Source organism: Dermacentor silvarum, chromosome 2 (genome assembly GCF_013339745.2).
Source record: "Dermacentor silvarum isolate Dsil-2018 chromosome 2, BIME_Dsil_1.4, whole genome shotgun sequence".
In the NCBI taxonomy this organism is placed as follows: domain Eukaryota; kingdom Metazoa; phylum Arthropoda; class Arachnida; order Ixodida; family Ixodidae; genus Dermacentor; species Dermacentor silvarum.
Genome location: NC_051155.1, coordinates 99197514 through 99258871, shown reverse-complemented (window position 1 = coordinate 99258871; position 61358 = coordinate 99197514). Strand labels below are relative to the sequence as shown.

The 61358-nt window shown below is 47.5% G+C and overlaps 1 protein-coding gene across 1 annotated transcript; it reads left to right on the top strand.

The window, feature by feature from the left end:
- Positions 1-760: 760 nt before the first annotated feature.
- On the top strand, positions 761-42807 carry LOC125943490 (uncharacterized). The gene is made up of 11 exons (XM_049662833.1): positions 761-771; positions 1434-1525; positions 5595-5738; positions 13504-13764; positions 17487-17618; positions 18922-19157; positions 21485-21606; positions 22397-22517; positions 23638-23805; positions 28758-28877; positions 42563-42807. The coding sequence occupies exons 1-11, from the start codon at positions 761-763 to the stop codon at positions 42761-42763; spliced, it is 1608 nt and encodes a 535-aa protein (XP_049518790.1). The 3' UTR covers positions 42764-42807.
- Positions 42808-61358: the final 18551 nt, after the last annotated feature.

Here is a 61358-nt window from a genome sequence, read left to right as displayed (position 1 = left end):
AGGCAAAACATGGAGGAAAAGCTCCAGAAAAAGCAAGCTACCTGAAACGAAAACCATCTCGCGATGGAATGAAAAAAAAATAATGTAACGCTCCGGTTCAGTTCCGATTACCACAATAACAACTTTTTAATGCGAGACCATTACTTGGACTCATTGTCCGACCCCACCATCATCAGAAATCTGTGGCAGAAAATCCGTGGCAGCAAAATGTGCCCACTGTGAGGACTCAATCCTCTGCTGCACAGCCACTGCTACCGCTACGTAGCCGAGCGCGCTAAACACTCCGCCACCGTAGTATTGCGCCACCGTTGCAACAGGTGACAGTGATGAATGTCGTCAAGGCTGTGCGCGTGGTTCAGCTCCGCCTGGCGGGCGATTCACTAGATCGCGCACGGCGCAGGGCAAGCTAGCGCATGGCGGATCGGGCAGCATGCCTCGTCGCCTGCCTCAGCGTGTGTTTCCTGCTGAAACACGTGGACGACGTGGCGCGCGATGGTAGACACGGATGAGGCCGGATGACAAGAGAGAGGTCATGGGATAGTCGATCGTGTGCCCCGCTCAGCGACCCGACAACGTTGCCGCCGACGTCGCCACATACGCCAAGCCAGGGCTTCATCCCGTCCGGCTCGGAGGCTGCTTCGTTGCAGACGCAGAGTTGTGCGCTTTGCAGTTATTCGAAACGGAACTCGTGGGGTTATTCGAAACGGAACTCGGGGCTGTGTGCGTCTACGTGGCGCCAAATTGGTCTCAAACGGACGCGATGGCGTTCGTGTACAGGAATCTGCCTTCGGCTCTACGCAGCAGCACGTCCATGCTCGTCGTAGGAGACTTCAATCAGGACGCGAGTTCAACACAGCAGCATTGAACTCGGCGGCATGTCGCCTCAACGCTAAACTCGGCGACATAACTCAGCGACACACTCAGCGACAAGTAATGCTCTCGTCACACATCATAAGAGCTGCTTAGGTGCCCACATAGTTTTTTCCGGTGTTCGGTCTTCAGTTAAGTTCCGGTTCGATAATCTGGCCGTAAGATAATGACTAAACACCTCATTACTAAAAAAATGTTAATTAGTGAAATATGTGTTTCGATTTACTGTGCAAGTAATGCTAGCTTCTTCGAGCAATTCAGTGCAAGGATTGGAATTTTGGTATCCGTCAGGGACAGGCAACATGTAAAAATGATAATTGCAATATAGACACCGTAGAGCTATAACAAACACAGCACTAGAACACGAATATGGACGAGGAAGCACTGCCTCGTTGCTGTTTGGGTTCTAGCTGTGTGCCTATTACAGGTCTGCTGCGCTGTATCCCAATTATGCTGTTCCAACTAGCCCCAACGCAAGCCTTTATCAACATTTAATATTCTGTATTGTCTAAAAGAGAAACAAGCTACCTGTTATATAATCTTTAACCTTTCGTCATCGGCAGGAACCCTGACGTGGCACAGGCCATCTGCATCGCGGCGGTGGGGCTGGCGGCTCTGCTGGGCATCGTCATGTTCTTCCACTCCAGGGCAGCGCGTAAGCTTTTCACGTTGCAGCTCAAACACTTACATTTTGGTGCTTATGCTCAACAAACCCGAAGAAATTTTCAAGACGCGCATCAAGTCAATGGCGGACAGCGCCCAACTAACTTTTGTGGCACGTGAGTTGCTTTAAAATGTAAATGTAGTCCACGCAACAGGTTTGCGTAAGGAGTGAGCTCGAAAGTGAGCGCGAGCAGAACGTTCTTGTCGCGTGCACTTCAAACCTCTTGACAAGTGGATTCGTTCGTAACCTAAATTGTACGTAAGCCTATGCGTACTGCATATTTTAAACAAAATTTAACAATTTGAGGCCTTTTTATGTCGCCAACCAATTGTCCCCATCAATCTTGCGTGCTGGCATTTCCTCTGTTTAGCATTCTGCGCTCGCGACTTTCCTGTCAGGAACGCGAGGTCGTGATGAGCCGCGATATTGTAGCGATGTCTGCCGCTCGATTCTATGTCACTCTTATCATCCACCATTGACGGCCGGCTTATCCCATTGATAACATGGGCAGAGCGCCGCTTTGACCACTGACGATGAAAAGCGTGAACAGGAATAGCATTGAAAAAGGCATCGCTACAAAATCGCAGCCATGACGGTGGATGTCATTCGTCACCTGAAAGTTTAGGCAGCGCAACACTAAAGACAGGAAATGCACGCCACATAGATGACGAATATTGCTTCGGAACGAGGTAATTCTCCAAGGGCGAACATTTTGCTTTAGGTGTATACAAATGCTTTGGTTTCAGATTAGCTGGTTGTCCCTGTTGACCTATACCTTTTGTACGGAGCTTTCATTGGATACTACTTTTTGCGGTGCTATATGCCAGGTATCTGCCGCTGAATACCACTTTAGGTGTTACTCTTCATGCTTAATGCACTAGTATTAGTGCTGTTTGGTTTCGCATGAGGGCCAACACCCCCTATCGATAATAGTCTTTGACTACACAATGAGCTTTTACTTAATCGCTGGTATTTGACGTGGCTTGTGAGATCGCGGACAATTTTTTACAAATAAAAAAATATTGGTGAGGTTGAATGACGCAAACGATCTAGCGCGCCGGCTATAAGAGACGCCGCATAGTGATCGCTCACGAATTATTTCGACCAAGCGGGGTTCTCTGTATAATGTACGCCCAAACCTAAGTACTCCATCATTCCTCGGTTCTGCCCCTAATTAATTGTGCGGCTGTCGTGGCGGGGAACCGTACCGCGACTTCATGCTAATCAGCCGAACAAATACAGCCACTCAGCCACTGCCCGAAGACAGAAAAGAACTGAACACATCAACTGTATGGAGAACCAATGCAGGCCACAAGAAACTATGTCAGTTTGAGTGTGTAACTAAAAAATGTCACAGTTTCGCCCTAAGGGCGAAGCAATGAATGCGATAGCAACAGAGCAATGTCATACGAAGTAAGGTGAGCGGCTTTGGTAGCAACAACACGCAGAACTGTTGTCGACGCCATCGGCGTTTTGCCCGCGTTAGCTCAAAAGACTGTTGCTGGACTGAGCCACTTGGTGCCGCAGCTAAACGTCGGCTCCCTTCCCTCCCCCTGACTCTCGCGCGTCTGAAGAAGGCGCGTTTGCTCTACATATATGGTCACGCCTACTTCTGCAGCCCTTAAGCGAGCACGGCGCAGAAAGTGAAAGCGCGCGTCCCTCGCGCCCTTTCAACATACAGCGTTCGGCGGCGCGCGGCGACGTGACGTCATACGGAACCTCACGGCGACGGCGACGGCGACGGCGACGGCGACGCCGACGGCGACGGCGACGCCGACGGCAGAAAGCTTTTGAGTGTCCATATAATTGCTATCGCAATAAAATGACCGCCACGTTCAGCGGGAGGCCGCGCAAATGGCGCACGCCTTTATAACAACATGTTTTGTTCTGATGTGCGTTTAATCATGCTCGGGCCATGGTACTGCGCGTTGCGATGAGCGCGGACGGTCTTACTGGAGTGTACTAGATATGGGCAGTGCATCCAGCGCGGGCTTCCCGCAGAGGTGTTTTGAATGCGTAAACATATCGACGCTTACCCAACGAGAAAAACCGTCCGTCCGTCCGTCCGTCCGTCCCGCATAACGATCGCTTTCAAGATAACTCCCGCAGCAGCGAGCGAATTCACTTTCGTGCTGCCTCTCGCTTGCCAACTAAGTGGCGAGAACACAGCGCTCACGAAGCTATCAGCATTCGCCGCACTCTCTGCCCCCATCGCAGAACGCTTTCAAGACAGTGGCCCACGCGTCTCGCTTCAACGCGAGAAAAACCGTCCGTCCGTCCCGCATAACGATCGCTTTCAAGATAACGCCCGCAGCAGCGAGCGAATTCACTTTCGTGCTGCCTCTCGCTTGCCAACTAAGTGGCGAGAACACAGCGCTCACGAAGCTATCAGCATTCGCCGCACTCCCTGCCCCCATCGCAGACCGCTTTCAAGACAGTGGCCCACGCGTCTCGCTTCAACGCGAACTAAAAGCCAGACTAAGCGGTGACAACACAGCGCGTAAAGGAGCTTTCAGCACGCGCCGCACTGCGCCTCTTCGATCATTCAGTCCCGGACTGTCCGTAAACCGTCTGCGGCTTCAGGTCTGACTAGCCCTGACAGAAGAGCGTGTCACAGTCACGTTATCCAGCTGTCGGAGACTGTCCGAGGTAAAGCCCCTCCATCAGCTTACGCTTTTTTTTAACAGCGAAGCTGTTTAGGCCAGCCGTGATTTGTGGTGCGTGCCAAACAACTGCCGCGCCGTAGCCATGGCAACCGGAGGAGGAGGACGAGGAGACCGCGTGCATGTGCATGCGGTCTCCTCCTAGCCAGCTCCTTGCCTTCCCGACCCCCGCCTCTCTTCTCTCCGTGGCGCGCTGAGCCAGGAGAGAAAAAAGGGGGAAGCTTGCACTAGGCCGCGCAAAGCTCAAGACAAACCGAAGCTGGCCGATTGATATCGAGCGGCTAGCCTCCAACGCGTTCGGCGTCGCCACGAAGCAGCGTGCTTGGCACTGTGCCAACCTTGGTTATCGTGCCTGTGTTTGTGGCATGCCAGGAACGCTGTCGCTCATACGCGCCGACGCGTCCAGCGCTAGTCACGCGAAATATCGCCAACGCGTTCAGCGTCGGCAAGCGACAGCATTCTTGGCACTGTACCAAACTTGGTTAGCCTGCCTGCGGTTGTTGCATGCCAGGAGCGCTGTCGCTCCAGCGCTAGTCACGCGAAATGTCGCGAAAGAGAAGGCACCTCCTAAAATGATCGCTCGAGAATACCTTCCTTCATGCGTAGTTAAGTTCAACCAAGCCAAGACCCAGCAGCAACCAAGTTAATATCTAGCAGTAGCAGCCAGTAAGTTTCGCTGTGATTAAGCTTTGCGCGACCGAGTGTAAACTTGCCTGATTTTTTTTTTAAGTAGAGCCGCCGCCACCTATTTCCGGTTCCGCCGCTTCTGGTAGGAAGTTCTGGCGCTGCTTACTTCCATCGTGGCATTCCATGTTGTTTCCGCGGTCGCCGAGAACACGCACGATCAAGCCGCGGCGGTGGAAAGGTTGGCTGAAAGATCATGGCGGCACTTCCGCTTCCGTCGGTTGGAGATGAGGGGAAATAGAAGAGGGCGAGAGCAGGTTGGCGCTACTTAACTGACAGCGGTAGTACTATGGAGGGGCTTTAGTCCGAGGTTTCGTTGCACCGTGACCGGAAGTCACTCTCGGGGCTGCCGTCGTCTGCCTTTAGCTACTCGTAGCTACCCGAAATAATGCAGTCTCAGAGGCCACGTCGCCGACACAACCGTGAAGCTAATTGCATTGTGGAAACCACAGCTTGAGTACATAGGGCGTGTTCGCAAAGTGCAGGTTACGTTTTTTTACAGGCATAGTGAAGATGATGAGAGTATACTGCTACTATGCAACGCGTGTGAGAATGGGCCTAGGCTATTGGATCGTAGCCAGGCAACCTTTGGTTAGCCTGCCTGCGTTTGTCGCAGGCGTTTGTGGAGCGCTTTTGCATAGACTGAGAAGTCTATGCAGGTTGACATATTGGCGCATACGGCGACAAACACAACAGGTCGTCTCCACTCGCAGCTCCCAGGCGAGTGGCGGTGCGCAAGATCCATGCCGAGGTGTCGGACGACCGGGATGAACCACGGGTCAGGAGTGGCGGTGGCCACGGCCGAGCCTCGGGCGAACGATTTGACCGGCGAGAGGACTCTCACGATGAACCGGAAGGTGAGTTGCTTACCTTCATGTGTGACGTCTGTCCGTTTGACCGTTCGTCCGTCCGTCCGTCCGTGCGTGAGTCTGTCGGTCGGCTGAAATTCCCATCGATCAAGAAATGATCAACTTTGCCCAAATATGTCATCGTCATTATCATTATTATATATCACACATATAAAGCCCAGATGAAGTATTGCATAATGGGGCAGCAGTGAGTAAAACATGAAACATTACACGAACCAACAAATTGAACAAAATGAGCATCATTATAAATGCAGAGCAATAAATAACCGAGTACCAACAATAGCTTTTAGCCAGTCATTTTAGGTAGTAGTAGAGTACAAAATAACGGAACCATAAAAAAGTAGGCTTACAGAAAGACTTTTAGATTGACATAGTAAAAAGAGTGTAGTTATCAGTTTTCTAAAATTTCGCGTGATTAGAATTCTTTGGGAGCTTCATCCATTTCGCGATGTCTTTGTCTATCTGATTGTCCGTATCAAACATCTTTGACGCCAGCTTGAGTGACAGAGCAGTCTATGGTCTAATGAATGGAACATGGCTGGGCTGTGATGAGCAATGCATGCTCATTATTCGAACGGAATGAACAATGCAGTGGGTTGTGATGATGAAATTGGGTTCAAAACCAACCATTCGGACAAATTTGGTTCACTGGACATGTTCCCCTAGGTTTAAGTGCCGCTCTTCGATGAACTTCTTTGATGCCAACATAGGTCACTGTATGTGTGCCACTCTGTTCGCGCCACTGGCAGTATGTGCTGCTGTTAAGCAACAAGAACTCCTTTAAAATTTTGGGGCGCTGGGCAGAATCGAGCCCTCGTCATATGCATTCAGATATTCTTGTCTGAATAAATTCAGACGCGAGCTACTCGCGGACATTGTGGCGGTGCCGCACGATGGCGTAGCATGCCCGGAGGGAAGTGAGAGAGAGAGAGAGAAGTGCAGCTGCAGTACACGCCTCATAGATGGCGCGTTTGGGTGGTGGTAAATCAATATCTCCATAGATTGGTTGAATGCTAATCTTAATAACGTTGATCAACTATGTAGGCCTACTGAGATAATTTCTGCACCTCACTCAACTACAATTGGTTATGGTACGCTTCAATTTGGTTAGGCAGGATTGTTTTGTGAAAGGCCTTAACTGTTTTTTGGGGATATCGATAACCAAGGACGATGTAGCACTAGAAAGTAACCAAGGACTCAACCTAGAAAATTTTCACAGCATTTACTGTGCTAGAACGGACGAATTACGAGAAAACGATTCGAAATTTATAATCTCCAATTAACGTGTTGGTGCTATGGTTCCGGGAAGAATTTCAGAATGGTTATCTTTGCGTAGATTTTAAAAGTGAGTCGTTTCTTTGTGAACCTCAACTGGTTTCGTGACCGTGAGTGCTGCAGCCTGGCTGTTCTCTTGCCGAATAGGCCAACCAATCACAGCAGAGCACGCGCGCCACGCGCGTAACGGTGTTCCTTGCACCACCACCAGACGCCGCTTGCCTCTGTGAATCTGGGACGGACGTGTTTCTCCGGGGCTCCGTGGCGGGGACGAAAAAAGTTTTTTTTTTTTTGCATGCTTTCATCTTGCTTCTGTTGTTAAACTTGCTGTTTTTGTAAACATTTAAATAGGTTGGAAGCGGCAGGGCTATAAGATATTGTTTTTTTTTCCTTCTTCGTGTGTGTATCGGGTGTATTTCGTTTTTGAGGACAGTCAGAACGTCGTTTCCTGACACATGTTTCAACACGTGTGACCGCGTGGTACGTTAAGTCCTTTAGTTTTGAAATAGGTGGGAAGTGTCAGAGATATTAGCCATTAGTGTTTTTAGCGTGTGTGTACTTGTATCGAGAATATCGCTTTTGTAGGACAATCAGTGTGGCCACGTTTGCGAACACGTGCGCACGTGTCATGGATTAAGTTTGCTTGACACTTTCTACTGATACCTTGTGATTAATTGTGGATAAATAAATTCTGGCATTTTAAGATTTTAGGCCCTGTGCGTATTGGCCTTTTGTAGGTACGTACTTCGGAAGGTTCGGTGATAGCATTTGAGAACGCCAAGTGCAACATATGGCGAAAAGAAAGGGAAGGCGAGCAGGGGGGGGGGGGGGGGATTCTCTAAAGGTAGACGAGGGGACTCATGAGAATAGCCTGGAAACTGCGCCAATCGACAGACACTGTGATGTCGATGCTAGGCTAAGGAAAATGGAGGATGTCCAGATTGAGCTTGTGAATCGGATCGCCGAGCTGTGAAATGAACTCAATATGGAACGTGATGCACGGAAGGCAGTGGAAGAAAGACTGCAAGCAGCCGAGGAAAAATTGAACAGGGCCGCCATTACGAACGAAAGTCGTAGTGACGATGAAACACCGGCTCCCAGCGAGACAGGACCGGAAGTACCCACAAAGCACATAGAATGCGTGGAACATGCTGGAAGGAGGGTCACCTACAGTGACTCTGCAGCTAAGGGAAAGCAGAAACGCAGGGGTCAATGCCCTGTGTCGAGTCTGAATCACGCGGACAAGGTGGACAAAGGAAAGCAGGGTGAGACCTTTTCAGGAGGGGAGAGTGAGGAGGTCATAATAACCGGTGACTCAAATCTGTCGAGGTGCTCAACGGCAATTGTGGAGCGTACAAAAGCGACAAAAGAGTGGCGGTAGGGACGTTTCCAGGGAGGACATTGGCCGATGTCATGGAGCGAGCTAGAGAAAAGCTCGCGGAGAATGCGCAGGCACGCAACCTTGTAATAGTAGCGGGCGGCCTAAATGACGGGCTGAACAGGAAATGGGCGGGAATAGCCCAGCGTTTGGCAAAGGGTGTAGACGACTTACGCGAGGTGTCACCACGGGTGCAGATTGTGGTATGCACTGTGCCAGAGGTACCTGTGCGTGACATTAACGTACAAAGAGCAGTTGCGGCCACTAATGAGGCGATTTGGCAAGTGATCCGAGAGAAAGGTTTCGAGGTTGTGGAAGTCAACAATGAAGTGAGAAGGTATGGTGGCTTTTCAAGAGGCGGAATCCACTTCGATCACAGGCTTGGGCGTGAAGTGGGCTGGCGACTCGCTGGTTGTGCAATTGCTTTTTTGGGGGCCCACGGGCGCTAACGAGGCCAGGGTTAGTAGTAATGAAGAAGGTCCCTTAGGGGAACCTCTGACTAACAGCACCGGTAGCAAGAGAAAAACGAGAAAGAAAAGAGCCCGCTTCGCAATAGGTTATATAAACATGCAGGGCGGTAGAAGAAAAGAAACGTGGTTAGAGACTGAGGAGCAGTTAAATAGAGAACAAATAGGTGTGTACGCGTTTACAGAAATCCACCTTAGAGACTTAGAAGAGCCACCAATGATTGAGAATTATGTTTGAGAAGGGCGCAACCAAACCAAAATGGAAAGAAAGGGAGGGGGAGCTGGAATGCTCGTACATCAGGGGGCCAAGTGGGAAAGACTAAATTCAAAGTGTCAAGAGCATCTTTGGCTATCAGGCACAGTCAGTGAAAAAAAAAAAAAACTTGGCTGGGGGTGACGTATTTATGGACAGGGAAAAATTACAAAGAATGCCGAGTTAGTGAAATGCCCAAGTGCGGATATTAATAGTTTCGGGATGGAGGGCAAAATTATCCTGTTGGGTTACATGAATGCCCACATACAGGATCTAGACGGTTATACCGACAGCAACGGGAGGTTAATGCTAGATCTCTGTGAGCAACATGCCGTTGTTATCGTGAACACGGGGCCAAAATGTGATGGCCAGATCACATGGGAAGGCAGAAATAGACAATCGGCCATCGATTACTGTCTGATGACAGAAGGAATTTATGATCACTTGAAAGAAATGGTCATAGACGAGGAAGAGGGTAGCAGCATAGGGAGTGACCATAAACGCAAAACGCATAATTTTGAAAATGGGATATGTAGTTGGGAAAGAGAGCAAGGGACGAAGAATGACCAGTCCAAATTTGAACGATGGACAAATAGCAAATATAGCCACAAGAGTCGAGAAAGAACTTGACAAATGTCCAAGCAAGGAGTGAGAATATGGTGAGCTTGTAAGTGTAATGACGAAAGAAATGAGGAAAGAAAAGCAACATGCTTGTTGGAAAGGAAAAGGCAAGCCGAAAAGCTGGTGGAACAGGGAGATACGGGAGGCGATCAATCAACGAAAGAAAGCATCACGAGAACACAGACAGGCAAAAAATTCACAGTTGCCGCAGGATGAAATAGACAGAAAATGGGAAATATACCGCGGGAAAAAGAAACATGGTTCAAATATTAGTTCAAGCAAAGACTAAAGGTGAAAGTGAAGGTTGGTTTTGAGAAATACGTGCGAAAAAGAAGGCCGCACCTAGCATATTTTGGAACCACATTAACGTATTAGGCAGGAAGTTGGGAACACTACAGCAACATATCCTTGACGACGATGGAAATAAACTGGAAGGAGACGCGGCATTAAAGAATGTTCGAAAAAATAACAGCCGAATCATTTCAGGGCAATGGCGAGGAGGTTTCTGAGGAAAAAGAGAGAATGAACGAAAACCAGACGGAAAAGGAGTTGGTGCTGAGTAATACTGGAAGAAAGCTGAAGAGAAATTCCTAAGTGCACAGCCACAGGTTTAGACTAGGTTCCCGTTAGACTGATTAAGGAGCTAGGACCAAAAAGTAAGGAAGCTCTGTTGAAAGCAGTAGCAAAATGCTTACAACATAGGTGAATACCAGACAGTTACTAGACAAAGTAGGATGAAATTAATTTAGAAAAATAAGGGGGAAAAGATAAAATTCACTCTTATCGACCGCTGACCATTACATCGATAATATACAGGTTAGCAATGCAGGCGATTAAATTGAAGCTGCAAGCACGGGGAGGGAATAATGGCATATTGGGAGAACTTCAGAATGGTTTGAGAATCGGTAGGCGGCTGGATGATAAGTTATTTGTCCTTACTCAGTGTATTGAAATATCCAGAAAAGAAAGGAGACCACTATATGTGGCTTTTCTAGACATTACCGGAGCGTATGACAACGTAGATCGCCGGATTTTGTGGAATATTCTAGAAGGGGAACGTATAGGCAACGACTGTATACAGCTATTGAGGAAGATTTACCGAGAAAATGCTGTTTGCATTGAATGAGAAGGGATGACGAGCGACGATAAAGTTGATATCAACAAGGGACAAGGTTGCCCTTTATCCCCGCTACTGTTTATGATGTACGTGGTAAGGATGGAGCTAGAAGGCATCAATATCGGGTTTAACCTCTCACACAAACAAGCCGGCACAATAGATGAGGAGCAGCTTCCAGCTTTATTTTATGCGGACGACATTGTGTTGCCTGCTAACAAGCAAAGTCATATGAAACGTATGGCTGATATCTGTGGAGAAGAATGTGAGAAGTAAGGATGAAAATTTAGCGTTAAAAAATCGGGTTTTATGGTATTCAATGAAAACAGTGAACAGACAGTGTTGATTCAGGGACAGGAAATACCTCGGGTAAAAGAATACAAATACCTTGGCATATGAATAAACGAAGGCGATAGATATCTGGAGAAACAGGAGAAAACAATAACAGCAAAAGGGAAGAGAAATGCGGCCATAATGAAACACAGGGCGCTATGTGGATACAATAGGTACGAGATGCTCCGGGGTATGTGGAAAAGTGTAATGGTTCCAGGGCTTACATTTGGAAATGCGCTTGTTTGCTTGAAGTCAGGGGTACAATCAGGACTCCATGGCAACCAATGGTCAGTGGGACGCCTCGCGTTGGGCGCCCACGGGAAGACTACTAATGAAGCTGTGCAGAATGATATGGGCTGGTGAAATATTGAAGGAAGGGAAGCTCAGAGTGAAATTGATTTTGAAGAACGACTGAGAAAAATGGAAGAAAGTAGATGGGGTGCAAGAGTGTTCAGTTATTTGTACAGGCAAAACATTGACTTACAGCGGAGGAAAAAACTAGGAAGCTTATCAGCAAATATGCGACCTTTATGGCAAGTAACACGGCAACAAAGAACGTCAAACGCAAAGTGAGAGAGGCTGAGACGAGGTTATGGGTGGCGGCAATGGAAAAGAAACCTGCTAATGACTAACTACCTCAAAGGAAAAAAAATGTCGCAGTTTCGCCCTAAGGGCGAAGCAATGAATGCGATAGCAACACAGCAATGTCATACGAAGTAAGGTGAGCGGCTTTGGTAGCAATATGAATTGTAGTAAACATGAGCTGATTAAGTAAGCAGGTGTGCTGCGGCGTAAGTAGACCGACATGAAGAGAGACTCGATGACCACGAGAAGGCGCGTGTGAAACGGTGGTGTTGATGAGAAGCGCTTCCCGTGGGCAGCGCGTGCGAAGGGACACACCTGTAGCGCTGCACTGCCGACCCGGGCGGCATTGCATGTGTAGCGTGCGTTGGAAAATGTGGCCCGACTATTACTAACTGTGGTGTGAGCGCGCACAAACAAACATGAATAGATCACACTGAATGACTGCAGACAACGACTGTCAAAACGCTGGCAGTAAGCGCATATACGTCGCAGCGGGCGAAGGTACGTGCGGTCTATCGCTTCAACGGAAACTGAGCGGCGAATGCACGGCGCATAAAGGTCAGAGCCGTGTGGAGATAAGAGACGGTGCGAGCGAGCGACGAGCGCGGTTGTTGGCAGAGTATAAATGCGCCCCCCCCCCCCCCCCCCGCTCCCTCCGGCGCTCGCTTCCCGCTTCCTTGCTTGCGCGTGGAAGATTGAGTGCGTTCGCTCTCCGTGACAGCGTGCGTCCCCGCACGCTTCCGCTCGGGCATACGGCGCGCGGCGAAGATTTTATCTATGCGGAACCTCACGGCGACGGCGACGCCGACGGCAGAAATCCGGTGAAAGTGTCCATATAATTGCTATCGCAATAAAAGGAAATCAGGAAAGAAACAACTTATGAAAACTCAAAGGGAAGCTCCTTACTTTTCGAAGCGAGATCAGGATGCCTTAGAACGCGCAGTTATAAAGCGAAGTACACCAAGGACGAAGCCGCATGTGCTTGCTGTGGTAAAGCTAGAGAAACGGTGGAACATGTTTTATTGGAATATGAAGAAATCTACCCAGGTGCAAGTCTAGGCTCCTCTGACTTCCTTGAAGCCCTTGGGTTCAGGGATAGTACGGGCAAAGTAAACATGTCAGCTGTAGAGATTAGTAAGAGGTGGTTGGAAGTTTGGTGGCAGGAAAGTAGGGAGACTACAAACAACGGATACGTACATAAACAGAGTTCCCAGTAATGGTTCAAAAAGGTTGATGCCTGGAATTCTTTGTATTTGTGTGTTTCTCAAAGATAAAGGTAGGACATTAGGCAAAATAATAAGAGCTTGGTGGCGCAACCCACCACCCCGTTTCAAAGGGGACGCTCATAGCATCCATCCATCCTTCTATCCGCGGCAGCGGTGGCGCCTGCGGTGCGGGGAAAAAAAAGAAACTGAAAGCTCGCCTTAGCACGTCCACAGAAGTGGCGGCGCTATTTCATTAGCCTCTCTGCAATAATCGCCTGAATAAGCCCATCCGTGGGACTTTGTGCGGACATTCAATAAACAGAAACTCGTGTTTCGACTCTATGCACTCACACAAAGCTTCGCTGTATATACATTCCAACTCGTTGGATCGGCTGCATTTTTTAAAGATTTATCAAACTTTTCTATTCATGGACATAAAAGCGAAATCCTGAAAGAATACTCTACTACACTCAAGCCATTTGAGGGTTCTGCTTTTTAAGTGGTCGCGTCGCTCACGCGCAGTGCCAGTGCCGCCCGTGATCAAGATGCCCGGCAGGCCCAAGGGCGAAGGCCGCAGACGGAACGCCGAGATGGACGCCATCACGAATGACCTGGACACAGCGGGGAGGACGACTGCTGCTCCAGAAGCAACCGTTAGGGCCGAGGATGTGGCGCCGCCCGCTCCTCCCAGCGCTGACCATGGCAAGCCCGGGCTCTCAGACTTCGACAGGCCACCGCTGTCAAATGGCCGAAACGTGGCCACTCTCCCGGCTGTGGCTATTGGTGAGCGCTTACTGGGCCATTGGGGGAACGATTACAGGCTGCACGTGTCAGATAGTTGTAGTTATGTAAGACTATCGGTAAACTGACTATCAATAGCATCGGTAGATTTCTGATACCATTGTGCGAAAAATACTATCATTACTATTACTGCCGATATCACTATATCCACTGTATTACTATAGATTTCACTGTAATACTATCGATAGTGTAACAAAAGCTATCGATACTTGTACTATCGATAATAATATAAGTATTGTTGCGATATTTTGCTAGTGATGTGGCGATCGAAATTTTTGCAACTCTTGACTAGTGATGTTACCAATATTTTTGCTATAACTGACCATACATAATAACATTCAGTCATGTAATCGGGAACATGAAAACGTCGCAAAGTTTTTGTTGCAACGTTTGCGTGCGGAATGTCAAGTGATCTTACATTATTAGCATTATTAGCATCGACATCAATAGTGCGTTATCAATGGTATCACCGATAGTTATACTATCGGTAGTGGGCTAATGACCGATTTATCGATGGTATCGATAGAACCATCGATAGTTTTCCATCACACACTAGTTCCAATACCAAACAATCCCATAATCCATTAGTCCCATATGAAAAAATGGGGATTCCATACAATATGCCGTTTGTTCCCATATTTATTTATTTATTTATTTATTTACTTATGCGAAATCATTAAATGGCTCATGAGGCGGGACATCCGGCTTTGGCGGATTTCTTTGAAATGACTCAAAATTGTTGCCCTACGTCGGGAGCGATTGCTGGTGTATGAATATCTTTAATCTTTTCGCTTGTGACTTCAGAAGCCTTTGTTGCTTTACTTATTTAATTTATTCGTGGAACACTCGGCGAGTGCGGCCTCCTCTGTTTGGTCTTGCGGCTTGATTTGTTTCCGCTTTTGTAATGATGGTTCGCTCCGAAGTACAGGCAGCGTAGCGCGAGACGCCTTACATGTCTCGGCAGCTCGCAGCCTCAGATGAGCCAGAGCTCCCATAACGGCTGATATTAGAAGCGCTGCAAAGCTTTATGGGGAATCGATCCTTGTGGATTCTTAGATTTGCGCAAAGAGTAATTATGTGCGTTAAGCTCGATTATTCGTTTGCCTGATAATAAAATGTGCAATCTATTTTTCTTTCTTCGCGTTGCTTTTCTCTGCGCAATAACCTAACAAGAAAATACATTTTGGTATGTATATACAAAACGTTAAATCTTTTATTGCGCAGGGTATGTACAGGGAACGAAAAGGGAAAAAAAATTACTCCATCTCTCGCTAAAGGGAACCATGTGTGGATGCGAAGCAGCGGGGAGATGGTTAGCTTGAGCGGGAGATGGTTTCGCGGCAGCGGCCCGAGCGCTCATCGCGGCGCTGCACAGGAGAGAATGAGGCGCGCGCGCTCCGTCATTTTCATACAGCCGAACTACGGTGGCGCCCCCAGCGGAGTATGCAGCTGTCGCACCACCTGTCGTTCGCGCCGCTCCGGATTCCTAGAGGAGAGAAAGGGGGAGCGTAGGAGAGGTGAGAGAGGGGAGGGACGCGCATGCGCTGTGGGGGTGTGGGACGCGGGCGGCTCCGGAGGAATTCCTAGAGGAGAGAAAGGGGGAGCGTAGGAGAGGCGAGAGAGGGGGAGGGGACGCGCATGCGCTGTGGGGGTCTCGGACGCGGGCGCCGCTCCGTACGAGAATTCATAGAGGAGAGAAAGGGGGAGCGTAGGAGAGGAGAGAGAGGGGGAGGAGACGCGCATGCGCTGTGGGGGTGTGGGACGCCGCGGGACGGAGGGACGCACAAAGCCCCCACCATAAGCTGCTTCGCATCTAAAAAAGGAAACACACCTAAAGTACGTTGTTCAAAGTTTCGCAATAAGAATATTAAGGCAGTTCTGCTTGAGTTACTAAGCCTGCGTGCAAATGGTCAGCCTGAAGGTTGCAAAGGGCGGCCAATGATTGGTGGGTCACGGCAACGTGCATGACTTGGCGAGCCCACTCGCCACTCTGTTAACGTTTGGAATGGTGCAGGAAAGCGTTTTATGCGAATTTCAAGGGCTTGAGAGTATAAGATATGGCGTCGTACTCGCTGGGCCGATGTTGTGTGCCGTCTCTACTGCCGAACACAAAGAAAGCTATGCTCGAAGCTTACGTCACCTGCTTATACAAAGAAAGCCTGATTTTCGTACAGTGCCGACTAAAACACTGCCACGTCGTAAAGAATGTCTATAAATGCCAGCTGTTTCGTTGTATGTCATACTGTTTATTAATGTTGTAATTACGCAATTGAAGCCCTGGTGTAGTGAAGTCAAGTCCACTTAAGAAATCTTCTAAGAACGCTTTCGGAGGTATCAGTCCCTAAAATCTGGTAAAATATGCCCTAGTGTTCCAGTTAAGATCGTCCCAAACTGTTGAATGGGACGCCACTGTATTTCGCAGCCCATTTTATGGTCGCATATCTCGCATACAGTGCTAGCACTTAAAGTTTGCGCTAAGCAAACATGAGCTCACTACTACTTGGCTTCGATCTTGTAATTGTAAGAGGTGCTGTACAGTTAGTAATAAAAGTGATATTTAGCATATTTTATTGAACAGCGAAATTATCGATGAATTTTCTTTTTTGCAGCTGATGTTCGCCTAGCCACGTATAGCCTATCAGCGAAAACGGCCAGGATCTAGACAGAACATTTTTTAAGTGTCTCGCATAAAAAGAAACAGCTATGTGAAACCACTTTTTTATCCCTAAACACTCCTTCAGAATGCTTTATAAAGGAATAAATCTGTACGGTTTGCAGCACTGGATATGCACACGCTCGCCACACGCATGCTATTGAGTGCTCAACTCCACAGGTACACTGACGTCGCTATAAAATCGCACCTTGTCCCAAGAAAGGAGGCATTATTAAGGTTGATAGCTTGGAAACTTCCGAAGAAGCATGACTTATAATATCATTCCATTTGTTTATTTCTTGCAAACATCTCACCTCAAAGCACATTTTTTTGTGTTATTCCTGCTATATATTTTTACTGTGCTTGGGCTTCTGGGCTATTTCTTGAACAAACGGCGTTACCTTGACTTATGGTTGCTGCGTTCGACTTCGTCGAACAGTCCAGCACCATGTTACTACTATGTATTGTGGCAACATGAGAAATCAGTACAAGCTTCACCCCAAAAACATAGTGCATGCCCAAAACACAGTCCTCGAAGGACGCCCATATTGGTAGACGCTCATCTCCGCGCGGACGTCACGGACATGAGCCGAAGTCATGCGCAGTCGCACCTATATCAATCAGGTGTAGTTGGTTCGTGGGGAGGAAAGATAAGGCATCTCCCACTTTGGTTGCAGCAATCACTCTCGCTGGCATAAAGGAAGCGAGGCACAATTTGAGTATCTGCATGGTTGTCAGGATGCGTCGGTAAGTGCGTGTAACGCGCTAAATGACCTTTGGTCCAGTAAATTTTTTCTTGCAACGCGCTTTAAACGAAAAAGAAAATGCTATTCAGGACCATCGCTTAGCTACCAGCGCCTAGTCCTAGCACGATATAGATTATCGCGATATCAAAGCGGCAGGAAGGTTCGTGGCATCGTAATCAACACCATAGCGCACGAGCCTCTTGTGCTTGGGCTGCTTGAACCGGAGAGATGCAGCTGTCTAACATTGCGGTTGGGGGCAAATTACTGTGGCGCTCCTAGCTTTGTTGCCTTCATTGTACACGCAGGTGCCGCTCCCCTAATCTGCGTAACCGGTAGCCACGCACGGTTACCGCTGCTTCCCGTGGATGGCGTCTGCGACTTCGCCATCTTTCGTGACATCATCTTTGGCGACAACGAATGGGTCTCCGCCAGCAGCCGTATGATGCTTTTGTATTTTTTCTGCGTTGGCTTACAAATATTGTGCGGTTGGCGTGGAAACATATGCGCATTTGCCGTTTTGAAAATACGCATGCCCAATGTTCAGTGCCTTTCGCTTGTCTGAAGCAACTTAAGCTGTGTTCAGCGCTCATGCGCGTGGCCTGAAATCCAATGCTGTTAAAACATAAATTACTTTCGTTCAATTCTTTTCCTTTCTTATTATCCACTTCTCGAGAACAGCCAATTCAGGTGATAAAGTGTATTGGTGGATCGTTGCTCGGGCATTTCACGAAGCACGAGAAGGAACTAAAACAAGAGATTTAGTATAGATCATCGTTACATTATCACGCCCGGCTGGCTGTTCTCTCTGTTTACTTATTTGGTGAGCTTTCATTAGTTATATTCGTAGGTTCTTCGCTTGGCTCGACGCGTTCCGATGTCCCTACACGGCTTTGACATCTGTGGCGAAGATGGTTCCTTGGCCCTACTCAAAGCAACCTGAATTTGTACAAGCTATGCCGAATAACTACTTGTGTAGAGTCGTCCAGGAAAAAAAAAACGAAAGATGCTTGCCGTTGTTATGTAAGGCTTTGCCCGTTGACCCGCTGTGCACAGTATTCTGCATATTGTGGGTGTCTGTAGGATGCATGACGAACCTCCAGAGATGTGAGAGTGCTTTCTATGAGCGAGGCGCGCTAGATATTTGCACTTCGGGTTGCCTCGGACGCTCACCTGTTGACTGCACATGGTGCGAGCCGGTTATTGCAATGTGAGCCGTCCACAAGAATGGTGAATAAACAGGCGCTTGACATATACGAAATCATTGTCGCATGTCAACTGCCACCACGTGGTTTTCAATCAAGCCGAGAGGCTAAGTTGAGAAGCCGCCTTGTCACTATAGACGCCACACTCTCAAGCTTTATGTACTGGGAGCAGCGCCAGACCACATAGCCTAGCAATCGCATGAAGGGCAACTTATACCGGATGTTGCGCTCTCACGACCTCCTCAAACCATCATTCATCTCGAAGCAAGAGCTTAAACTGTACATGGCACACAACCGTGCATGCCATCTGCACTCTATACATACGCGTAGTGGATTGTGCAAGTCTTGGCGTATCAAGTGCAAGAAGAACTCGATGAAACCGCCGCCTGTCCGTTGCTGTCGTAGTTCCGTCGTAGCTGAAGCGGCTGGCGTCGGCAGCACTTGCAGAAGGCTGAAACAGCCTCATGCCTCCTGCTGTCCAGTGGTTGATGTGGAGAGGGCACACTTGAATGTTTCAAACTCTCGACGGCTGTTGCAGGAAGCAAGCTGGACACGTACCTGCACGAGGCCGAGAAGTCGACGAGCACCACGTTCCTCCTCTCGTTCCCGGCCAAGATGCGCCGCGAGCTGGTCCCGTTCCTCTCCTCGCCGGCGGCCATTGAGCTCATACGCAGTTACTCGTCACGTGGTATCCGCGGGTACGGATTTGCGCGCGCCGAGATTGCCGCCGAGCAGCTGCACAATGTGACCGACGATTACAGCACCGTGCTCAAGGTACGTTCTGGGGTCTAGCGTGTTACTCGGAACTTGATTCCGAGTCAACACTATAACCCCCGTATTGTCAAACGACGCTGAACTCGAAGCTGTTACTCTGCTCCGTCGAGTTGAGCACAGCGCCTTTCCTCGACTGATGGAGACGCTAGACTTCTCAAGAATTACAGTGGGTGGTCGTGGCCCGCAGTGACCACTTCTGTCATTGGCCGGCGCTGCGATCTACTTTCTTGAGTTGAGGTGAAGTGTTCATTGGAGGAACGTTCTAGAATGCAGGGATAAGTTCGCGTAATGCATGCCTTGAATTCAGCGAAAAAACACTGAAATGTGGGACAAAAATAGATGTGGAGTTAAAAAGAAAGAAGTACAAACGCAGCCGCTGACAATCAATCTTTTATTGGTCAAATGAGGTATATTTAGGAACATAGGTGATACGTCTATCGAACATCGTATGGCAGACACGCGGCAATATCGGCAGGATCGAATAATAGGAGAAACGCTTTATTTATTTATTTATTACGTAACACCCCAGAGTTTAATTAGTTTAATTTAACAAGAGCAATCAGCAAGAAATGCACGAAGCAGGAAAGCGATCAAGCAGGATCAAGAATACCATAAATGCAAGAAAACTATGAAAAAATGAACACTGCCATAAACGCACGGAAAGAAGAACGGAGGTGAAAAAATTTAGAGACAGAAAGTTTCCAAATTAAAGGGCACACAGGTTGAAAAAAGCGCGTGCACGTTTAATTTTACCGAGGTTTCACTTGCGAATCTCTCACTAGGTTTTTTATATGGAAAGCTTCCGAGATTTGGCGCGTGTCCCTATCGTGATGCCGAGGATGCCCTATCGTACAGCCGTTTCTACAAAGCGCTGCTCACACCCGCAGTCTTTTACTTTGCAAGTGCGTCTTACGTGTTTGTCGCTTATGTCGTCATTATAAACCCATAGCCAAGCGCATTGTCACCAAAGAAGTTTAAACCCCCTTCTTGATTGTCGTCATCAGCAAGAGTCAAATTGAACACTGGAAGATAACTTGAGCGCGCAATATCCTCTCTGTTTGCTGTTCTTTCCGCTGGGTGTGATTTCGTCACCGTTCCCATTTTGAATCATGGTTCCGACTTACGTGCACCTCAGAACCGAAGCCTCTTCTAGAGATCTCCATTTATCCCTGCATTTCTTAAGCCGGACTTTCAAGTACTTGCAAATTTACAATCTAATATGTCAGCAAATCCTCAGCTTTCTTGGTTAAGCGTTTTCGTTCTCGTGCCATCTCTTCGTGCAAAAAATAAAGAAATAAAAAAAATTATTTTGTTTTACGTGCCACAACCCTGATCTGATTATGACGCACGCCATAGCGGGTGCTCACAAAATAATTTTGAACACCTCGGATTCTTCCCCGTGCACCCGGTGCATGGTCATGGGCTTTTTTTTTTGCACACGGTCTCTATAGGAATGCGGCTTTTGCGCACCCGATTGAACCCGCGATTTTAAGCTGAGCAGTGCAACGCCATAGCGATTAAGATACCGCGGCGCGTTGTGTCACTGTGATAGATTAGGTTCAACCTTTCTAAGCCATTACGTCATCTGTCAATTTTAATATATGTTTTCTCTTATATCTTTCAAAGCGAAGCTTTCTGTGCCTCTTGTCCCGACTTTCCGGGCGCTGCTGCTGCTGCTGGGCACTTGCTCGCACGCGCCGTTAGGTTTCTTACATCACCACCAGGTGGCGCTTGCCTCCGCGCATCCCGGCCGGCGCCGCTGCGGCAGTGTTTCACAGTTTGTGTGTATGGCACGTGCTGTGCTTGCTTTCCTATGCGACAAAAGATGCAGCTGCTGGGCTATGGAGGTCGCGTGCTGGGCTGTGATAGTGTAACATTACAATCGTCCATAGCCTGAGGAGAGCGCTTGGAGCTGGCGTCTCATGACGTCTCAACAGCGTGCTGACCACGTATGCAGAAGGATCACGTAAACACGCGCCAACAAAATGGCTACAAAGCACGCACTCAGCGTGGAGGACACCCAGGCTCGAAAGAAGCGTCGCGCAGAGTAGGAGCGTCTTCACTACGCAGCAAAACGTGGTACAGACCGCGAATGTATACTGGCTCGAAGACGTGAGGCAAGGCAACGACGCGTGGCGGCCATGGAAGACGAGGAGCGTCGTGAGCACTACGACCAGGAGCGACTAGCGGAATAGCGCGTGGCGGACATGGGAGACGAAATAGCATACAAAGCTTGACTTACATCGATTCCCATAGTGCGTGGGACCCGCATATTTGTTTTCAAGGAGACAGGACCGTAACAACGTGCGTCTTCCGTTTGTACGCAGCTCTTGAACAGTGCCATGAAGTCAGCCGTCCCTACATCTGGCATCTCGTTCATAGGCATCTTCCTCAGAGCTATTAAAAACTCCAAGGGAGCTGTGCTGCCTTTTCCGACTGAGATTGCGAGGTGAGAAAGCAAAATGTGCTATGTAATAAGTTGAGGGCACTAAAAAGCGGTTCCAGTGTGGATTTTGGTTTTTGCTACGCACACCTCTGCTTTACGTCGCTAGCTGGTATATAGGCGATCACCCGGCACGATATAACGTACAGAGTTATAAAGGAGCCTGAAAGAAAAAAAGACCCTAGCTGACAGTTTGTTTCCTGAATCCTTTGCGTGCTAGTAGACTACATTACCAAATAGCCGCGCCATTGAACGTAACGTCATCGCTGTCGTGCACGGACTCTCGCGTGTAGAAATTAAGATCACTGACCAATGAAGCGAACGTTTTACTTGCTTCTGAAAACTCGTTTTACTTGTTGCTTCTGAAAATTGAACCACAGCGAAGAACAAGTTAGTGCAAATATTTTACTAAAAACACTTATACGTTTGATGCTTGCACATATTTCCTTTCTTCTCCTAAGCTTAAGTGAAAAAAAAATTAGGCGTCATTTCTGCTTCCTCATTGCAATATCGCTAAGATCTAAACGGAGGTGGCATTAAAGTGACTGATATCTCCAAAACTACAGTGCATGCGAAATAACGCGTTCGATATTATAGTGAATAGGGTAGTGTACTGTCCTTTTCTACCGTCATAGCGGCCAAACTACTAACAGTTAAGATATATGGAAATAAAATTCGTTGGTCATGGCCAGACTAATAAATTAAACACCTGTATGCAGAAAAAGAAATCCAAACCTCGTAAAGCGTTGTTATGCCCGTTATGTTGGACTCATTGTATACCATCCGTCTTCTCCAGCAACGTCAATCTGTTCATCGCTATCTCGCACACCCCCGTGCTGCCGCCCAACGATTGCAAAGTGGAGCCGACCAGCTCCTGGACCCAGGAGCACATCAACGACTTTAGCCTGCCATCCCTGGTAAGTATACATGAGGCAGGTGTAACAACCGCTGGTACGAACTAGCCTAGCAACGTGTTTTATTGAGGCAAGTATAACGGGCGACTGCTCTTCTTGCTTCATATATGAAACCACTTTGCCGGGTAACACGCTATCGTGGTGTTGCTCTTAGGCATAAGCCGTGTCTACGCGTGTGAGATGGTGGCGTATCGCGGCTCCTAGCGCACCACGCGTAATACTGTGTGACAGCATTAAATGTGGCGGATCACCCCGTCGCTCGAAAGAAGCCGGAAATTGTTTCTTATGAGTGCGTTTCGCCGGTGAATATTGAGAGCACGCGCCGGCAGAAATCTCCCTTTTCATCTTCCTCTCGACACTATACGCCAGCATACACGCACCACGACAGTCGACTTTTCCGTCTCGATCTAGCATTTCCTGGCGAATTATTGCCAGTCGCCTTCCTAAGGCCTGTATACGGATGCGATGCTCAAGAAATGCGATGCGATACACCACTGGTGGCATGCCTGCAAACGCTGCTAGAGACTTGCACTTTCATTCGCTTCTGCTTTCATTTAAAAACGTGCACGATCGAGGCCATGGCTGAGGATACAGGCCTACAGACCGGTATAACCGAACGCGTGCAGTCCTAAGACGTCCTTGTATCCGCAACAAGTGTCTTTAATGTTTACAGTGACTTAGGTCCGTCCTCGGCGCATTCGGTGGCGTGCAAAATCGAGCAGGTTCACAACTACAGCCAACAAGCCCTGCGCAGGCAAACTGAGGTAGCCTTCCCGGAGGCGTGGTCAGCCCTAGTTTGCTTTCGCTCGACCCGATATACATATTTAAGCCCATCAGTTCCCCCTCACTATAGTTCAGCTCGGGCCAGTGCAAGCGCCTTCAGATTCAAAGTGCTTTCGTAAATTTGTTATTAACAGAGAGAGAGACGCACCTACGTTTGGGATGTTTAGTGCTGACGGCGGTTCTGCACTCAGCGACGTCCGGAGAAATGGGTCATCGCAATAGCGATTACCAGATGCGAGGGACGCGATGGCAGACCAGGCAGTACGTGATTATTCCCGCCTGTGTCGTTTTTCCCTAATTTATGACATGTAAAAGCGAGCGAGCCTTCACTTCTGCGCAGATGGGAACGTTGGAAATGCTGCGGGATGGTCGCAATTTGAGCGCGACGTTCGCCATGTCGCTAACCATGGGCGTCTTGGACTACCGCGTGTCGACGGCAGGCCTGGCGGGAATCGACGGAACCTGGAACGTCGCCTGCTCGCACAGCGAGCTCGAGCCCTTCGAGCAGGTACGGGCGTCATGGTGATGGTTCTATCACGGGGCATAGTTCCAGCCCTAAGCGGAGATATTAGCGTTGACATTTTAGTACTCCGCCAGCGTCCGGCGGAGTCCACCGTGCTCTCCGTACGCCGATGTCACTGTGTACTTGAAGGCAGCTTCGAAAATCCCTACAAATAGTACCCCAAAAAGCAGCGAGAGCTGGCTTGAGCAATCGTATTTTGTAGCCTTGATCACTGTCGTAGAAACAAAAAGAGGGGGAAATGTGGTAGTTTCACACTAAAGGTGAAGCATTGATTGCGACAGCAAAGTATCAGACAAGTATGCTGCGTTTCATACATAGCAGGACAGGCAACGGCTTCTCTCACTGTTCACTAAACTTCTCTCACTGTTCGCGTCCGCGACCAAAAAGTAGTCCGTCACGTGTGAACAAAAATATTAGGCACGCGCCGTGTAATTGGAAGTAGAAATATAGCTCCTACTTCTACGTCCCAAACATGGCGTATTCATTATGTGGAAGGCGGCACAGGTGTTAAGCTACCTGTCACCGAACGAGCGTAGTGACACTTTTCTGCGACCAGTGATCATGGAACACAACTTGCGCTCGCGAATAAAACATAGTGCCTGGCATACGGGCAGCAGAAACATGCTGAAATGATGCGAGGTTCAACGATGCCATACGGTCACAAGTTACAGTTGTGACACATGAAGTAGTTATTCGGCGGAAAGCTTCCCAAATCAAGTGTACACAAGTGTACTGCGAGACGCACGGAGTGATACTTATATGACCACCATCCTTGGGTAAGCTCCACCAGCATTGCCTGCTAAGATTTGAAACGTAGAACACACGAAATACGGTTCGTAGTTTTATGGACAGTGTAAATTGCAGTAAACATACTTTTGCTAACTGAATTAACAAGCATGATGTCACGTGCGTGCAGACAAGACTGAACAGATTTTACTGGATGATCGCGAACGCTCGCTGTCACTATGCTGGCCTGATAAAGAGTGTAAACAGAGTGGAACAAACGCTTTGTCCTTCCTGTCGCTTCAACGAGTCTCCGAAACTTCATCATCATCAGCCTATATTTTATGTCCACTGCAGGACGAAGGCCTCTCCCTGCGATCTCCAATTACTCCTGTCTTGCGCTAGCCTATTCCAACTTGCACCTGCAAATTTCCTAACTTCATCATCCCATCTGATTTTCTGCCGACCTCGACTGCGCTTCCCTTCTCTTGGTATCCATTCTGTAACCCTAATGGTCCACCGGTTATCCATCCTACGCATTACATGGCCTGCCCAGCTCCATTTCTTGCGCTTAATGTCAACTAGAATATCGGCTATCCCCGTTTGTTCTCTGATCCACATCGCTCTCTTCCTGTCTCTTAACGTTACGCCTAACATTTTTCGTTCCATCGCTCTTTGTGCGGTCCTTAACTTGTTCTACAACAACGCTACAACAGTCCCTCGATTACACGCAAAGCGCCTCGAGAGGCCAGTCTAGCGGCAATTTTGCGTATATTCGCGGGCTTCTTTCACGCTCGGAAAACATTTTTATGTAGCACGTATTGACCAGCAGAAAGCTGTGTCGGCAGTTTTAACAGCGGAGCTGTTTAAGCCGACCGTTATTCCGTGTAGAGCGAACTAAAAATGTGGGCCGATCCTGGCGGTAGTGCAGAAAGGGTCCAAGCACAATGGTACACACCCCTGTGACCTAGCAAAGATGTTTAAGCCTAGCCCAAACACATGGCCAATACCTTGCAATATCTCATCAATAACTAATCGATAATCGATTAATAATCAATAAAGTCCAGAAAATTTTGGGGATGACCTGGTAGCGCTTAGCGTAGCCTACCGTGGCCTAGCCCAAATGCATGGCCAATACCTGGTGATAGCCAATAAATAGCCAATCAATAGCTAATTGATAATCGAGAAATAATCAATAATTTCAGGAAAATGCTGGGAATGACTTGTTAGTGCTTATCCTAGCCCAAATACGTGGCCAATACCTTGCGGTAGCCAGTCGATAGCCAATGAATATCTAATCGATAATAGATCAATAATCAATAAATTCCGGACGATGCTCGGGATGTCTTGGTAGTGCTAGGTGCCGATCAGCTGCACTGTTTGTTTAGCCTTGCGCCACTAGTGCAAGCTACGCTAAATTTTTTTTTCATGTTGCGCTACAAATTTTATCGTTGAAACTTTTCATATAATTATAATATTTCAGAAGGTGATGAATTGAGACTATTTATGTAATTATGCGGAATGCAAAAAAAAAACAATTGTAGTATCTCCAAGCGGCTGCAAACAACATTACCTTGGTTCTGTCCAGCTACGTGGCATTTGAATATTTTAAAATCTTGGTGCATGATAGTTGTGACACCCTGTATACGCATATGCACTACTGCTATAATGTATGATGACGCTTGGAAAGCTACTATTCAGAAATTGCGAACGCGTGCTTAATTGAGGGACGCGCGGTTTAAAATCCATCTAAGCAGAAGCCTTAATCTATTGTACGGGTTCTCGTCTGCGACGATATATCTTTCACAACGCGCTGTGGTCCACGCAATTCGAAATGTTTCGGCATGATTCTACATAATTTAAAATTGGCAGTCATCGGGACACAAATTTCAGTCGACAGTATGTGCACTGCTATCTGGATAACATATGGCAAGGCGCAGATAATGTTTTCCCTAGCCGCCAGTTTGTTGCCTGCTGATTACATATTGACAGAAGAGGGCACTTGAGCTCAGCGCGTAGCTCACTGCCGTTATGGCAACCAGCATTTCACACCCAAAGCTTTTCGCACCCAGCCTTGGGAAGTACAGCCGACCGTTTTAATCTTACATTCTAATTTTAATTTTAATGACCAAGAAGGATGGGTATATCTCCATTTTGAAGTATGCGTGTCGGAAGACAGCGCAGTGTGCGTCGTCTCTCTTAGTCCTCGACCTTCGCGCTGTACGTGGTTTCAATTATGAATAACCAACTAGCCCGAGCCTCCACCCTTGTTAGCTAAATTACCGTTTGAAACTTAAGATTTGTGTTTCTTCACAACCCATATTTATTTCCTTGAAATTTACGCACATATAGTGCTTTACAAAATCCACGTGGTATTTTGTAAAGCAGTGTTGACCTCATGTTACAGCTTTTCTTTTTTATTACTTGGAATTTTTATTCCTCGCAATACGCTTCCTGCAATTATTATCGACAATAATGTAAAGCATGAATACAAATGAAAACTACATGACTACAAATGAAGGTAATGAAGTGGGCGCCGTACTTTTGCGTCGGGCGAGAAAAATTGAGTTTTATCTGAAGGCGCAGTAGTGAAGGCGATAGCAAGGTTCAGCGTTGCGGTGAAGGCATAGAATTTCTCACTATATTAGCTAGAGAGAAATTTGGTGCTGCGGCGATGTTGTATGCATGGAAATGCCGGGATATGGTGACTTCGGTTTGACATCTTTCTCGGAGAGCCAGGACAATTTGAAGGCGCGCCCAGCTAGCATCGCTCCGTCTTTCACAATGATTAATTTCTCTGCGAAAACAGCACGTAAAAAGCCGTTCTAGCTTTAGTTTTACACAAAAACATGTTTTGTGTAATTATGAGGATTTGTGATTGGGTGCACAATTATATGCTAAAGTTGGAGAACAGACGACTGGATTCCCGTTCACTTTGGAACAGTTTGCCGTCTGTTCTTCCTTTTCTTCGCTCGATCTTGCATTCTAGGTGAGTAAACTTCATTGAAAGAAGTTGCATGAGGTGAATGAACAGCTCTCACGAATTATTTTTTAAAGAACACATCGTCTGTGTAGCCATACCAACGTTTTAGACGAAGCCTCTTACAACACCAACCAACATAAGCCCCGCACACCCATATACCGTCATTCCCATGACGGTACAACACTCGTTAGAAAATTACCCTAAGCGGTGGCGCCAGATTTCCTTTTAAGGTAACATAGTGAGAAACTCTATTGCTGAACGCGTCTGGCAACGCTAGCATGATGAGGAGTGTACCAACGGCGTTGCAACGCCGCTGCAGATGAGACCGAAGGAACACCGTCGGCCTTAGGGCCCATTCACACTTGCGACTATAGAGGCGAGGTCGCGCGACCAAGTTAGTCGCAAAGGGACCAGTCGCAAGTAGTCTCAAATGGTCCCTTTTCTCGAACGGCGACCGTTTCGGGTCGGTCGCTCGCTTCTCGATTTTTCAGTCGCGCGACCGCAGTCGCAGAACAGCTGAACCAATCAGATGCGAAGGAAGAGGACGTCTGCATACGCTGACGCTTATTTTACGCGGCGATAACATTGCAACCAGACGTGAACGGGATATCGCCAGACATTTCGGTTTAGTGACTCGTCGGTCGCATTTGTCAGTGTGAACATCGTTCGTGTTGAGTAGCTTTCCGGTCGCCAGTCGCAATCGGTCGCGGGACGTCGTCTAGTCGCAAGTGTGAATGCGCCCTTAGTCAGTGTCCAAAGAGAGGATTAAATAAATTAATCTTCACCACTGTGTGGTATGCATACAGCTGCTCAGATGGAACGATAATCTGTTTTCGCACAACGCTCATGCCAGCAGCAGAAGCCAGGACGCTGCCCTGTCTTCTGGAGACGAAGGGATCCCGGGATCCTAGTCATATGCAGCTTTGCTGTAAATCGCCACTACCACGCAGCCAAGCTTAAACGCAAAGCGCAGGGATAACTTTTGATGACCGAACTTGTTACGTATAGCACGCACAGCATCGCACGCTAAGAATGAAATGCAGTACAATTCTCTACGCGAGGGTCGCGCATGCATCGTCGGCAGTAGGACCAAACGACAACGCCGATGCCCACAGCGAGCGTTCGTGAGCGTCTTTGAGCGTCCGCATAATTGCTATCACAATAAAATATGCAGCAGCATGGTTTAGGGTGTACAGTCCAGTTGTACCTTAACCGCTAGATGTTTTTGCAGACGTGTCGCAACCCTCTGACGCGAGGCACGGTGGGCGCGGACGACTTGATCGTGTACGACTTCAGCAAGAAGACCAAGACGTGGCGCTCGTTCGAAACCACCGAGAGCATCATGGCTAAGGTCAGTAAAGCCGCAGCTTGAATTGTGCATGTGCATGACATAAGTACTGAAAAGACGACGAGGACACGTGGGATATACTGTAGCGTACGACCTAAATTTACGAACAGGACCTAAAAGAGGCAACAAGACACGCAACTTCTATGCTTCCTCCATGTGCTCTATGTAAACTTTGCATCTATGCTACAGTAATATGAGCCGACAAACTCAGACGCAAATGTTGTACACGTGATACATTTATTTTGGGCACGTCGTAGAATTGTTTGGTGTCGTTTCAGGGACCACTACTTCGTAAACTATATTATTTGCTATACATAGGCATGTACTTAAATAACAGTTTCTTGTTGCTGTCGACAAATTTGCGTTAATTACTGCATGTTTAATTTGCGGTTTTTCTTTCTTTCCTTTTTTGTATCCTCTAATCAGTAGTCATGCATTGCTATTTTTGACTTATTACATACAATCGGCGTCAATATTTCACTGACTGCAGTATGTGAAATCCGAGAAAGGAAAGCCAGGTAAACCACACTTTCAAGTCAAATGATATCAATTTATTATTTCTCAAAACATTTTTCAATGGGAGGTGTTGTACGTCAATAGCGCATGCTAGTACAACTTGGAAGTCTGAATACTAGGCGGCGGAGAGAAAGAAAAAAACAACAAAAAAATTTCCTGAGATCCCACGCTCGGCAGTCTTTTGACGCCAACTTACAGAAAAAAAAAAAAGGTTGTATATGTGCATGTACACTCCGCACTCAACGTGCCATGTTTAGGAGGTGCAAGCACTTCGTGAAGTCTTTTGGTGCTCTTCGTCTGTGTTTCCTGACATGTCAATGAAACTGAATATTTGAATTGATTTGAAAAGAATGGTGATATCTACTGCGTGTGGGTGTGTAAGCAAAATAAAAAAAGAAGGAAATTATAATTATGGGCATCTAAGTTGGCATGCACTGAAAGACATTCCTTTAAAGACGTGAACGTTTCTCCCTGCTATTTCGACGTTTCAGTTAAGCGAAACAATTAACTTTCCCTGTGTTTTATCTTGCTTTGTTGTCTTCTATTTCGCACCGTTGTGACTAACGAAAAATGGAGCCCATCTCATCTCCTCGTTCTTTTTCTTGTAACGGTGCTTGGGACCGTGCTTGGGACCAGGCACCGCGCTGTATCGCATAATGCGCTGCCAGCCAAAATGTGGCGGGGCTCGATGGTATAAAAGAACACAACACGTTCTAGAAGTAGTTTCCGTGTGCTGCGCAGATGAAGTTATAGTGGCTCCGACAACTCCAAATGAGAAACTTCGCGGCGATGTGGAAGTAAGCGTGCTAAGTGGGCCGAGCGCACTTTAATTAACGTCCACTTTTGTACGCGTTTTCCTTTCTCTTCAACTTTAGGCACTGCGAAATAGACATTTAATGTACGGTTACAACCGCCGTTGCAAGTCGTAAAGAAAGAAAGTGGGAGGCAAGTGCAATGTTTTTAAGATTTATTAGCGTAAGCACTAATGAAGGTGCAGCAGAGGATAACTACTGGCGTTGCTCGGAGCAGCGTTTCCTTAATTGTTAAGCTAGCTTTCTTGCGAAGCACTTTGTAGCATGTTTGCGCTGCAGCCAGCTTTTAAATCGGCGATCACATGCGCCGCCGTAGTTTGACTTATGCTGCGCTACCTGTCCGGCAATTACGTTACGTTATGTCTAAGGTAAGTGCACCCCGATTCTCCTGTTTTGTTTCGTTTTTTGAACGACGAGCAGATCCACTATTGTAGGAGGGCAAGTGTCAGCGTTGAGGAGCGAGATGAGCTATTAGCAGAAGCGGCTCTTGTCAGATGAGGTACTTTGTAATCAATGTTTCAGTACATGAAGTTGCGTTGTGCTCTTTTGGAGTCTGCTTCACATCATCGCTAATGTTAAACGAAGCTTTAGGGATTTCCAAATATTGAAGACATTCGTATTTTTATAGATAACGAATTCGCAGTTTTTTCCTTAGTTCATTAATACATGTTCGCTAACACGCGCAAGAAATACTGCATGCGGGCTGTGCGTAGCATGACTCATTTGCGTGAGTGATGGACGAGCGGTTCCTTGAGACATATACCTGCGATCGATCTGCGCACTTCAATAATGGGGCTCGCAAGCACTAACGACGGGAAGTAACGCAATGCGGCCGGTATAGAAGCCAAATTGGAATGCTGAATTTAGTTTGGATTGTATTATAACCATATATATCAACATCATCATGAGCCTATATTTATGTCTACTGCAGAACGAAGGCCTCTCCCTGCGATATCCAATTACCCCTGTCTTGCGCTAGCTGATTCCAACTTGCGCCTGCAAATGTCCTAACTTCACCCCACCTAGTTTTCTGCCGTCCTCGACTGCGCTTCCCTTCTCTTGGTAAACATTGCGTAACTCTAATGGTCCAACGGTTATCCATCCTACGCATTACATGGCCTGCCCAGCTCCATTTTTTTCTTCAATGTCACTTAGAAAATCGGTTATCTCCGTTTGCTCTCTACTCCACACTTCTCCCTTCCTGTCTCTCAACGTTAGGCCTAACATTTTTCGTTCCATCGCTCTTTGTGCTGTCCTTAACTTGTTCTTGAGATTCTGTGTTAACTTCCAAGTTTCTGCCCCTTATGTCAGCTCCAGTAGAATGCAATGATTGTACACTTCTCTTTACAACGACAGCGGTAAACTCCCAGACACGATTTGGTAATTCCTGCCGTATGCACTCCAACCCAGTTGCATTATTTTGTCAATTTCCTTCTCACGATCAGGGTCCACTGTCCTTCTCACATCAGGGTCCAATTGACCTAAATAAACGTACTCATATATAGACTCTAGAGGCTGACTGGCGATCCTGAATTCTTGTTCCCTTGCAAGCCTATTGAACATTATATTTGTCTTCTGCATATTATTCTTCCACCCCACTCTTACAGCTTTCTCACTTAAGGCCCTCAATCATTTGTTGTAATTCGTCCCAATTGTTGCTGAATAGGACACTGTCATCTGCAAATCCAAGGTTGCTGAGATATTCGACGTTGATCTTCGCTCCTAAGCCTTCCCAGTCAAAGAGCTTCACTTCTTGTAAGCATGCAGTGAATAGCATTGGAGAGATTCTGTCTCCTTGCCTTACCCCTTTTTTGATAGGTGGCTTTCTACTTTTCTTGTGGAGAACCAAGGTAGCTGTGGAATCTTTGTAGTTATTTGCCAAATTATTCACGTATGTTTCCTGTACTCCTTGATTACGCAATGCCTCTATGACTGCTGGTATCTCTACTGAATCAAATGCCTTTTCATAATCAATGCAAAGCCATATAGAGAAGTTGGTTGTACTCCACAGATTTCTCGATTACCTGATTGATGGCATGTATATGATCCATCGTAGAATACCCCTTCCTGAAGCCAGCCTGTCCTCTTGGTTGACTGAAGTCGTGTTGCCCTGATTTTACTGGAAATTATCGTATTGAATATTTTATACAATACTGAAAGCAAGCTAATGGGCCTATATTCTCAATTCTTTGACGAGATGTCTCGCTTCTGATGGATTAGTATAATGTTGGCGTTCTTCCAGCTCTCTGGTACACTTGCAGTTGGGAGACATTGCGTATAAAGGACCGCAAGCTTTTCAACCATGATATCTCCTCCATCTTTGATTATATCGACTGTTATTCCGTCTTCTCCAGCAGCTTTTCCCCTGGTCATGTCTTGCAAGGCCCTTCTAACTTCATCGCTAGTTATAGACGGCGCCGCTGTATCCGGTTGATTCACTACTTCGACTGAAAGTAGCTTGGCTGCTCTGGGTACAGGTCAGTATAGAATTCTTCCGCTGCTTTTACTATGTCATCGAAGTTGCTGATGATAATACCCTGCTTATCGTGCAGCGCATACATCTTCCCTTGTCCTATGCCAAGTTTTCTTCTCGCTGATTTCATGCTGCGTCCATATTTTACTGCTTCCTCAACCTTTCACGCGTTATAATTTCGAATAACCCTTATTTCTTCTTGTTGATCAGTTTTCACAGCTCAGCGAATCTCTCGAGTTTCACACTTTCATGTATATATACACACCCAAAAAAGTTAACGTAGACGTGACGTTTGCGACAGAAAAGACGTTCTACATCAGCCGCCAAGGGTTTTGAGTGGTGGCGCCGGCCAACGCTCCGAGTTGTAGAAGTAGTTGTGGAAGTTAAACATTAATAGCCCAAACAGTCGATGGGAAAACGGCGCCGCGGTAGCTCACTTGGTAAGAGCATCACTCGCGTCATGCGAATACGTAGGTTCGTATCTCACCTGCGGCCAGTTGTTTTTTTCAGTCCACTTTCATTTTCATTTGTCAATTCTTTAGTTCAAGGAACAACTGCAGATAATTTCCCCTACGCTGTCCTTGGTGTGACTATTTGTTGTGTAATGAAGAAGAAGAACAGGAGGAAGCAAGCAGTAGAGGGGCATTATCATCGGTGTAGAACGCGAACTCAGATCACGAGCTGTTGGCGCCGAGACCGTTGTTCCCTTTGAGCTGCGTTGGTTTTTTGCATGTCGCTTTCTCTAATAAATCCCCTTATCAAAGTGGGGGAGGTGTGGGGTATCCTCCTCAGACCTAGAGCTCCGAAGCCGCACGTTGCCCAACGCCGCTCCGACAATGCCTGATGACGCCACCCAGCAAGGCGCGGCCGAATCTCCGTCTGTCATCGTGTCAAGCGTGCTGCGCCAACTCAATCCTGCTTTCTTTAGTGGCACCGTTGAACATGACGTAGAAGATTGGCTGTCGTCGTTTGAAAGGGTAAGCGCGCACAACAAGTGGGACGACGCTACGAAACTTCGCAACGTCCTGTTCTACCTAACACATGTCGCGAACCTCTGGTTTCGCAACTATGAGTCGGACTTCGCCACTTGGACGACTTTCAAGACGAGCTTCGGGGAAGTGTTCGGTCGCCCCGCAGTGAGCAAGCTTCGCCCTGAACAGCGTCTACGCGGGCGGGCGCAGCAGCAGGGCGAAAACTTCACGAGCTATATCGAAGACGTCATCGACTTGTGCAAGCGCGTGAATCCTTCCATGACTGAGCAAGACAGGATCAAGCCCGTCATGACAGGCATAGACGACGACGCCTTTCAGATGTTGCTGGCTAAGGACCCGCGCACCGTGTCTGAACTCGTATGCCTGTGCCAGAGCTTCGACGAACTACGTAAGCAACGCGTCTTAGCTCGTCGGCAGACGTCAACAGACGATTCCCCCGCCGCGTTCCATCGGCGGCGACCGCAAGGCGCTCCTGGCTCAGTTCAAGGAGCTTGTGCGCGAGGAACTTGCTCGACAGCTTTCGTTTTTCCCAGCCACGCCAGCGCCTACACACTGCCTGACTCCTACCATTTGACAGGTGATACAGGAGCAGGTCACCGAGGTCTTTCCAACCTGCCAATCGACTCCTGTCGCCGCGCCGCTATCATTTGCGGCGTCGTCTGCCTCTCCGCCGACTCCTGTCGCCAGGCCACTGACGTATGCGGATGCCGTCATGAAGCCACTTCCCATGTCGGTATCGACCCTTCAACCACCAGTTCAACCGCCACTGACGCCGCTTTTCGGGGTACAGCCGCAGTACGCAAGTCCTTGGCGCACTGCAGACAATCAATCGATCTGCTACGCTTGTGGAATTCGGGGTCATGTTGTCCGCTCCTGTCGCCGGCGTTTCGCGGCGACCCCGAGTGCACCGAGATACTCGGCTTACTCCTTCCGACCTCCTCATCGCATGCAGCCAGACCGAGAACATGAAGCATACGCCCGCGATCGTCAGCCGACTACCGATGTCCAACCTTTCGTTTCTCGTCAGTCACCCTCACCGCGACGCCGTTCTCTTTCGCCTATGCGTCGCCGGTCAAGTGCTCTTGAGGCGGAAAACTAACTGCCGCAGCTTCTGAGTTCACCTGTCTAAGTCCTCGCTTGTCCCCGCCAACGTTATTGAAATGTTTGTTGATGGTGTACGAACTTTCGCGCTTGTGGACACTGGTGCCGCTATTTCCGTAATGAGCCAAAAGTTTTGCCGCTCCATCCGTAAAGTGACGACGGCACCTCTGCGTACTGCGAGCGCACAACATATTCAACCCGTTGCAGCATGTAGGGCCAGGGTGCTCATACAGGAGGCAATCGACAGCGTTTAGTTTCTTGTGCTGGATTCCTGTTGTTATGATCCGATCCTTGGGTGGGATTTTTTGTCGCGTAATCACGCTGTTATCGACTGCGCTCTTTCACACACACACACACACACACACACACACACACACACACACACACACACACACACACACACACACACACACACGCACACGCACACGCACACGCACGCATGCATATTGTAGTGGAGAGTGCCCGGCGCTGCAGACACATCGCCAGTCGTCCGGCCGGAGGCGCGAGCTCGAGATAGCCTGAGCTGCGCTGGTTGAGGCACGCTGCCTGCTGTGCTCTTGTCATGTGTTCACACTAGATTCTGGTGGAGATGCTGCGGTTTTTCCCAACCTGGAATGACCCGAACGCTGCCTTCCGTCATGCCTGACGGCCCCAGCCCGACATCCCCACCGGTTACTCCAGCCATCGTATTTGCCCGTGTCCAGCGTCAGCGGGATTCTGATAATTTTCGGCGGCACCGATGAGAAAGACGTTGTTGATTGGCTGGAATCGTACGAACGCGCCAGCAACACCAACAAATGGGACGATCCCCTCAAGATCGGCAACCCGATCTTCTATTTATCGGGCGTCGCCAAGCTGTGGTTCAAAAACCGCGAAGCCGATTACCGCACGTGGGTTATAGCTTCAAAACCAGCATCGCAGAAGTTTTCGGCCGCCCTGGCGTGCGCAAATTTCGCGCTGAACAACGCCTACGAAGTCCATCCCAGCAAAGTAATGAAACGTTCACCAGCTGCATAGAGGACATCGTCGAACTCTGCCGGCGTGTCAACCCGACGATGGCGGAGGCGGACAAGGTACGTCCCACCATGAAGGGCATTTCCGACGATGCCTTTCATATGCTGCTGTCCAAAAACCCAGGCACTGTTTCTCAGGTCATTGAGCTTTGCCAGTGTTTCGACGAGCTTTGCCGAAAGTGTCTTCTCACGCGGCGCCCACTTTTGTCCGATGAAACCCCCGCGAGCGTAACCATGGCTCCTGAGATGGACTCCCTGCTGTGCGAGTTAAAAGAGTTCGTCCGTTCTGCGGTCGCTCGTCAGCTTTCGCTGCTGTCCTCAACCACGCCACCATCCTCGCCTTTGCCGGCCAACCTTCGCCAGGTCATCCAAGAGCAAGCTTGCGCAGCTCTCCCTTCTGCCCGCCAGACTCCGCCGGTGCCGACTCCCGTTGCTTTTCCCGAGGTGACTGCACCTCTCAGCTATGCCGAGGCTCTCGCGCGGCCATCACCTCAGCTCTCGGCGCCATTCCCATGAGCCGTGCCACTGCGTCCAGCTCCTCACTTCGTGCAGCCGCGGTACCCACACAGCAGTGGACAATGGTGCACTCCTGACAACCGGCCAATATGTTTTGCGTGTGGTCTACCTGGCCACATTGCGCGATTTTGCCGCCGCCGCGCAACATCCTACCGCCGTAGCTTCGACACTGAACCATACGTTTCTCCATACCCGTCATCCTCCGCGTCTCAGAACCCTGGCCAGATGTGTTCCTACCTCTTGTTAACTGCCGTTAGCCATCGCCTCGACGCCGGTCGCTTTCGCCGATGCGTCGTCGTCCTTCTACGCCGGAACGGGAAAACTAATCGCAGCAGTTCCAGAGGCAACAACTGCGTCACCCATGGACAGACCAAGGCCTCTGCCTTCTCCGACTAATGTTATTGACGTATATGTGGACGGCGTCACGGCACTCCCCCTCGTTGACACTGGTGCTGCAGTTTCAGTTATTAATGACAAACTTTGCCGTTCGCTCAGAAAAGTTACGACGCCACTGTCAGACGTATCGCTTCTTACTGCCAGCGCAGACCACATCACGCCTGCAGCTGCGTGTACTGCGCGCGTTGTGATCAACGGCCTCCTCTACATCGCTGAATTTTTGGTGCTGTGTTATTTTTCCCACGATCTTATTTTGGGCTGGGACTTCCTTTCCGCTAATAAGGCCGTCATCGACTGTTCTCGTGCTGAAGTGGAATTTCAAACGCTGTGTCATGCCCTACTCCTTGATGCTCGTGAACCTGAAGATACAGTATTTGTTGCCGAAAACGTTACAAATCCACCGCACTCATCTGCCCTTGCCACAGTGTCATGCAACATTGTTGCTGGTGCCAGCACACTTTTTACGCCATGTGCAATTTTCGCTCGTCGCAAATGTTCACCGCTGCCTTTCACTCTTTTGGACGTTCATGCCGGCGTCAGCAGACAGACGTCGCCAACCGATTGTCCTATCCTCTCATTTTGCTTCGTGAGGAGTGCGTTGGCCATACCCAGTGTGTCGACCCTGCTGCCATCATTGACATGCCAACTGGTTCCATCGCCACTCATGAGGTCGCCGGAGTGGCCTGTAACCCCGCCCAGGAGCCGACTTCGCCCGATGTTTTACATAACTCCATCGCCAACACGTTGACTGTTTCTCAACGCGCCCAGCTTCTACGCCTTCTCGGCAAGTTCCGTTCGACCTTAGACTGCCAGCATGTTCCCTTGGGCCACACGTCAACTGCTTGTCATCGCATCGACACGGGTACGAGTGCGCAACTGCGACAAAGACCATATCGTGTATCCGCGACAGAGCGCCGTGTTATCGACGACCAAGTAGTTGACATGCTCAAGCGCGGCGTCATTCAGCCTTCGGATAGCCCCGGGCATCTCCCGTTGTTCTTGTTAAGAAGGATGGATCGATTCGATTCTGTGTCGATTACCGTCGTATTAACAAATTAACTCGTAAAGATTTCTACCCTCTTCCGAGAATTGACGACGCCCTTGACTGTCTCCAAGGCGCGGAGTTCTTCTCTTCTATCGACTTACGCAACGGCTACTGGCAAGTCCCCATGGCACCCGAAGACCAACCAAAAACGGCCATTGTAACACCAGATGGCCTGTATGAATTTCGTGTCACGCCTTTCGGCCTTTGCAACACCCTCGCAACATTTGAGCGTATGATGGACAACCTTTTGCGTAGTCTCAAGTGGAAAACGTCCCTGTGCTACTTACATGTTGTGGTTACTTTTTTGCCCGATTTTCCCACCCATCTCTGTAGGCTGCAGGAAGTGTTACAGTGCCTAACGGCCGCCGGCCTTCAGCTCAACCTGAAGAAATGCCACTTTGGCGCAAGTCAGCTCACCATCCTTGACCATGTAGTATCCAAACACGTTATTCTTCATGACGCCGCCAAGCTCCGTGCAGTTGCCGATTTTCCCAAAGCTTCCTCCGTTAGAGAACTTCCCAGCTTCCTTGGCCTGTGTTCTTACTTTCGCCGCTTCATTCGGAATTTTGCGTCCATCACCGCTCCCTTGAATCAGCTTCTACGGAGCGACTTGAACGATTACGCTTTGTTGTCCGCTCGTGAAGATGCCTTCCAAGAGTTGCGTCGTCTACTGACTTCGCCGCGTATACTGCGTCACTTCGACCCCACAGTTCCGACCGAAGTACACAGCGACGCCAGTGGTGTTGGCCTCCGCGCTGTGCTCGGGCAGCGCAAATCTGGATTCGATGAGTACGTCGTTGCATACGCAAGCCGCACCCTCACCAATGCGGAGAAGAATTACTCTGTTATGAAGATGGAATGTGTGGCCATAATCTGGGCACTTGGTAGATTTCGACCCAACCTCTATGGCCGCCCCTTCGACATAATTAGAGATCACCATGCACTTTGTTGGCTGTCCACGTTAAAGGACCCCTCGGGTCAATTAGCTCGCTGGTCTTTGCGGTTGCAAGATTTCGACGTGCGCATGGTCTACAGGTCTGGCCTCCGCCACACCGATGCCGACGCGCTTTCCCGTTCGCTCGTGTCAACCGAAAACGATGCCTGCTCTCTCTGCCGCTGACCAAGCACTTTCGTTCCCAGCAGGCTGCGACATGGCTTCGGAGAAACGCAAGAATGCCTGGATTAGTGCTCTTATGCGCTTCCTTTCAAACCCGTCGACTGTTCCTCCGCCTTCTCGAGCTTTGCGCCGTCAAGCATCTCACTTCAAAATTCGGGGTGGACTTATCGACGGAATTACGTCTGTGACGTCCGCAAGTAGTTGCTGGTCATACCTCTACATCTTCGTAGTGAAATATGTTCTGCCTTCCATACCGACCAGCAGTGTGGACATGTGGGTGTCTTCAAGACGTACACCCGGCTTCGCTCCAGGTTTTATTGGCGTGGCTCTCACCTTTCCTCTCAGTGCCAACGCCACAACGTTCTTGCTCAGCATGTCTCTGGTCTACTCCAGCAAATCCCGTATCCTACCAGGCCCATCGATCGGATTGGCATTGACCTGTATGGACCCCTTCCGATCACGGCTTCCGGAAACCACTGGACAGTCGTCGCCATCGACCATTTGACGCGATACGCAGAAACAGCCGCTCTGCCTGCTGCTACCACTCGTGATATATCATCCTTCCTCGTGAAAAACTTCATTCTCCGTCACGGTGCACCTCGCGAACTTTTGAGTGATAGAGGACGTGTCTTCCTCTCCGAAATCGGTAAACGCGCTCCTTGCTGAATGTCGCAGCGTTCGTCGCACCACCACCATCTACCATCCTCAAACTAATGGTCTGACGGAAAGATTTAACCGCACCCTTGACGACATTCCATCCAAATACGTCGCCTCTGATCGCACTGATTGGGACCTCATTTTGCCATTCATCACGTTCGCCTCAACGTTGCACCATAGGCGACCACAAACTTCTCCCCATTCTTCCTCTTGTATGGCTGCAAACCTTCGACTAACCTCGACACCATTCTTCCGTACAGACCCGACTCATCCGAATCTACACCCATCTCTGAAGCTGCCCGCCGCGCAGAGGAATGCCGTCAGCTCGCCCGTGCCTTCACAGCCATCGACCAATGGCAGCAAAAATCTCGACGTGACTATGATCACCAGCATTGTGACTTCCTACCAGACTCTCTTGTGTGGCTTTGGCTTCCTGCCGTTCCTGCTGGCCTCTCATCCAAGCTTGTTTCCAAATATGAAGGACCCTACCGTGCTTTAGTGCAGACATCGCCTGTGAACTATATTGTCGAGCCTGTCAGACCACCTACGGACCAACGCTGTCGGGTTCGTGAAACGGTCCACGTACAACGCCTGCAGCCGTATTACGACCCAATGATTCTATTTTCACCATGAGTCGCCAGGATGGCTCCTTTTCCTATGGGGGGCGATTGTAGTGAAGAGGAATCCCCGGCGCTGCAGGACACATCGCCAGTCGTCCGGGAGGCGCGAGCTCGAGATTGCCTGAGCTGCTCTGGTTGAAACACGCTGCCTGCTTTTCTCTTGTCCTGTATTCATAATAGAATATACAGGGTGCTTCAGCAAACACTTTCAAAATTTATTTAAGGTTGGCTGTGGCAGATAGCCCAATTCTAGTTAATGAGATGGTCTACTCGGAGAGGCGGACATTACTTGCACAAAAAATGAAATGCCTAATCGACTAATTAACAAAAATTCACTATTTAAGTTTTTAATTAATTACCTGATGGCCTATATTGCAATTTACACATTGTAGCCGTGGAGTTCGCAAGGCGGATCCACTTAGAACTAATTGTCAGGATGAAACCAGTTTCGAGATATTAATTCCCGAACTTTGCAGAGAAATGCAGTGGCGTTCCAGTTAATTTTGTGCTTCAATGCATAAAGCAACGTTTTGTTAAGAAGCTAATGCATTTCTCCGCAAAGTTCGGGAATTCGTTCATCATTCGTCATCCCGAGAATTCGTTCCAAGTGGATCCGCCTTGCGAACTCCACGGCTACAATTTGTAAATTGCAATGTGTGTCATCAGGTAATTAGTTAAAAACTGAATTAGTGGAGTTATGTGAATTATTAGATTATGCATTTCAATTTCTTGTGGAAGTAATGTCCGCCTCTTCGAGTAGACCAGCTCATGAACTAGAGTTGTGCTATCTGCCACAGGCAACCTTTAAGAATTTTTGAAAGTGTTCGCTGAAACAACCTGTATATATATATATATATATATATATATATATATATATATATTTCAGACCTCTATAGGAGACTGCTGACGCAATTGCCGCAAGGCTATATAACGAGCCAAACTTATTTGGGCGCAGCACATTACACATACCACGAGCCGTTGTCGGCGTCAATATTGGATTTCTCATTGAGAAAATGATTCGAAATGCGCTCGACCACTGAAAGTGTAGTCTTCGGGTGACCAGCGCCACAAACGAAATTATTGGCGCTGCGTCCATACTTGAATCAAACGCGCGCTTTCTTAGTGTGTTTTGACTGAATCACCGTATGCTGTGGCGCCTGCAAAGCGGTGCTTTTTTGCGTGGTGTGTTCGCCTGCTTTTCGAGCTTCGCAAATATTTTCTCAGACGGCAGCGCGTCAGAATTAAGTTTCAATCGAGGTTATTCGCCCGTATCAAAAGTGGTGCAAATGACGTCGTCCGAGGCTTTGTATTATGCTGACAGAACATGCTGCTCTTCATTGTGATACTTTAACGAGTTCGCAATAAAGTGACTTAAGACTGTGTCGAGGCATGAAGCTGGATCGACTCGTTATCGGTTTTCTTATGAAGGCATGGCCCCTTCTTATCCTTTCTAACGGCGAAAGGCGCAGTTTTCTTTTTTGTCGTGTTCGTATTACATTGGAAATGTTCTATGAAGATTGTGTTTTCTATCCTTCTATATTTTCAAGCATCAGATAGCTTTCTAAATTTGACGATAGATATTCGCGAACGTAGAGAACAAAGACCAGTACTGAACCTTCTGAACACGTGGAAAACGTTTTGGTATAGTTTGAACAGCGTCTTAAGTCATTCCTTTAGAGGAGAAACGGGACGACAATCCAATTCGCGACTTTTTCTCGACGATGCCGGAGTGCAGCAACTACGCAGTGCAGCTAGAGCTCATCGACTTGAGTGTTCATCGGAAATAAAAGGCACGAACCGGAAGCAGTTCCTCCTTCGGTCTCATACAAAGAGAGAGGCTTTGAAAGTGATTTCTCTCTTCCGAAGCATGTACGTCTATGAGCAGATGTTGTGTTTAGCCGTGTCTCAATAAGACCCACATTCTGTATTCAATGACTGACGTGAAATTCCAACTCATTGTTTGGACAAGTGTGTGATAACCCCAAACAAAGGCTACCTTTCAGGAAGCAAGACATGCGACGTTTCTCGCTAAAGTGCGGCTCTCCGAGAAGTTGATTGGCTTCGGCCCTTGCTACTTTTGGATTGCACAGCCCTGCGCTAGGTATTTATGGGAGGCAAACATAGACGGAGCGTATTGAGAAACAGTACTAAGCTAGGCTTTTAAAAATCTCGGAATAACAATCTCGGAACAACCTCCACTTTCTTTCTTTCTTTCTTTCTTTCTTTCTTTCTTTCTTTCTTTCTTTCTTTCTTTCTTTCTTTCTTTCTTTCTTTCTTTCTTTCTTTCTTTCTTTCTTTCTTTCTTTCTTTCAGTGGCTCGTCACTACTTAACCGCGCAGCTTGATTCTAGCTATCATTTATTTAGCTCCATGCCGGAGAACACCTCTTTATTAATCTTAATCCTCTCTATCTACAACCTGGCGTGCGCAGCTACGCAAGTGCTACCAGTTGATGCGCACTGCGGGCTTCGCCACGTTCGGCTGGGCCATGTACGACGTCGACCTGGAGGACCACAGCACCGCATGCGTGGCGAAGGCGCACAATGAGCCAAGCCTCAACCGGATCGTGCAGGCCAAGCAGCTGCTGAAGAACATGGCCGCCAGCAAGGCTGCCGGCAGCCTGACTGTGTAGACAGGCGCCGCACACCTTAAATTAAAAGTCAGCGCTTTCTTTTTGCGGAAGCTGTAAAAAAGTATATCTTATCGCGGCAACTTAATCGTGAAAGTTTGTGACGTGTGTGGCGCGCGTTGCCCACGCTAGGCGGCATTGTGGAGACGAAGCCCTATGCTGGTCTAACGTAGCGATTCCATCCACTCAATTCTATTCCTTTGTTATCGTGCATCTTTCGCCACCTGCCGATACCCGTGATAACGTGGGCGGAGCGCAGGTCGGACCACTAAAGAAATGTGCAAAGGAAGAGCATTGGAATAGGATCGTTACATTAAAATGGCCCAAGTTTACTCCAATTGTTTTCTCGAGACATCTTCCTTAGTTGGCGGTAACAACTCAATAATATTGTAAATGACCGCAAAAAAATAAATAAAAAAAGACACGACAGATATGTGGCACTAGTGTCTTACTTATCTGGGCTCTCATTTATTCTATCGTCATTCAATTTATGCAGGTCTACACAGCCGAGACATCAACAGCCATCGCTCGTAGAGTGACAGTTAAGTGGGAACGAGCGCTACTCTACATGAATGAGCGTTGTATTTTCGTGAATAGTAATGCCCGCATTCGTCGACTCTGAAAACACGGAGGCATCGCATATGCCTTTGCGCTAAAGACACGTTAAAACATTCGCGTGGAGTTTTTCCTACGGGAAACAGTTGAACTTTATCAAATGCTGCATGGTGTCCGCCAAAGTTGTGAAGTGGCAACTCTGGTGTTGGAATTATTCCTGAATCATTCCACAAATTTAAGAACGCGGAATGGAATGGTAATGGAATGAGCGCACAAGTCAGTCAGATGGAATGGGAATAGAACGGAATCCTGAAATTCCGGAGTGGAGTTGGAATGGAATGGACAACTAGACCTGGAGCGCTGAATCTTGATTATATGCGAGACTACAAAACTACGAAACCGCTAAATTTGCCATTCAGACTAAAGCATACTGGGCCAATATATTGCATTTCTCCTACTGGTTATTTCCATGTCCACCTATAGGCGACTACTCCTGCCTCTGCAATTTAAACAACACGATATTCTGCGTGGCCGTTCTACATTTCTGGAGACCTGAATACACTCCTGAAGGTTGAAGTGCGTTTAAAGAGAGCAACTTGTAGTTGTCAGTAATTATTCGGTTCAGCAATATCACGGATGACCAACGACACAAGGATACAGACCAACAACACATCGCAAACGGTTGCAGTCTGCGCGAGCCTATGGTAATTTGTAACGCGCCATGTTTTTGCGCACACTATCAAGTATCCAGAAGGCACTAAAATAGGAGGTTAAAGATGTTCTGGAAAGAATGGTGCCTATTATATGCGCGTAGATGCGAAAAAAAAAGATCGCCCAGCAAAACATGTCAACGCATTTCGCTTTTATGTTAATCATCAAAGTTGCAGAATAATCTAGCTGGATGCATGACGCACAATGGTGTAGGAATATTTGGTAGTTTTCCTTTACTCGTATAAACATAGTTTAGGAAAACTTGCAGGTTTGTGGAAATGGTGGATTATTTTGAAGGCAAGTCGTGCATGTATCAGCGAAGTGGTTGTGAACCGCATCACACGTCTGCACCTAAGGTGAAGCAAACTTCAGCGGTCACTAGCAGCAGCTTTAGGCTACTATTTAAAATATCAATTCACCACGATGTCAGAAATTAGCGTCGTGGTTGGCCGTAAAGCTAAGCTGAAGATAACGCGGGCAAACACGACGAAGCGCAATTTTATATACAAAGGCGTCATTCATTATGAACTATTTTATTAATTAAGGCTTTGAAGAAGCCCAGAGGGTGACAGAACCATGGATCTCTTTCTTCACTTGTAAGGCGAAAGCCTTATATGTCTCTTTTTTGAGGTGACCTTGAAAAAGTGGTTCCAAAGATCGGAAAATATCTACAAAAAATCGAAGACTCCTTAACGTAATTACAAACGCCATAACATTATCAATCGATAGGTAATTACATGAGGAATATAAATATCAGTAAATGATCATGAGAGCCGTTATAGTTATTATAAAAATTAGCATGACAAAGCAGGAAAATGGACCGGGAAACTTGATAAGTGGCCAAGAACAGAGAAATAATGATAGTAAAGATCATGGTTATGATGGTAATGATAATGATAAAAGAGAGGTATACAGAGAGGTTAATGAGGTGAAATAAGATTGAATTCATGGTGAATTAAAGGGATGCAGTTGGATGATAGGAGTCAAACGAAAGGTAATGATGAGATAGAGTAAGCTAAGATAATCAAGAGTAACTAAGACTCAATATTGAATGAAGGTGAATCAAGTGGTGATAGGGTGAGCCAAGAGTGATGAAAATTGGAAATTTGGAGTAATAGAGCAAACGACCTGTGATGATAGTAAAACCGAGATTATTGAGTGAATGAAGGTGAACCAAGCAGTGATCGGGTGAATCAAGAGAGACTGAAGTGTGAATTAAGAGTGAATCAAGGAGTGGGGGAGTGACTCGCAAACAAATGTGAGATTTGAAGGTCCAAGTGAGAGTGACTTTGCAAAAAAAAGTGCTAGCTTTCATTGGCTGCTGAAATCAAACTTCACTGAAATCCGCGAGCCCCATTGGCTTCCTTCGACGAGCTCGCACAAAGGAGCCAAGTAAAGGCACGCACCTGCATGACCTTTGGTTTCAATCATCTCTGAAAGCGAGTGTGGGATTGCATTATTTTTCTGACAGGCCATTTTGCTCATCTTTGTACGTAGTGGAAGGAGACGATGTACTGCATATGGTTCCTTAAAGGGTGCATTTCACTCAAATGACAGTACGCATCAAATATATTTACGCTGAAGGTGACATTCCACTTGACGGCTACCCCAGCTTGCTGAGGTGCTCGTCCTTTTCTCTCGTAAGACGTGCATTTCAATTTTTTTCTCTAGTGGGTTATTCCATTAAAGAGTAATTGCTTCGCATTTGTTAGTTTTACCACTTTTGTTTTCTCAATGCCAATCAATAGGCAATCCTCTGCGACTATTTCTTGTCTTCTCATAGTTTCATAGTCTTTTAATAGTTTGGTATAGCAGTGTTTATGTTAAAATTAAATTATGGGGTTTTACATGCCAAAACCAGTTCTGATTATGAGACACGCCAGAAGAACTCCAGGTGGTCCAAATTTCCGGAGTCCCCCAGACTCCGGAAAAATTTGGACCACCTGGAGTTCTTTAACGTGCACCTAAATCTAAGTACACGGGTGTTTTCGCATTTCGCCCCCATCGAAATGCGGCCGCCCTGGCCGGGATTCGATCCCGCGACCTCTTGCTCAGCAGCCCAACACCATAGCCACTGCGCAACCACGGCGGGTCAGTGTTTATGTTGAACTCACGCATCTTTTGTTTATTGTCACGATTTGCTCCCTCCCCATGTAATGTCCACTCGGGCCTTTAGGGTACATGAATGAAAAAAAAATATCTCTACTAATGGATGTACGAGCAGTGTACTTGATGGGGCCCCCTGTGTGTGTATGTGCGTGTGTGTGTGCTACTGCGCACGCCCATCTTGAATGTCACTAGCGTGCACATATGGTTAAAAAATGTTGCGTTTTAGCAAAGTTACTTTATAAACTCATTGGTTTTAGTTTAGTGGCTAAAATGTCTGGTTCCCAGCTACACATTTCCCGCTGCGGCATGAGTTCGATCCAGGTGACTGTAATGGGTGAAGCTTCGTTTATCTTTTTCTGAAGGGGACAGTAAAGGTTAGAAGGTGACCTAAAGACGACGGTATAACGGCAAGGATGGCCGGTCGGACACAGAAAACTCAGTTTCGAGCGTTTATCGACTGCCACAGGAAGGCTAGAAAAATAAAACGCCCAGGATATTCGCGTAGTACCTGAGCGAGCGAGAGAAAGAAAAAGATATTAAATGAAAAAAAAATATATATGTACATATCCAATAGGCATGCCCCCGTGGTGCTCCCGGCGAGGTGCCTACATTAGGTGAATTGTTTCGTTCCTTATTAGATAGATCAGCAAGCTGTCATATATAGCGAGTCTCCAAGTCTCGCGGAGTTTAGCAGCGGTAAGATAGGAACTGCCGTAAACATCTATTCGGAAATATGAATCACAAAGGGTCCTTTTTCAAGGGTAATTTCTCAGGAGTAAGACACGTTTCGCGTCGTCTTAAATACTTAGCGCACATTCAACAAACCCTGAAAATGGCTTATACAGTGTTTTTCGCCATATTCCTGACAGCACGCGACCACACCAGTATCGATGATTGTGTGGCAGAACCGTGGCTCACAAAAGTTCGCACACAGTCGAAAAAGTCTCTCAAGGAGGCAGAATTATCGCTTGAGTTACTCGAACGTTCTTTCGTCTTGGATAGATCGTGGGCTTCGCTCCAGTATTTGTGCTTTGAGGTCATGCACAAGATAGGACACGTTCCGGACAACAGTAATGTATCAAACTGGTGCAAATCTTCAGACGCAACGTGGTATCATCAATCGGTGAGCTGTTTTACGGAAAGAATAACTTTCGCTCGATTCTGTTCCTTTGTTATCACACACTGTTCAGAGCCTTACAATCCCGGAAATACAGTGTGCAGAACGCTGATCGCACCACCAACAAAGAGCAAAAAAGGAATAGCATTAGGAGGAAATGGCTACACTGCTACCATCTCTGTATTTGTGACGACTCCGAGATGCGCAAAGAACGGAACGAGCCGGCGTACAGTATCCTAATTGTTTTGGGCTGAACGCACTTGCTTGCCTCTTCGACCACATGGTACACTGATGCGCACATAACACCCACCCAGCTAGATGCGGTAAAAATCAATATATTGGGGAATTGTCCGCCCGCGCTTGTATTCCTCATGTCATCAACCGCGTCCCCGCACTCGTCGCACTTAGGCCTGGCCGCCCTTGCTGGGGCAAGGTGAGCCGCTTCTGCTAAGGAACTGTGGGGAGGCACAGAGGAACGCGCGGTTAGCGGCAAATGAGCTGGCGGCGGCAACGTGTGGTCTCAACGGCCTTGTTCGGTGACCCCTCTCCTTAAAAGGATGCAGAGATGCCAGAGCGGCAACACCACATGCAGGGGACCGGACGAGGTCATTCGCGAGAAGAAAAATGGCGTGTTTCGACCTTTAGGGGAGAGGGGAATAGGGATCTTCGTCCGAGGTGACATAAGATTCAACCTAGTATCGACCCTGATGAAGATAAAATCGATGTACTTGGTTGCCGAAATTATTCGATGGTTAAGGTGTTGATTATGTGTCTTTTCTGTCAATGCCTCCTTTACTACATGCCCGTCGCGTCGCTCGCTTTCCATTGCGGCGGCGGTTCCCTTAGTTCTGAATGAATTCCGTGAGGAGGCGCTCGTTGCCTTTTCAACTTCCGGTGGCGGCGGCAGCGGCGGCTGAACTAGCTGAACGCTTCCTCCAGCGCGTCGATAGCGCCGAGCGCCGATTTGCGGGGGGCGTCTGCTAGCGAGCGTTGTCGCAGGCGCTTTTATTGCGATAGCAATTATATGGACACTCCAAAGCAGATTTCTGCCGTCGTCGTCGCCGTCGCCGTCGCCGTGAGGTTCCGTATGACGTCAATGGAGATGAAATCGTCGCCGCGCGCCGCCGAACGCTGTATGTGCGAGTGAAAGGGCGCGAGGGACGCGCGCTTTCACGGGGAGTGAACGCACGGCGGAGAACAAACGCGCGTTCTGTGCCGTGCTCCCTTAAGGGCTGCAGAAGTAGGCGTCTCTTTCCTCCTTTACAATCACCATATATGTAGAGCAAACGCGCCTTCTTCTGACGCACGAAAGGCCGTGGTTGGGAGGGGGAGGGAAGGGAGGCGACGTTTAGCTGCGGCACCAAGTGCCTATTTATATCAGAGGCTCCGGCAACAGTCACCAACGCCGCATGCATTTTGTGCGAACGCGGGCAAAACGCCGACGGCGTCGACAACAGTTCTGCGTGTTGCCGGTGCTGCTGCATGTCCAAGTTTATACAGCTGATAAAGCTACTATCATTACTCCGTATAGCTCTCTACAAATTTGCTATCGCAATTGATGCTTCACCTTTCAGGTGAAACTGCGACAACTTTTTTCTATACTCGTTCGTTAGTCAGTTTCGTGTTCGCAACTGTTTGCCCGCGTGTGGTTTCATTATGCAGCACGGTGCTGGTAGATTAATTTTATTCGTCTTATCAGCGTTGCGTTACCTTTCAAGACTTTTTTCACTATGCGGCGAATGCGTTTTTAAAGAATACTAACTGGTGACCTTAACGTACGCTTTTCAGTGACATGCACGGTAACACGTGCGTATACAGTCGACACACGCATGTTAAAATAAACTTGGGCCTTACGTTTTAGCTTGTGATGTCGGTGACTTCGCCAACGTACCAGCCATCAGGCGATGGTCGAGTTTCTATAGTCCATCGTTTGTTGCTTCTGGTTGCTCTCCGTGCTTGAACGAGAAAGTGCTTAATTCCAGTTTGCTTTGCAGACAAGTGCTGCTTGGTCGACTGAGTTCATTGATCGCACAGAACACAACTGTCCTGATGTAGTCAACTTATGCGAAGTTCATGCTGCCGGCAGTTCGAGGAAGAATTGCTGTGTTTCGCGTTCACCGACACTCGCGAAAGAGAACGCGTCAAACCATGCGCAGCATTTGCGTGTGGCAGCATGTCTCTTGGAAGTCGCACGTAGTCGCTCATTCGTGTTGAGGTTGTGATGCCATCTGTCGGGTCACGCGTCCTCATAGCAATTTAGCACAGGTCGATTTCAGAGAGAACGCGTTGCGCACATGTAGCAAGGGGAAGTTTTTGATCCTAGCCCTAAAGAATGCAGTTAGGCGATAACGATGGCCAGGCTTGAAGCCCTTATGTTCTACGTGGAAATTGAGCACGAGCACCCCTTCACGCTTAAGATGACAAGATCGATGGCCGTCATCGTGTGTCGTAGTCACTAAAACTGCTTAAGTGTCATGCCTGAAAATTATCCTTGCAGTGTAAAAACGCGCGGATATTTGACTCTACATTTTAAGAAGTTTTCGGGAAATAGGTTTGAGCTCCAGCAGCTTGACAGTGGCATGGCTGTCGGTTGTGCCAAGTGCATAGTGGCTCAACAGTGGCTTGATGAACTTCGCAGTTATAAGATGCAAAAGCCTCCTGCGGTGATCGGTGTCTGTGTTGCCGCGTCGCAGAAGTGGTAGTCCCATAAGGAGTTCGACACTCCTTTCCACACAAACCTTTAGTGGTAGTGAGAATGATTTCCTGCGCGGAAGAACGCTGTCAACAAATTTCCTGAGGCATGTCAGAAATTTTACAAGTTCTTGGCTTGGATACATGAGCCCCCCGCGATCTTGGTGTGCGATGAGGCCAAGGAGGGGAGTGTTCGCTTTAGTACCTTGCAGCAGTACAATGCATTCCGCGCAGGGGATGTTTTCGCTTGCCGCTGTCACAATGAATCCCCCGGCCATCGCCACGCTGGCGACATCTGGATTTGACGGCAATGGCGCGGCTGAGAGGCACTGTTCTTTTAGCCTATCTATCGCCGCTTCTAAAACCTTTTCAGCGGTACTTGTGGTCTTTGTGGGAGGGTGATGAACTGGTAGAAGCTGTGTTGATGAGAGCGATGTCGAGCTTCTCACGTTGCTTTTGGCGGAGAAGGCAACGACGCCGGTCTTGAGCATCTTTTCTATTCCACACACTGCACTTTTCACATCCAGGGCATCGTTGCAGCCGGAGTTACGCCGCAGAAATCCAAGCATGGCCTCTATGGGAATTGACACTTGAGAATTTGCGCGTAAGCACAAATTTAAATTTCTTGTCAGAAAGAAGGAACCGAATACAATCCACGTTTGTCGTTGTTGTGAAGACAAGCGCATGGTGCGTTTGCTTACTCAGGAAGTTTTCCGCGTGGCTTTTAGTTTTCAAGTGCTCAATGTAAGAAACAAACTCGCCCTCAATCCAGTCCAGCCTTGGGTCATCAATTTCAGAAAACTGACGAGCATCTGCGTCATTGCGGTGGATGTGCTGCTGAAGGTTGCTCACGTCCATGGATGTGAACCACTTGTGGAACACTTCCATGAACTCGGACAGTCGGCCCCACAGATGCAAATTCGGCATCGCAGCTGTGACCTGCCTGATCCCTGAGGTAATATAGTGCTGCGCTTACTGCAGGAGAAAATAGCTGCACGGCAGTCTTTACATTCATTTTTTCTATATTCGAAGGGAAAACGTGCTTCCTTGTCAGAAATCTAATGGGCCGCACTGTTGACTGCCTTTGCATCGTGTAGAGCATTTTGACATACTTTGATGAAATTTCTTTGTTTTCGCCAAATTCCTTGGCCAGGAATTGGGACCTGATGTTCTTTATAACATGGCTCTGATCGAATGCGAAAAATGTATCCATTGATGGATCTGACGGATGCGGTGCCCATGTTTTTGCTTCTCCTCCGCTGAGAATTTTCATAGCGGTTACGTTGACTTTGTGCTTGTCGGTTACAACTATGATAATCTCAAAAGCAATGCTGGCTGTTTTGATGACGACGTGGCGAATGACCTCGGCGAGCTGGTCCCCAGTCCAACCTTTCGTGAACAAATAACCGACAGGTATCTTATATCTTGCGTGCAGGCCACAAATAAAAAAAACACAGCAGTGAATTCGCCAGATGCTCACCTTCAGCTGCAGGAGCGAGGTACTCGAGGTCAGAACCTAGGTCGACATTACCAACGAACGCGTCCCTTTGTTTGTGGTAGAGCAGATTTTGTTTAATTCTCATCTCATCAACAACGAGGCTACATACTTTTGACTGTGGTGTGTCCAGACTCTTAAGCTCTGCTTCCAGGCGGGAGCGAAACAACTCGCTGAAACCGACTTCACTGGACGTAGTACCAAAGAATTTTTGTAGCGTTGTTCTGCAAGGTAGCTTGAGAAGCTCTTCGCACCTCAAGTATTCGTATGCTTTTGTTGAGAGGTGTTGCATTACGATGCCATGCCTGATTGTTATTTCAGACCAGCGTGGTGTTTTCCTTTTATAATTTTTTACTTGGTCCAGAAGCAGCAATGCTTTTGCCGTCCCCTCCTCAGCGTCAGCCACACTTCTAAAAATGCAGAGACGTAGCACTCTTCTTTCAGTTTTCGAAGTTCTTCTTTGTAGGCGTCTACAGTTCTGCGCAGTTTATCGTTTCCTGCACGCAGCGCACGTTCTTTTTGTCGCCATCGTTTTCTTTCTAGAAACATGCTTGACGTGTTTGAGTCCCAATTTGTTTGCGTCTTGAACGAGCGCAAAGCCTTTGTTGGTCGCCTTTTCGTCTGCTTACATGCAAACTTCACTGAAACTGTTAGAGCGCTCTGATCTTCAGGTTCTGAAAAACAAGTGCCATAGTTTTCTGAGTTAGCTTGTAAACTACTAGATGGCAAGGAACCAGTCGTAGTCTATAGTAGCACCCGCCGCGGTTGCTCAGTGGCTATGGTGTTGGGCTGCTGAGCGCGAGGTTGCGGGATCGAATCCCGGCCACGGCGGCCGCATTTCGATGGGGGCGAAATGCGAAAACACCCGTGTACTTAGATTTAGGTGCACGTTAAGGAACCCCAGGTGGTCCAAATTTCCGGAGTCCCGCACTACGGCGTGCCTCATAATCAGATCGTGGTTTTGGCACGTAAAACCCCATAATTTTTTTTTGTAGTCTATAGTACAGCTACGGCTCCGATTAGGCACTGAGCCTTCGTTTAGTATATCTTTACAGGCTGCCACGTCAAACGAAAAGTCGCTCATAGCGGGTCGTTCTTGGTTTCGCTCGACAAGTGCCAAACTGCAGCCAGGAACAGCTATTGGGTACAAAGAAAACATCACATGGTCAAAAGGATAGCAGTTACCAGACAAATCTAATCAGGAAATGGTGAAGCCGCTAAAATTTAAACAAGAAAAAAGAAAGAAGAACTCTACTTCGCACTGACGCACGTGCTGAGCAAATATTGAAATTCACTTTGTGACAATGATAATGATGCCTGGCTAACACAAGTTTCTCCTAGTCTTTTAATGTGAAATGCCTCAATGATTTCGCGTGTAGTTTGGCATTTATGTCTAGAAAGGACTTTTGTGTCCTCAAACAATGGCCTACAACCGCACGTAAAACAATGCGAGGCTAGATGAGAAGCGTTGGGATTGTTAAGGGAATGCTGATGTTCATTTAGTCTAATATTGAGGCATCTGGCGCTCTGTCCAATATAAGCTTTACCGCACTTGAGTGGAATGTGATAGACTATGCCTGTGTCACAATGTGTTAAAGACATAAATGCCAAACTACACGCGAAATCATTGAGGCATTTCACATTAAAAGACTAGGAGAAACTTGTGTTAGCCAGGCATCATTATCATTGTCACAAAGTGAATTTCAATATTTGCTCAGCACGTGCGTCAGTGCGAAGTAGAGTTCTTCTTGCCCAAAATGCAGCCAGGAACAGCTATTGGGTAAAATTTAGCTGTGGCAGTTCCAGAATGGTCCTCATTGAAGTTTTTCTCTGCTGTCTGTTCATGGTGCGGCTTCAAACTCAGTACTTTGCTTCCAGAAGGCAGTATGTAGCCAAGCGCGCCTACGGGCGACGAATCTCGCTTGCGCTTTTCCGCTCTGAGACACCCGGCTTCCGGCTTTTGCGAAAAGCACTCGCTAAACAAGCTGGGCACCGCTCCAGGCTTAAGACGACGTCGTATTTTGCAGCTTTCTCGGAAATCGCACTCCCGAAAGTGCAAACTGCAAACTACCGAGCAGTTTGAAGTAAGCGTGGGCATCCAGTTTTCCCTAGGAATAGCCTCAAGCCATCTTTCACTTAAGCTGCTGAGGACCGCTAGTTCATGAAACGATACGCCGGGACGTCGGCATTGAGTGCTTGACTAACATTGTGGCACGCAGCAATAAGGCATGATGTCTTTGTTGGGCACCACAAGTAGAAGGATTCACCTTTAGGAGGTGTTAAATTGATGCATAAATGACCGATAAAAGGCGCAGGAACGGCAAGCGTAAGAAGACGGCATTCAACTAAAGAAATCCTGCGACGAAGTACGTCTGTCAACGGGAAATCCTTCACAAACAAACTGATGCAAAGCAACACGTCTGCTAACTCCAAAGGTTAGTTAACATTCACAAAGCGCGTTTAAGAGCTGTGTAAACGACTTTCTAAAACTAAAAAAAAACGTCTCTCGACATTTCTTACCACAAATCGAGGTTTCGTTTCTTTATTTCAACATTCAAACAAAAAAATGTCGCATAGCCTGTCGTCTGTTCGGCTCCGCGCAACGCGCTTCTCGCAGCCGATGTCGTCTGCACCACAGCCGTCCAGCCGCGCGCCGCGCCTGCAGCCTCCGAGACGGTAACAGATGCCATGGTAATCTCAGAGGCCGCAGCACGTGATCTAGGTTGCAGGCGTGCGCCACACGCGGCGCTCGTTGCCTTTTTGCGGAGAAAAGGGAGAGGGCACGGAAGCGGGCTTATCGAACCACGCGGCAAGCATCCTAATAAAGGAGGCATTGATTCTGTATATTTTGCTTTCATGTTTATCATTCCTTTATTTCCTATATTAATCGTATCGCATTTCCTGCGCAACTAAGTCAATTACGTCATGTGCAATTAGGTCGTCTCACGTTGAATTTTTTATATTTAATGTGTATTGATTTTGTTCAGAGTACCTCCAAAAGCCATTATTACGGGCTATTAAATGTGGGGGGGGAGGAGGAGGACGGGCTTTGGTCACAGATTATGCTTATACATCGTACTAAAAACAAAAGAACACACAAAATAATAATAGAGTGACAACATACGTAATACACAAGATGAGTCACAAATATTGCAGAGAAAACCTTAGTACATATTAGGAGAACATACGGCAACTGCAATGAAAAGCAAGCAGCAACCAACATCGCGCGAGACAAAAAAAAAAATAAAATAAAAACACTAAATTCCCAAAATAATAATATTAAGATTAGGTGGCAAGTCGTGAGCGAATTAGATCTAGAAACTTAGTAAAGTCGGGCGCCGTGGCAATTTATGACTGGTAAGGCGTTCCAATCAGTTGTGCGCGGTAAGAACGAACATGCATACTGGGAAGAGTGCAGTTAATGTGTTTGACTTTATATGGATGGTCGCGATGTGGAAAGACAACTGGTGGTGACTGAAAGATATCATCGTAAGGAGGAGGTTGATGAGAAAGCTTATGGAAATGTGTTAGGCGAGAAGTTTTATGGTGAAGTGCTAAGTTGTCATTCATCCCTACGCCGGGAAACAAGAACAGCCTGGCCTTCATTGGTGTTCCACTCATAGACGTCATTGTTCAAGTACAGTTTGCTGAAAACAAAACGTACTCGATCCTCGTCTTCCTTCATAGTTCGCGAGAACTACAGAGGCTTCCGTCGCTTTTCACGAACGGCTTCCGAGTAATATCGCGAGATGCTCAAATTAGTGTTTTTAAACTTATAGCCGCGGCTCAGAAGCACCTCAACTTCCTTCTCATTGAAGAATTTGGCTATGATAGGCCACTTCCTCTCGGACGAAAACGACCCACACGATGGGCTCATAGATGTTCTCTCGAGATTGACGTCACTGTAATCTCAAGTTTTTTCGGTACAAAAATTATTTCCGAATCGTTATGACTCTTCCCAAGTTGCATACTTCACCGAATCTGTTATGCCATAAAGGAGAATATTAGACCGCCTAGAGCGATTTTCCAGGTCGTCAATTCTTTCTTGTACACCTACGAGACCGTTCTCACAGTTCACGATGGACTGAGCTCATGGTGCCGCTGCAAATTGGTGCTCTTGTTCTAGGACACGCTTTGTCAGTTTTTCTAAATCATTTTTTAGCTCTACGTGAATCTGAAGAACCTTGTTAACAGGTTCATCAAGTATTGAATTAGTAGCTTCAACACGTAAGATTGCAAGCATTTTCTGGCAGCAAATATGGGCCTAACTTAAAAGTAGGTCGTTCGGCTCACTCTCGGTTGTTTCGTCACCGAAACCTTTGGGGCACTTTCCTGCCCTTCTATTTCATTTTTCTTACTTTCGCTAACGGAAGTACTAATTAGGGCCACTAACGGTAATTACGCGAAACATTAGCCGAAGAAGTCGAAGAATAGAGTCGCTCAAGCGAGACTTAAGGCGCTGGCACCTTTCGCACCTTGCCGAGTCTCTAATTGGATGAGGCGCAGGTGACGCTTTTTTCTCCGTTGATCGATCCTTCCAAGGACACCTTCTTTCTTCGCGTATCTACTATAGCTACCCCTAGCTGCGGTTCAGTGGTTGCGCATTTTGTGGTAAATTCATTTGTCGTCTTGTCTTGTGCTTTGAAATTTCAAGCCGGTGTAATTAAGATCGCGCTCTCAAAAGAATCGCAATTCAATATGAGCAAAAACACGAATGCAATCTTACTGCGATGAAAGCGGTTTGTTATTTCGCGAGAACACGATTAATAAGCCTGATTTCCTTTAGAATTATTGCAAGCTATACGGTTTCCTTCGAACAGCCATTATAGAAGGTAATTTTTGAGGCAAGTATAGTAAGGACTAGTGATAGCTTCCGTGCTTCTGCAGGTTTAGATGATAGAAACGAGCACGATATTAACAAGGGCAACGATGGTCACGGGACAGGGGCTCATTCCTCGTCCGTGCTATTTTTGTGCTTGTATCCCATCGTCCAATTACGTACCAACTCGCCCAACAGTGACGCACACTGATAATATACATTTCGCTGGCTTGTTGTGCAGATGTGCCCAATTAATTACATGGCACGTGCATCACTCTTCGTCTGATATCCTTTTTTCAAACGCATGCTGTAAATTTGGAGCATAAAAATTACTTCACCGTCGGAACACACGCGCCTTAGTCTTTCCGTATGTTTGCTCGCTTTCGCGTAGTATTTCTCGGGTGGAAAAAAAATATTTCTCTGGAGACTACTGGTTCGGGCAGCCCTTAAACGTGTCACCTGGGCCTGGGGTCCAACACCTGAAGAACCCGGGAAATGTGCAAAGTACGCTGCTGCACCATGTAAAGCCGAGATTTACTACCCTGCTGCACATCTGTGCTAGAACGAGGGCTACCCAAGAGAGGGTTCCAGGAGTTGCCAAGTTACGAGCGGATGAAAAAGACAATTGTGGGCGTTGCGTCACCAACGATAAGTAGGCTGAGACGGAGTGCAGTGAACCAGGGAAATGTGTGGCAGTAAATAAATGAAAATATGAGAAAGGCAACTAGGGCTAAGCTGGGAGGAAGAGTGTGATAAAAACGGATAACCAAGATAACTTGATTGAAGAAAGACAGTCGGGTGTTTGGCGGTCCAGGCATTTTAATCGCTAAGCGACTTCATCAAAAGGCAGACGAGGTAGCGATCCTGTTTACCTGCTTCCGCGGATAAAGGTTGCTGTCGCTTAGCCATAATGCATGGAAGAGCAGTCCGCGTAGGTTGCCGCGACGTCACTTTCAGCGGAAAATATTTGTCTTGAGCTGCGCAAATTGTTGCGAGAACGTCTCACTCGATACACGTACTTCTCCATTGATGAGCTCGAGCGGACGCGAGAAGATTGTGATTTCTTTTCGTCAATGCAACTCGGGTTGTATCATTTCACGCATGTTTCGTTCTCATTTACGATACGGTTCAATTTTGGCAATCAGCAATAGTGTTATAACAGTGTTGTTCACGCCTAATTCGGGCATCTGAAACCGGGCTGGAGGACTTAGCGGTGAAGGTTGCGGCCAGCTGGACGCCACACCGTCCGCCGGATCTCGGCTCCCACCTCGCCCTCCCCTCGTCGTCAATAAAGTTTATTTCTTCCCCCTCCGGCTGCTGAGTTTCGGGGTGGTGGTGCCCTCTGTACGAACATCGATTCAAAAGCAAGTTTCGTACGACGGTTGATTTCATATCGACGGACAGCAACGCGCCGCCTTCTCGTTCCTCTCCACGCTGGCACAGGAATTTCACGGCCCTTGTCGTATTTACCAGGACGCTTAATAAAGCATCGAGGCCTCTTTTTTCGCGCTGCACATTCAGTCTGATGAGCAACACGAGAACTAAGTGAGAGCAGGAGCCAACGTTTCGGCAAGTGGACCTGTCTTCTTCAAGGCAAGCTGCTGGACCTTCAAGAAGACAAGTCCACTTTTCGAAACGTTGGCTCCAGCTCTCACCTTGTGCTCGTGTTGCTCATCGTCTTGAATTTCTATCTCCCGCATTCCCCGCGTTTTACATTGAGTCTGAGTACGACAACGCAGCGCCGAACTCCAGCCCGGCAGCGTCATCACAGCGACCTGGATCGACGACCTCGGCTTTTGAGGCCAACAAAGAAGCTTTTAGTGGGGGCCGCAGTTTCGTCTGAAAGTGCATCAAATTAGACTTTGCTTTCCTGGGGTGTTTACTTGAGCAGATCGAGGATGGCGTACTACTACTGGTACTACTGGGTGCAAAGGAAGAGGGACGTGTTCGCAGTGATCCCGCGGCTTGCCAAGCCCGCGCTCTTTCTCATTCTCAGCATGTCCGAGGCGCACATTGAACGCCTGCTCGAACACGTCGACAGACAGAGTCAGAGAGCTGGTCGAGGCAGACCACCGCAGGGTTTACGCCGTAGCCATATACTCGTATACCTGCAGAATGCTTCGCATAACTTCGATTCCCACAGTACGTGTGGATCTACATAATTTTTTTTCTGACGTTGGTAGCAATACGGAGAGCTTATCAAGTAAAGTCATATAAGAGGGAAGCTAAATAACGTAGCGATAATGATGACTTGTTGATGTAAAATGCCAACCTCTTTTGTTCCCCCGAAAAAAAAAAGTGGCAGTCAGAGTCCTCCGTTGAACCAGCTTGTTGTTCATGTGGAAAATTAACAATTGGTGAAAAAAAGATCACTGGAACAAAGCAAAGCTTTGTCGCATAATGACACCAAAAGTTTATTCACGTCCTCGAGCGGCAGCCAGAAACCAATCGGCAGCAGCTATGACTCAGCTCGATGGGCTCCGAGCCACGCGATGGCAACGGGATTTTCTAGCGCGCCGATCTCCTTCCTTACAGATCTAACATACTATTTCAAATACACGCCGTCATACCTACAGCTCAGTCATCAGAAGTGAATCTGTGCTCAAGCACCTTCAGCTTATACGCAGACGTACATAACAGGAGGAACCTTCAGAAAATGTTTCTGGTGATTCAAAATACAGCATTATCTAGGCTCATATTTGCAAAAAAAGGTCCTAACGCTATTTTTGTTCTAAAGAACCAATTCCAGCCAATCGCGATGTTGGGCATAATATTAGCCCAGGCAACCAACCGATTGCTGGCACAGATCACTTACGAACAAAACGCTTCGCGTGCCCTGGGCGTCATGTCATCTTGAGCAGGAGAAAGTGTGCTAGCCTGCCTTCGTTGTTATTTATAACCTCATTTTTTTTCATGTACTACGAGAGGTGTCCGGGCTTCACAATATTGCACAAAACTCATTCACGGCCAAGTGACTCTTGTAATATTTATTTTCTTGAAATGTACCGTGTTTGGCCCAGTTCAGTACAGTACCGAGGTCGCTAGCTGTTAATACGTTAATAAACAACGGTTCACATTTAGAATCATTGCCGTGGTCTGTATGTCTTGCGCTGAGCCCCTGTCGGCTCGTACCCGTCGACATTATGCAATGTGCCCTTCTTTTCGTTTTTTTAAGCGTCGTTGAAACACTTCACTCGTCAAATTTGGTTACAATATCATTTAATGCAATCTGAGAACACATCAGCTGGACTGAAATCAATTGCCATCGCATCAAGAATGCCAGCACACTTAGATTGCGCAGCAAACTCCGATAAGTTCATGCACACCCAAAAGTAAAACTGCCATGACATTAGCTGCGACAGACATGTAGAAAGGCGTCTGGCACCAGAAAGCGAGAGAAACGTTCAAGGTATGGTTCTATTGAGACGCTCTTGTACGCAATCCGATAATACTATTTGCTTTCCGAATTGTTCATAAAGAATGGCCGCGCATTACTTACCATTGTATTATATCTGTAAATACTTCTTATTTACACTTTTACATTCCTGAATCAAATCGAATGGAATAACATATCAAATCGCCCGCCTCTGTACGGAAAGGTTGAGCAGGGTAGCTGGGACTTGCGCATTTGCCTTAAGCACGGAATATGAGTGCTGATAAGATTTCAAAGTTTGCCAAAAGCTGCCAGATCTTGTCTGGAAAACAGATAAGCGAAAAAATCCAAGAAAAGAGACAGAAATGGCATTGCAATTTTTTTATTTCAGGTTTCAAGTTCCATACCTGTAATGTTTTCAAGATGAGTTCTCTGCTGGTGTTTCTAAGTCAGATCTCGCCGCGGTAATATAAAGCAGTATTGTCCCAGTTATCATGCAGCAAGTTTTTAAAAACGGATGCCTTCCACACAAATGAAAACAACTAAAGCAACTTAAAGGAGCGTCTGGTATTGTTTGTCTTCTTCTTAGTTAAATAATTTGTAATAACTACTTAAGAAACTTATCGATTTATTTGCGGCAGATATGTCAACTTTAGGTGCTGCAGCGCCTTCGAAAACATCAATTTCAGTTGTTTGCGGCATGCTAAATTTCGCGCGACTCTTTTTTTCCGCGTGTTAAAGAAAGCTCGTGAAAAAAATGAAACATACCATGTGACTACCCGTCCGCACACAGCCACCACAGCGCTGTTTAGCGAGTTTCAGTGGGAAAGTAAACATCTCGCCTCTAGCTCATCACCCTGCACAATGCCTCTCGTTTAGGCTTGTTTTCGTGCTCGCGGGCGCGCCCGATGATAAAGAAATAAGAAAATAAATAAGTAAAAATAAACTTCACGGGACGTATCAACTTATCACGTTTAGTTTTATTAGCGCCGACTTGCTCCCACATGAACGTTTTACCATCTTCCTATAATTGTGCCTGTCATCGCTCACTCTTAAAAATGTTTACACCCTTTGGGGCTTATATTGTCCCACAACGATAATCATCATCTATCTTGCCGGCATTTCCTTTCTTTAACGCTGCGATCCCGGTACTTCCAGGTCACGAACGGCATGCGTGTTATCAGCCTGACACCACATTCTCGACAGGAAAGTAGCGAGCGCATAGTTTTCACGAAAGGAAACTAAAGCACGGCAGATGAAGATTATCGCAGTGGGACAAGATAAGCCCCAAAGAGCGCAAACTTTGTTAACAGTGTTGTTTCAAATTTGCAGCGAAAGAGAAAAAAAAATCCTTCTAACTATACTTGTGCGCACTTGTTATCGCTTTTCGTGCGTTCGGGAGATTGCTCTTTCATTCGTCATCTCGGCGCGGGCCGCACGCTTGAGAAGCAGTTGATGCGCTAGAGGCAAGATGTTTACCACTGAGCTCTTTAAAAGAGCACCGTCATCATTGCGCGCGTCGTCACGTGGTATGTCTTTACATTTTGTGGGTCTTTTGAGCACACGAAAAGAGCCGTGCGAAATATGGCGTGTCGCAAACAATTAAAATTGATGTTGTAGAAGTTGCCTTAACACCTAACGTTGAACATGTCTACCGTAATTGTACTAATTAAAAAAGTATTTTTATTATTCATTACAAATTAATTATTTTGAAAGATAAGAAATCAC

What these genes read in the sequence shown, in the direction of transcription:
- LOC125943490 (XM_049662833.1), top strand. An exon ending in ATGGGTCTCCGCCAGCAGCC is followed by an intron (nt 17,619 to 18,921) that starts GTATGATGCTTT and finishes CGGCTGTTGCAG; the next exon opens with GAAGCAAGCTGGACACGTAC. An exon ending in CCGAGAGCATCATGGCTAAG is followed by an intron (nt 28,878 to 42,562) that starts GTCAGTAAAGCC and finishes TGGCGTGCGCAG; the next exon opens with CTACGCAAGTGCTACCAGTT.